The sequence below is a fragment of the Cnephaeus nilssonii genome (assembly GCF_951640355.1).
Source record: "Cnephaeus nilssonii genome assembly, chromosome: 16".
NCBI lineage: Eukaryota > Metazoa > Chordata > Mammalia > Chiroptera > Vespertilionidae > Cnephaeus > Cnephaeus nilssonii.
This window is the reverse complement of record NC_137087.1, coordinates 32,812,805-32,884,893: the sequence shown is the minus strand read 5'-3', so window position 1 is coordinate 32,884,893 and position 72,089 is coordinate 32,812,805.

Here is a 72,089-nt window from a genome sequence, read left to right as displayed (position 1 = left end):
TTTTCAACAGCTATGTTCTAAAATTAAGGTGATATTTTAATCACTGTTAACTGTAAATGAATTTTCATTAGAGACTTTAATTTTCTCCAAAGCTATTTTTGAAAGCATATTTGAAAAGTTGATTTCATCTTTTATAGCCTAGTAAATTTCTTTCTCCTATTTTAAAGAAAATAATGAGGTTTCTAGATTTCTCATTTTACATTATAGCTGAAACTGCTAGAAAATTATTCTTGTAACTTTTCATTTACCTGTGAACCTGTTTTACACATTGCATTGTCAAGAAAGTTCACATACTGAAGAACTTTCCGTGCACAAGATGATGCCCAACCAATTGAGCCACACATGCCAGGGAAAATTCTTTCTTACTCTTATAATTTAGTAGTCATCTATCTTTGCAAAAATAAGCTATTATACTAAAGTTAAATGTATTTTTCTTTTCTGCTGTTAGACTATTAAATAAAAGTTATCATATTTGCTGATTATATAATTTAATATTTGGCTTCATATGTTCATTCACAATACACATAAGCTTGTCAGTGTTATATACAATCATTACCTTTGTGTGGCATATATGAGAGGCAAGATAAACATGATGGTTTGTAGAAGGCAGTATGAAAGAGGTGGAAGTATAAAAGAGAATAAACTATCATGAAGGGTAGGTTAAGCACCATTGTAGTACTCACTCTTACTTTTTGGAGGGGGAACTGCATCAAAGTGTCATCTCAAGCTGACAAACAACTTAGCATTTAATTGCTGTGAGAGTGGAAAGCTAAGCCAACCACGTAGTGAAGTCCTACTGCCGCTGTTTTAATCGAACTCAACAATGAATTTGATAAATTCAAAGAATTTTCTACCTTTTCCTGCAGAAACCATTCTGTAGGTTATCCTACCTAATAATTAGTCCCATGACTGGCCTCAGAGACTCACAATGCATGAAATTATCTGTTGATTGATGGTCATCTTTTAAATACTAGCCATTATGCCTATGGGTTATTATATACATTACCGAAGAATGACTATCCCTGTCCTAGGGCTGAGCTCCAGACCTCATTGCAGAGAGTATGGCTGTGGCTCCCTGGATGCAGAAGTTGCTGAAGTGATGTGCTGGCCCACTTCCTAGAAATCTGCTCTCAGTAATGCTGTGGGAAGTAGTTCAGGAATGTACTGTACTTGGAAGTCACTTGCAAGCAAACTGAATGGCTGAAGGGGAAGATTTACAGGGGAAGTTTTTCCTAGTGGCACTTCCTATACAGCCACCTGAGAAATACTCCAAGAAGTTGCTGGCTACTGGGTCTGATGACTCAAGCTCAGAAGCCACGTACTGAAGAAACTTCACTGCAGCAACAAGACTCTGAAATGACATGGCCATTAAGAGTTTGGCTCTAGTGAGACCATTTGGTTCAGCAGCTTGATAAAGGAGCCCTACAAAGAAAAGGAGAAACCCCTTCCTCCGGCAGTGTCTCTCCGGTGCCCTCTAATGAGCAAGCTTAACACCGGCCAAGACTCAACTTCCCAGTGTCTTAGAATCAATTTTCTCTATGGTTCCAACCTATTCTTATTTTGATGCTTCTTTCATCATAAAGCAGAAATTGAGGTTTTTCACTTTAATTATAAAACAGAAAAACAATATTCTGATTGACACCTATTGCTCCAGTATTCAAATTGAATCTGAAATTTATTCATGTAGATGCCAATACAATAAAATACAATAAAACAGAGACAGTTTTGCTACCTTGGACTAACCAAACGTTTTTAAGATAGGACCCAAAATGCGCAAACAACAAGAATGTACAAGTTAAAGCACAACCAATAATGATGCCATAAAAGTAAAAATGTGTCTTGAGCCAAAACCGGTTTGGCTCAGTGGATAGAGCGTCGGCCTGCGGACTGAAAGGTCCCAGGTTCGATTCCGGTCAAGGGCATGTACCTTGGTTGCGGGCACAGCCCCAGTAGGGGGTGTGCAAGAGGCAGCTGATCGATGATTCTCTCTCATCGATATTTCTAACTCTCTATCCCTCTCTCTTCCTCTCTGTAAAAAAATCAATAAAATATATTTAAAAAAATGTGTCTTGAGATAGTTTCAGGTTATGTTGAAATGAAGTAGTTAGAGGACCACCACCACCCAGCCATCCACCCTGACAGATAGTAATTATAAAATAAAAGCAAAACATAGATGCATAGTCTATATATACATGTATGTATGTATGTGTGTTTTAATTATTTTAAGACACTGGAAAATGATGAAAAAACAGAAAATAGAGACAAATTTACTCTTGAAAGATTCAACTGAAACAGGTAAAAATTGTGACCTGTGGCTTTCTTGGCTGACGTTGACCATCTTCAGGCACCACAACTATGGCAATGGAGAATGACATGTTTTGAATCTGGAGGTGGCACAGTGCAAAGTTCTTGGTTGGCATGGAAAATCAAAATTTAGAGAAAAATCTTATAAGTGAGAGAGTCACAGATAGGAAAAGACCCAAAATATGAGAATAATCTCTGCCTAAATCCCCTGATGACCCTAAACTTTTCTGGGTGGGAATCTGGAGGTATAGTTTACAAACAGACACAAAGCAGAGAGGTTTCTATCCTTGGAAGACAGGACTTGCACATGTGCTGCTTGCATGACAGTACATGGCTCAGCCCTACCGGCTAGAGGCGGCAGAGGACAGATCCCTGGGCTGGCATAGCAGCTTGAAATTTAAGACGAGCCCCAGAGATAAGAGAATTGCAAAGAGAGTGAGCTCCCAAATCTGTATATAGATTTTCCCCAAATCCTTAGCTGACCCACATAGGCTCAAGCTAATTCTAAAATGCATTGGTAATGTAAAGGACCTAGAATAGAAAAAAAGCAATTTTGAAAAATACCAAAGTTATAGAACTGATACCACTGATTTAAGACGTATTATAAGGCCAGAGTAATAAAGACTGTGGTAGTGATATAAACATAAATGTGAAAAGCAATGGAACAGAACTGAAAGTGTGGGGATATGTGGTCAATTAATTGTGATAAAGTTTTCAAGGCAATAAATGTGGAAACAACAGTCTTTTCAACAAATGGTGCTACTGCCACTATATTTTCATACAAAAAAAAAGAACTTTTACCTTTACCTCACACTATATACAAGCACTAACTCAAAACAATCATGAATCTCAATGGAGAAGCCAATACAATAAAACACAGTTTTGCTACCTTGGGCTAAGCAAAAGTTTTTAAGGTAGGACCCAAAATGCACAAACAACAAAAGAAAGAAATGATAAGTTAAATTCCATAAAAATTGAAAAGCAAGATTGGGAAGAATATAATACATATGTCTGACAAAAGAATGCATCTGGGATACATAAATATCTACTAGTACAATTATAAAATGACAAAACATCCTTTTAAGAAGATGGGCAAACCATTTGAATAGCCACTTTATAGCAAAACATTTATGAATGATAAAAAAACATGAAAAATTATTAGTCATAAGAAAAATTCAACATAAAGTTCCAATGAAATGCCAGATGCATCCATTTGTATGGCTATAATTATAAAGCTTGACACATCGAGTATTGGCCGGGATATAATGCCACTGCAATGTTGGTGCACAAATATAAAATGCTACACTTTGGAAAACAGTTTGGTGATATCTTATTTAATTAAATGTGCACTTACAATGTAACCTAGCAGTTACAATTCTATGTATTTATCAAAAGAAATATAACCCATGTCCATGAGAAGACTTCTACAGGAATATCCTTAGCAGCTTTATTCTTTTTAAAAATATATGTATTTTATTGATTTTTTTATAGAGAGGAAGGGAGAGTGATAGAGAGTTAGAAACATTGATGAGAGAGAAACATCGATCATCTGCCTCCTGCACACTCCCTACTGGGTATGTGCCCACAATCAAGGTACATGCCCTTGACCGAAATCGAACCTGGGACCCTTGAGTCCGCAGGCCGACGCTCTATCCACTTAGCCAAACCAGTTAGGGCAGCTTTATTCTTATTAGCCAAAAGCTGAAGAAAAAATGTCCAACAACAGATGAATGAGTCATGACAGTATAGTATAGTTAATATCATATATTATACCTCATAATACTACTGAGAAATAAAAAGGAACATACAATTGATATCTTCAACATCATGAATGAATCTTTAAAATATTACACTGAATGAAATATCCAGACCCTAAAAGTGCATACTACATGATTTGTTTATATAATATTCTGAAAAAGACAAGCAAATTTGAAGTGACAGAAAAGAGCTTAGTGGATACCTGAGAGAGAAGAAGTTGGTAATTAATTGCAAAGGGGCATGAAGGGACTCTGAGTTACGGAAATATTCTATAAACTTGAGTTTGGTTGTGGTTACATGGATGTATAATTTGTCAAAACGTATTAAACTAAACACTTAAATAGGTGCATTTTGTCAATCATAATTTATACCATAATAAAGTTAATGGAAAAATAGGTGACTAGAGAAAAAAGTATCCAAAAGGAAGATATAGCATGCTTTATTTTTATTACAATTACTACCACTATTTATTAGTATTAGTATTTTAATATCCTGAGCTTTCTTGGCAAGAGATAGCTGGTGAAGTTGTATTGAGTTGTTTAATGGACTGGGTGCTTTAATGTGTTAGTAAAATTTAGTGTACATGTAAAAACATTTTGAACACATTAAATTTTAAAGGAAACTTTTGTTAAAATTTGTTTTTCACACAAAGAATGTATAGAGCTAAATCGTAATTTAGATCAATATATGTATATATAATATAGATATTGACATAGATATAGAAATAGATGTATTATGTATGAATTGCCTTACTCAGGGAAGACATTTAAAAAAAGAGAGTGTTGAATTGAATGTTAGTAGCATACATGCCACAGTGCTCTGAAGGTTATCCAAGTCGTTCTTAACACTCAATTACATCTCACACCACTCCTGGCAAAACTTATCAACTCAATTAAAGGAAAATGGAAGAGAAAGATAAATGAACTTCACAGCTGCTCTATCAGAGCTTGGATTGCTTTGTTCTAATGAGACCTCTTGACTAAGAGACAATTGCAAAAATATTAAGGGTAATAAGGAAATAATTTGAAAAAGTATCTAATGATTGCCTCTATTTGAAGGGTAGGCTCTTCTTTTGAGAAAAATAGCTCCAATTTATTATAGTTTTAGAAACTTCAGTTTCATTTAAAAAGTTTCATTTTGATCATAAAAAGGAGGCCCTTTAAAAATAGCTTATGATAGAATATCTGGTGATTTTTGCCAAAGTTGGACTTAGATTAATCAGTAGCTTCAAAGAAAAATTTTATGGAGTGCTTCCAATTATTTTTGAGCTTCTGTAGAATTTAGAGAACAAGAGGAGGACTAAAATTATAGGTTGATATTGGTGAGGCTGGAATTATATTGGAGATACTATGGAATGGAGCCACTGGTTTCTTGTTAGCTTGCCTTCTTCTCACACTCAGAAACCAATAAAAACCAAGACCATTGGAATCCATTAGTTTGGCAATAGCATCAGCTAACCATGTTTGGAGAGATGTGATAATAATCTCTGTTTCTTACAAACAATCGTTTTAGCATTGGTCCTCTGCTATAGTTCAGGCAACGCCAGCCATGCCAATACTGCCCCTTTTGGGAACAAGTGTATGGAGGAATACCTGGGTTTAATAAGTTCATCTAGGGCAGTGATGGGCAACCTTTTGAGCTTGGTGTGTCAAACTTCGCCAAAAAACTGAACCTAACTTGGGTAGTGTGTCACTTTGAGGAAAAAACTAAATCCAAGACTTTAGTCGCAAATGTTTCATCCTCAGGAGCAGCAAATGTTTCATCCTCGGCATGTGGCCGCGTGTCATCAGAAATGGCTACGCGTGTCAGTGCTGACACGCATGTCATAGGTTCGCCATCACTGATCTAGGGGATACCCTTTCTGGAGCCAAATTAATGACTTGCTGGTGCACCTAGAACACATGGCTTTTCTTCAGTGTTCTCTGCGTCAGTACTAACGGATTAGTTATGTATTGACGCTATAATAAATCACAAGCTTGATGGTGATTAAAATAACATAAATTTATTTTACAGTTATGGGACCCAGAAGTGTGAAATGTGTCTCACTGGGCTAAAATCAAATTGTCAGCAGGGTTGAATTCCTTCTGGAGGACCCAGGGGAGAATTCATTTTATTGCCTTCCAGAGGCCACCAGCATTACTCAACTTGTGATATTATTATTATTTTGATGTTGTTGTTAATCCTCATTTGAGGATATTTTTCCATTGATTTTTATATAGAGTGGAAGAAAAGGGGAGAGACAGAGAGAGAGAAACATCAATGTGAGACACATTGATTGGTTGCCTCCCATACATGTCCCAACCAGGGCCAGGGATTGAGCCTGCAACTGAGGACATGCCCTTGACTGGAATTGAATCTGGGACCCTTCAGTCCTGGGGCCAATGCTCTATCCACTGAGCAAAACCAGCTAGGACTGATATTATTTCTGTTTTCAAAGCCAGTAACATAATCATCCTTAAATCTCTTGATCTTACTATTTTATTTCACTCTTCCATTGTTAAAGGACCCTGTGATTACATTGGGTTTACCAGATAATTCAGGATAATCTCTTTACATTAAGGTCAGCTGATTAGCAACCTTAATTCCATCTGCAACCTTAATTCTATCTTTCAGGTAACATAACTTATCCACTGGTTCTAGGGATTAGGACATGGATGTCTCTGAGAGACCATTATTATTCCTACCATAGTGACTGTTCTAAAGGAACCTGGGAAGTCACATATGAATATAACACAATATTTAATTAATAATAATACAAGAATAAATTCTGTGTTTTGCATACTCATGACTGTAAACCAACTTTTGCTCTATCCTATATTTTCCCAGTCCAAATCTAGGAGTTAGAAATGAATCAAAGATTTTCACATATACTCTCTCATATATTAAATTGATATTCTCATTTAAAATAATTGGAAATATTGAAAAAAGTCAACTGGAGAATATATAATTGTGCACTAGTAAAGAAATATCTTAGTACTAATAAAAATAGCATTGAAGTGGAAGCAAGTTTCCTGGGCTTTTAAGAACTACTATGAATTTTCTCTAATTTGAAAAAGTTCTCATTAGTGCTATGATGCACCTCAAAACATAAACCTTGAGAAAACAATAGGTCGTAGACATTAAAAAAAAAAAACCTGAAAATAAATGAAACAAAGAAAAATGTTTATGCTGATTATGGAAAATAGCAATGTCCTATAGTGAGAGCTATTAAGGAAGTTCATCTTTATCTTTTGAGTGAATTGATTGAAACCCTATCACGGAGGCAGTGAGAGAGATTTCAAAAGAATACGGTATAAAGAATAACCCTGGGCTCTATTATGAAGATTGAGTAGGTCAACTATATGTAATAAAATTTTCCTTCCAAATATTATACCTATGAAGAACCTTCATAAATATTAATTTCTAAAAACAAACCTGTGGCATGATAATTTATGTGATAAAGACTTGAGCAGCAAATACTTATAGATATGACTTGTGGGGGCAAGAAAATTATAAAAAGATAGTACTGAAGATCTAAAGTGTTGGTATGTTTTTTGTTTGTTTGTTTTCAAACCACTTTAGTTGCATTATTCTGTGTAATGAGGATGGAAAGGTAGGTGTCATTATCACCTTGGTTGTAAGACAAAGAAACTAAAGGTCAGAGAACTTAACTGACTTGCCTGACTTAAAAACTCCACAGTTTTGTCCTTTCATTGCATTCCCAAGTTAAAAAATAAATAAATAAATAAAAATGCAAGAAAGATTTGGCAAAATGTGCACAGCCTTTTGAATGCTTGTTTGAGCAACTATTAGGAAGTATATATTACCTTGTTGAAAGATATATACTAATAAGCATAGAATTTATAGACATTTTATGAAAACTGTACTTCAGAGAAAATCAATATGAATAACCTTAAATAGGAAAACCTAAATAAAGTATTAGAACAGCTGAAGTGAGTTTATTACAATTCTGGCTCCCACAGAGGACTTGGTCAACCTTGAAGCACACTGAACTCCCAGTGAACTTAATGGGTATTCTGTGTGTGCTAAGGGCATCTGAAAGAGACTATATCCACATATATAGCCCGGGCTTTTCATAGGAGAATTCAGAACCAACAATCAAAATTAAGTTTAACTATCATTCATTGAAATGCAAATCAAGTTTTCTGGATACCTCTATGAAGTCAAATGCAAAATCTGACTTTACTTCAGTTCAGTCAAGCATTTGATTATGAAAATATTATATGCAGCAGTTTAATACTTTGTATTTTGTTAGATAATTCAGTTAAAATGTATAACTAGGTATTTTTTTTTTAAATTATCTTTAGCCCTAACCAGTTTGGCTCAGTGGATAGAGCATCAGCCTGTGGACTGAAGGGTCCCAGGTTCGATTCTGGTCAAGGGCACATACCTTGGTTGCAGGCACATCCCCAGTAGGGGGTGTGCAGGAGGCAGCTGATCAATGTTTCTCTCTCATGGATGTTTCTAACTCTGTCCCTCTCCCTTCCTCTCTGTAAAAAAATCAATAAAATATATATTTACAAAATTATCTTTATTGTTGAAAGTATTATAGAGGTTCTCCCTTTTTTTTCCCCATTAACCCCCTCCACCCCACACTGGCCCTCTCCCCCCAGGCCTTCACCATACTATTGTCTGTGCCCATGAGCTATGCATATCTAAGCCAGCAACCAGAACACTGTAATGACTTGAACTACCAGTCGCTATGACGCCCACTGCGGCCTGTGAATTGGCCAGATCAGGGGGTAGGGCCAGCTGGCCAACCTCCCGCAGCCCCTCCCCCTGGCCAGCCCCAACCTACCCCTATCAAAGGAGGGGCTGCCGACCAACCCCCCCCCTCACTGCCCTTCCCCCCAGCCGGCCCTGCCCCAAATCAGCCCATCCCACGCCATCAGCCCGCAGTCCCTCCCCCTGGTCGGCCCCACCCCTGATCGCCCCTCCACCCCAATAAGGGGTGGGGCTGGCCGGCCAACTGCTTCTGGCCCCTCCCCCCATTTGGGGGTGGGGCCAGCCGGCTCACTGCCCACAGCCTCTCCCCATGGTCATCCCCACCCCCAATCAGCCCCCACTACCCCGATCAGCCCATGGCCCCTCCCCCCCAGCCAGCTCCACCCCTGATCGGCCCCTTCCACACCAATTGGGTGTGGGGCTGGCCAGCCAACCTCCCACAGCCCCTTCCCTGGCTGCTGACCCCCGATCGGCTCCCCTGACCTCATTTGGGGGCAGGGCCCACTGGCCAATCGCCTGCGGCCCCTCCCCTCAGCCAGTCTGGACCTGATCTGGTTGGGCTGGCCGGCCAATCTCCTGCTGTCTCCTCCCGACAGGCCCGGCCAGACCCCACCCGCGCACGAATTCGTGCACTGGGCCTCTAGTATTCATATAAGTTCCCCAGTTTTTCTCTTCCCACCCACCACTGCTTTCCCTCTGAGATTCATCAGTCTGTTCCATGCTTCTATGTCTCTGGATCTGTTTTGTTCAATTTATTTTGTTCATTAAATTCCACATATGAGTGAGATCATGTGATACTTGTCTTTCTCTGGCTATTTCACTTAGCATAATACTCTCCAGGTCTCTCCATGCTGTCTCACAGGGTAAGAAATCTGCCCCCCCCTTTTTTTTTTCGCTGCTGTTTAGTATTCCATGGTGTAAATGTACCACAGCCTCTTTATCCACTCATCTACTGATGGGCACTTGGGCTGTTTCCAGATTTTAACTATTATAAATTGTGCTGCTATACACATAGGGGTGCATATATTCTTTCTGATTGGTGTTTTGGGGTTATTAGGATATAATCCTAGAAGTGGGATCACTGGGTCAAATGGGAGTTTCATTTTTCATTTTTAAGGAAACTCCATACTGTTTTCCACAGAGGCTGCACAAGTCTGCATTCCTATCAGCAGTGTACTAGGGTTCCCTTTTCTTCACATCCTCACCAGCACTTGTCATTTGATTTCTTGATAGTAGCCATTCTGACAGGTGTGAGGTGATATCTCATTGTCGTTTTAATTTGCATCTCTCTGATGATCAGTGACTTTGAGCATTTTTTTCATATGTCTGTTGGCCATCTGTATGTCTGCTTTGGAGATATGTCTATTTGGGTCCTTTGACAATTTTTAATTGGATTGTTTATCTTTATTTTGTTAAGCTGTGTGAGTTTCCTATATGTTTTGGAAATTAACCCCTTGTCAAATATATCATTAACCAATATGTTCTTCTATGCAGTGGGCTCCCTTTTCATTTTGTTGATGGCTCCTTTTGCTGTGCAGAAGCCTTTTATTTGATGTAGTCCCACTTGTTTATTTTCTCTTCAGTTTCCTTTGCCCTAGGAGATGTATCTGCAAACATATTGCTATGAGATATGTCTGAGATTTTGCTGCTTATAGTTTCATCTAGGATTCTATGGTTTCACAATTTAAGTATTTTATCCATTTTGAGTTTATTATTGTGTATGGTGTAAGTTGTTCTAGTTTCATTTCTTTGTGTGTATCTGTCCAGTTGACATACAATATTATTTTCAGCTGTACAACATAATGATTAGACATTTATATAACTTACAAAGTGATCACCCTAAGTCTAGTATACATCTGACACCATATATAGTTATGAAAATATTATTGACTATATTTTCTATGTTTTATTTTATATGCCTCATTATTTTATTTTTAACAAGTATTTCCTAAGTACTTTCTAAGAGTATTGGGTACAGTGGTGAAGAATAGAAAGTTTCTGCTCTCATATAGAATCCAGGCTGGTCTGACTTGTATGTTCTGAAAAGACCCCTGACACCTTTAATATGCCCACTCTATGCTAGCTTTTCTTACCTTTACTATTGACCTTCCTTTATCAAATTGCAATACTGCTATAAGAATTGGTTTTATTTATATTTATTACTCTTTGTATTGATTGCTAATGCTTATAGAATATTGCTATATGTCAAGGACTGTGTTCTGTGTTTTAAAGTAATTTTCTATTTAATACTCTTAATAGTCACTATTGTTATCATCATTTTAAAGATATTAAAAAAAATAAATATCAGGAAGTTTACGAACTTGCCCATGTGGTAGAAATGGGACTGGAGCCTTGAACAGTCTGAATCTAGAAGCCAACTTTGAAGCACTGTTAGTTCAGTTCTGAAACTCCTATATTATTTTATTTATTGTGTGCTCTTTATATATATATATATATACACTAGAGGCCTGATCCACAAAGATTCGTGCAAGAATGGGCCTACCTTCCCCTGGCTGCCAGCACCGCCTTCGCTCCGGCTGGAGCCGCTTTTCACTCTAGCCTGGAGCCGCCTTTCTACCTTCCCATGCTTCCCAGAGGCCTGGAGCAGCTGGGGCGGTGCGGAACACTTGGGTCTTCGCCATGGTGACCACACAAGCGTCCCGAACCACCCCTGGCCGCTTGGTGCCTGTGTATGCAAATTAACCCGCCATCTTTGGGTTAATTTACATACTCACTCCTGATTGGCTGGTGGGCGTCACGAAGGTAGGGTCAATTTGCATCTTACTCTTTTATTAGTGTGTAATACATATATATAATTGATTTCAGAGAGGAAGAGAGAGGGAGAGATAGAAACATCAATGATGAGAGAGAATCATTGATCGGCTGCTTCCCGCATGCCCCACACTGGGGATCGAGCCCACAATTTGTACATATGCCCTGACTGGGAATTGAACCGTGACCTCCTGGTTCATAGGTTGGCATTCAATCACTGAGCCATGCCAGCTGATCTATTGTGTGCTCTTTCTTTATTGTAACTTTTTTAACTGCAGAGAGGTGTGTGTTTGGGGGAAGGTATATGTGTTGGAGATGATTATTTTCCTGTTTTTAAATAACAGAGTTTGTCATATTTTTAAGGACTCCGATGGGACCTTTTACCCAAGGCATTTTGATAACTCTAATAACAGGAGGCATCCAGAATTTGAATTTAAAGACAATTCTGATCTTCCCTCTTTGATTAAGAACTAGAACTACTGGCATATCTTCTGAGATCCCTTATATATTTGGTGGGAGATGACTTGCCATCTTTGTAAAGTATAGATTTTTATAGTAGTTTTAAATTAAATTTAGTAGGTATCCTACCTAATAAAATGGTAATATGCAAATTACCATCACTCTGCTACACCCACGATTGGGCCGTTGGGAGGCTGGGGCGGGACTCGGGGTGGCTGATTGGGCTGGCGGGGGGCGAGGACTCACAAGTCCCCGACCCCCGTTCCTCCTGCTGTCCCCAACTCGGGGTGGCCGATCACACTGGCGGGAGGCGCTCCGATCAGCGGGTGGCCAGAGGAAAACTGGTGCCAGCAGCCAGGTGAAGGAAGGACTTTTGCACGAAACTTCGTGCAACGGGCTTCTAGTTTATTTAATAAATGCTGTATCATAGTCTTTCTTGTGTTCACTTTATCCTTCCAAGCCTCATGTTTTCAGCTGGGAATCTATAGTCATTTCTGACCTCACCATCAAGTTTCTAGTCAGGTTTTCTTCTTCCGTTGGGTGTCTGGCTCTCTTCTCACATTAGTGGGGGAACCATGAAAGAGTGTGTGAACCCGGTCTTTATCCAGCCACTTCCAAAGAGACCAGAGGTCTTTAAGGGGTCTTGTAACCTTTTACTTACCACAGTTACAAAAGGAGTCTCTTTCTCCCATTTCATTTATTTTCTAGAAAGGGCTTTCATAGGAGATCAATAACTGTTGCACCACAGAGATTTAAGGCCAATTGTGTGCAGAAAATAAGCCCTTGAAAACACGGCTAGAAGTTTATTTTGGGGCTGAGATTGTTTTAGGAGGCACTGCATAATTTGCTAACAACCTCTGAGATCACTTATGCATTTGGTGGTAAAAGACCTTTTGGCTTTGCAAACTATTTCCCTGTCATCATAAAATAAAATTCAGTAGACATTTTTAATACTCAGTTTACAAGGTACTTTGATAAGTAACATAAATAACCTAGAAGTGAGAACTGCTTTGAAAAAATGTATAGAAGAGAAACACACCAATGATAACATTAAAATTACTATGAACAATAAAAGTTTATTAAAACATAATAAAATTAATTTAACTCAAAAAGAGGGTTTAGGAGGGTGGGTATTTTAACTAGGCACATAAAGAAAATCAGGGCTAGATATAAGGAATTATACTAACTGGTTAAAAAATGTTACTCATTGCTTTTCTATGTGTGATTGACTGGGTAATTTAAATGATAATCTAGTGGTAGTCTGTCAGGTAAAGTAAGTATCTGCAGTGATACTCAAAATTAGAAAAAGAACACATTTTGATCATAAATATTCAAATATGTTGCAGTCAATCCCACATTCACCATTGTGAGTGTACAACCTCTGCAGTCACTCTGTATAGGAATATGATAGCAGTGACATAATTTTCAGAGTTTACTCTACCCCATCTTCATCTAGATGTTATTCTGCAGTCAACTCGCATACATTTCCAAGGGCATTGTAGGGAACAGGATTACCTAGAATCCTGATGCAAGCTCATCGCATAAGCAACCAGATAAAAAGCCTGAAAATTACTAACATTAAAGTGAGTTATTCTCCCTTGATTCAAATTTGTGGATACTAAGCCGTTTTGAACTTATCAGTCTCTATTTATGAGATTTGTGAAATTTTCTCTCAATGTAAGTTGACTTTTTAATGTGGATATTAAATTTTTTTCCCAAATTTTATTTTCTAAATAGATCAGAAGCCTTAAACCTGACCCATCAGAGAGCCTTCTTATCTGGTTAGGCACAGTGCAGCCAGCTGGAAGGGAATAGGGGTGTTCCTCTGTGGATCCCTAGGTCCACTCCTCTCATTTGACCCTTTGAAAATTAGGCCATATTTTACTTCCAACCATTACACCTTGTTTTTGTGTAATGAGCCTGACAGAACACCTATGCAATTCTGTGAGAGCCCTGCCAAGGTCTATTTGCTACTGACCATTAAGGAGCCTCTCCTTGAGTATATTTTAAAACAGGAGTCTTTTCCAAATACGTGGTAGAACCTATGTTAACTGGAGATTTATTCCATGATGACCCTTGCTCTGAAAAGTCAGATGGAAGTCACACTTTGTTCTGAATGCACAAAGAAACTATGTAAAAAGATTTGGAGTTAGGGCTTTTGTAGCAGTAGCATCTTATAAATAGGCTTTTCAGAAAGCAAATACTGCCTGAAATGAATGTCCAAGAGGCCCATGTCAATTGCAATATGCATAAATACCCTCACCTTTCCTTCTTCCCCCAAACGCTATACCTCACCAAATAGACATTTTTTTCTATTTCTTTCCATTTCCACAAGTCAGTATTACAACTTTCTTAACTAATAAAAATTTTTATTTAAAAAAACACATACCCCCCAAATTTTTTGTTGAGTTGATTACAAATTCCACTTCTTTGCCTCCTGATCTGCATACTATCTCATTTTTTTTAAACAGCTTTATTGAAGGATAATTTATATACCACAAGATTTCTTCTTTGATATGTCCTGCTCAATAATTTGTATAAAATTGTAGAATTAGCCCTAACCTGTTTGGCTCAGTGGATAGAGCACCGGCCTGCGGACTGAAAGGTCCCAGGTTCAATTCAGGTCAAGGGCATGTACCTGGTTGCGGGCACATCCCCAGTAGGGGGTGTGCAGGAGGCAGCTGATAGATGTTCCTCTCATTGATGTTTCTAACTCTCTATCCCTCTCCCTTCCTCTCTGTAAAAAATCAATAAAATATATTTTAAAAAATTGTAGAATTACACAACTATTATTACAATCCAATTATGGAATATTTTCATCATTCTGAAAATAAACTTCATGAGTATTTTTGTCCATCTCCCTTCCCAACTCCAACCCCAGGTAACCACAAATCTACATCTGTCTCTATTCTTATTCTGAACTAGAACAAAGGTCAACTATATAAAGAAAATAATTAAATATTAATATTTTATATTTTATTTTATCTTTATTGTTGAAAGTATGACAGATGTCCTTTTTTTTGCCCCCATTGACTCCCTTCCTCCCTGCACCTACCAAGCCTTTGCCTTTTTGACACAGAAATACTGAAATGGTTTAATAATAATATATTTTAGGAGGTGCTTTGCTCATGTAAATTTAATTATAATGAGAGCTTGGTCATGTTTGGCAGGATATATTCCCGGGACTAAAAGAAACTCTATTGATGATTGCTCTCCAAGCTTTTAAAGTCTTTAAGACTAGAGATGGGGAGTGGGTTTGTTTTACAGTTTGAACCAATGATCATGTTCTTCTTAGTTAAGAAAAATCTCATTAATTTTCATTTTGAAGTTAATTATCAGAGAGATATGGAAACATTTAAGAATAACAGTTCTGTAAATTACTTCTTAGGGAAGGGATGAAAAGTTATATTTTGCTGTTTAATATCTCTTAAATTAATAGGGTATCCACAGCATAGTCTACACAAAGAGATGGCCTCCTAAGGACTTATATTCAAAGACATCTTTGTTGAGAATTAGAAGGTAATTCTAAAATTAAATTCTGAGAAGTAAAATAAATTCTGAGAATTATAAAAGTAAGTTTTGAAAAGTAAAGTTCAAAGTTAGTACATATTGAGATAGGTAAAAAAAAATCACATAGTATATTTTCTGATATTACACTTTTATTTAGTTTTTGGCTAAAAACTATATAATTTTAAGAATTTTTTAAATAAATTCCTTCTGATTATCCATGTAAAAATAAAGACTGATATCAGGAGAGCTACAGCCACAGGCATTAAATATGACATTTTGCATCATCACAGTTTCATATAAAGACAGCGCCATTTTTAAAAGAAACATTTTTGCCCATTTACAATGAATAGACTTCGCCTGTGACAGAAAATAAAGTGAAACATTAATTTCAGGAAGGAAGTTATTTAACATCCATCTATGTACTTTACTTTCTTCATCAATAAAATGAGGATAGGAAAAGTACCAATCAAAAGGTATTCTTAAGAATCCAACAAGTATGGAGTAATTAATGTGAACACACGCTTGTCCTTTCCAATTATAAACCAACGAGAGGCCTGGAACACAAAATTCATGCACGCATAGGGTCCCTAGGCCTGGCCGGCGATCAGGGCCAATCTGTGGGGTGACTGGCAGGGCGATTGGGGGCCCTGCTCACACCTGCCTTGGTCTGGCACTGCCCACTCACCTGCTCCACCATCCCGCTGTGGTCCTGCTCTCATCGGCGCCCATTGGGCTGGCAGCACCTCCATTGCCACCCACTGCTAGTGCCCCGTGGATGACTCCCACCATGTTCTGCACCGCCCCCTGGTGGTCAGTGCACATCTAACTCCCCGTAGGTCCAACTCCCACCCATGGGGACAATTTGCATATTAGCCTTTTATTATATAGGATGGGGCTGGGGAGACAATAGCTTTCTATTTCTATTGGGCACATTTTTATCTAATTTTGAGTTGAGATGCCACAGGTATTCATTGAAAGCTAGAACACTATTTGGAAAAGAATCACCATTGGAATAAGCTTTTATTTCTGTACTTCAAGTTGCAATGCTCTATTGTGTGGTATTTTCAGTTGTTCACACAATAATCATTGGTATAGATTTCATTCTTTATTTATGTTTAGGATTCACACAGGTTACTTGAACTAATCACGATCATCCATTTATTCACTGACAGATATTACAGCTTGGATTGGATTTGTTTGACTTTCTATCTTGTATTGAACTAAAAAGCTAACTCCTTTCCAACAAACTATATAATATTATTTAAATATATGTACCAGATTTCATTAGTCATTTTCCAATCTGAAAAATTTAACACCTTTCAGGGGTTTTTTTCTTAGTAAAACACAGATGTTTAATTATCATAGTAATGAATAAAATATCTTCCCCTTTCTCTAACATTATCTCTCTCTTCCCATCTGTGTATGTGTATCTATTTGTACTGAAAGATTTCTGTTTAAAATTAGCTTTTGTTTTTTCCACTTTTTACTGAAACCCTATAATTAGCCATATTTCTACCATAATTTTGTGTTGTATTTTTCTTTCTTCCCAATCTCTTTCCAATTTCACCATTTTTCTTTATTAGTCACTCATGACATTCATGTTATCTCTTTAGCTAGCATGTCTTCAGCCTCAGCTAATGGCAATATTATTGGGAATTGAAGTTGAGGATGATTTTTTTAAAATAACTATTTCCCACAGTTGCAATTGAGTTTTCAGAGCTCAATAACTGACTCCATGGTTTGCCTCATTGAGGGCTTGAGGTAAGCCCCCAGATTTCTGTTTTGAGAGTATCTGATGGACAGTTTGGTAGTTGTACATATGTATGGGGTGAGTTAGGTAGGAGATACATAGGAAATGAGAAAGACTATTGCTGTATATTCATTTAATAAATATCCATTTCAATAGAGAATAAGAATAATACTTGCTACTAAAAATAAGTTTATTTTTGTGGAAAAAATCATTGGCTCTTTTGATGGCAAATAACCATGGCCCACCAAGTTAGTTCAAATAAAATGAATTTACTCTAATGATACACACAGAACAATAAACAAATATATCTTACAAGTACTGAAACTGGATCCTGGTATCAATTTGGGGACTTCTAGAATACTACAGTAGCAAATATTAATATTTAATGCTAGTATGATTGCATTTATGTGTCTAGTCAAAAGCCTAATATTCCTTTTTTCTATCTTTTAATTGAGAATCATTTAGTTTATCTCATGATTGTATGATTAAGAGAAGGAATTTGTTAGATTTATTTATCTTTCTACATCAGGCTACTAGCTGCTGATCAGCTGTGGAGGAAAAGCTCAAAAGGCAAAACCTCTCCTGGTTTAAAAAGCTGTGGCTTGGGTAATTGCACGATTTAAAGTTGCTTTCTATGCCACACCTCAGTTTCAGTAAAGTCTCTGAGTGTTAATTTCTCCTAAAAAGGGGACTTTTATGGGAACAGGAATGTGTCAAGTGCAGCTGTAACAATAATTTACCAATATTATATTTTCATGTCAGAGAAATGGCACTGGTATAGGAAGAGGTCATCCAAATCTCCTGTAATTTTATCGGGAGACTGAAACCCAGAGTAGTAAGAATGTATACTAGGTTTACATTCCTTTAATAGTAGATTCAGAATTTAAGTACTTTCAGTTAACAGTTCTGTTTTACTCCACTACTTCTGTAAACCCTATTTCATTTGAAGCAGGATGACTCTTTTGATAGATAATAAATTGAGACACCATTATGTAAATTATTTTACCAGACCACAGAATTTGTGATTGAGCTAAAATAGTCACTGTAGGTCAAGACTCTATAGCAGTTTTAAAATCTTAATATTATTTTGTTTTCTTAAGATTTTCTTTTTCTTAATTAAAAAAAAATTATGTAGTCTTTCATTTTGCCATTATGTGAATTTTAAGACTATTAGTGTCGTCCAAATATGAGCAATTCTAAGATATATCTAGATAAACCTAAGGTATGATACCAAATTAAATATTAGCCTTAAAAATTTATAGTGGACTGTGGTTAACTTTCTTCTCAAATACATAAACTCATTTTGTCTTTGGATCTTTCTTTGGCAATAATTCACATGAAAAAGCCATGCAGTGAAAAGAGAGCTAGGGGAAAGTGGATTATTTATAGTTTAAGTTGCTACAGGCACATCTGCAAAACACAATTAGTTTGAAAAGCTAGGAGCTGTAAAGAAAAGCAAGATCATTTTGCCTTGAAAAAGAAAGATGTTATTTGTTTGGGCTTTGACATATTGCTTCTATGGATTTATATTAATAATTAGTGGGTAGCAATATGAGAACAATAGGCTTGAGTGAGGGTGTGATTGTTATTCTACATTTGAAAGCATGTGTGTCTGTGTGCATGTATGTGTGTGTATGTGTGTGTGTATCTGTGTATGCATATGCATTCACACTTCCACTTGGAAAAGGATAATAGTTATTCCAATATGCTCTCTTTATAGTGTTTTCTTAAAATAGAGGTTCTGTGCTAAAGACTGATTTTAAAATTCAGTGGAGGTCTGAACTCCTTATTTCAGCTCACCTAAAAGCACTATACACAGGGTGACAATCTCAGCCTTGCTCCATAGCTTTCAGTACTACATTTTAATAGTTTTGTCAGTGACAACAGAAATTTAGAAAGGAAGAGAGGAAGGAAAGGAAGAGAGAGGAGAGAAGGGAGGAATAAAAGGAAGGAGAGAGAGAGAAAGAGAGAGAGAGAGAGAGAGAGAGAGAGAGAGAGAGAGAGAGAGAGAGAATCCTATATAATAAATGGCTAATATGCAAATAAACCGAACAGCCAAACAACCGGTTGCTATAACATGCACTGACCACCAGGGGGCAGATGCTCAATGCAGGAGCTTCCCCCTGGTGGTCAGTGCGCTCCCAAAGGGGAGTGCTGCTCAGCCACAAGCCAGGCTGACAGCTGGTGAGCGCAGCGGTGGTGGCGGGAGCCTCTCCTGTCTCCATAGCAGCACTAAGGATGTCCAACTGGCGGCTTAGGCCCGCTCCCCAGGCGTGCCTAAGCCATCAGTCAGACATCCCCCTAGGGCTCCCAGACTGCTAGAGGGTGCAGGCCTGGCTGAGGGACTTCCCCCCGAGTGCATAAATTTCTTGTGTCAGGCTTCTAGTAGTATAATATGAGAGTAATTAAACGGGTAGATCTTTTGCCCACCATGTACTTGAAAACTTTGTAAGCACAATTAAAAGTCTGGATCTCCTGATGCAAGAGGAGGCTTTTACATTACAAGATTTGTATTTTTAATCTTGAGTTTCAATAATGATATATAATTAATGATAAAGATTATGACTTTGTAATAATGAACTTCTTTATTCATTAGTGGGAGGATTATTTAGATTTTTATAATTTAGATGATATTTAATTTGTCAGATCAATGTGGGTTAGGCTAATAATGATTTTATTAGCAATAATAATAGTTGTGGTATTTATTAGTTTACAAATGAGTAACATATGTTAGGCATAGTCCTAAGATTTTACATACCTTACTTCATTTAATACAAACAGCTGTCTAAGATAATATTTTATCTAATATTATTGTGAAGATAACTGGTGTGTACAGATATAACTTGTAGACTATAGATTTTGGATTTCAACCCAGTTTAGGGCATTTCTTTTATTTATCCCCTTATGCATTTCATCATTCATCCAATAAATACTTAGTGAGTGCATTTCATATGCCAGGCCCTGATTCTGACTTAGGAGATTCACAGTGAATAATAAAGGTAAGTACCATATCTCCACCCTGCTCCCAAGAAGATTATGTTCTTATTGAGAAAGACATAAGGAACAGGCAAAATCAATAAACAAATAATTTGTTTTATAATTAGTTTTATAAAGGGAAAAATCACAGAGTAACTAGGGTGAAGTTAATGCTTTAGGTAAGAAAATACTCAGGGAAGTCTTCTATGAAGGATATAACATTTGAACTGAGACCACCAAAGTCAGAAAGAGCCAACTACACAAAGTCCATAGTAGAACAGGAAGTATGACAGCTCTAAGGAAGGAAGGAATTTGGCAGGTTTGAAGAACAAAATCAGGTCAATATGGCTGGAGTACATGAGTTAATGGTAGGATGTAATGAGATGGGTTCTAGCAACAGGCTGGGACCAGGCCATATAAAGCTTTGTTTAAAAAAAAAAAAGCTTTGTTTCCTATGGTAAGGAGGAATTGGGATTTTATCAAAGAACACTGAGGAACTATTGGAGTGCTTTAAACTTGGGAAAGAGATAGTGTGTTTTAAGTTATTGCTCTAGAGTTCTGATGTATTCATTACATCATCCAACCTAATTCAAATCATTTTTCAAAATGGTGGGTTGGGAGGATGAAGACAAAATTAAAATGCTGGAATAACAGTAGTTTTTAAACTGGGAAACCATGACGATAACTGTGGTTATTAATTGGGGTAGGATTTTGGCTCTGGAGTTTAAAATAACATGAATATGCTTCCTTTGGGTAATTTCCTCTCTATCTTAATACTCCCACTGAAAAGAAACTTCCTTTCCCCAGAGCTGAGACTAGCGCATTCAGCTGGAACTTTTCAAGATAAATGTTTCATATTCACTGGTTAAAATAAATAGCTCTTGAGAGAGGGAAAGCAATATTCGTTTTCAGTTAAAATCTCGTTCCTTCTTTTTCACTTAAGTCTATCCCCAGTTAGAATGTAAAATATTACCAAAGAAATGCTTACTTGGCTCATTAAGGAATAGAGTTTAATGTCTTTGAATAAATGACCCAGATTAAAAGAATCATTGTTGTAATCAAAGAATAATGAAGGATTTTTTTTAGGGATTCTTTTGGAAAATGTTAAAATGACAAAGCTTTCTACTAAAAGCAGGAATATTGAAGATATTTTTATCTATGAATGATAAAGAAATGTTATTTGATAAACTGTTTTTAACCTATTTGTTTTTGGTACGGTAGCCTTTCAACATTATCATTTGGTCAAATTTGTAGCTAATAAATTAATATTATTTAATTTAATTTATTTTTAATTTTTTAAATAATTTTTTCTTTATTTTATTTTATTACATTTCCATCACCACCATTTATTCCCCCATACCCTCTTCCACCTTCACCCACCTCACTCTCACCCACAATTACGACACTGTTGTCCATATCCATAAGTTCTCTTTTTATTTTTATTTTTTTGCTCAATCTCTCTATTTTGTTTATTTTAAAAATTTTCTCCTTTTATGTAAATACTAGAGGCCTGGTGCATGAAATTAGTGCACGGGGTGGAGGGTGTCCCTCAGCCCAGCCTGCACCCTCTCCAATATGGTACCCCTTGGGGGATGTCTAACTGCCCATGTAGGCCTAATCCCATCAGGCCTAAAAAGGCAGTTGGACATACCTCTCACAATCCAGGACTGCTGGCTCCCAACTGCACGCCTGCCTGCCTGCCTGATTACCCTCTAATCACTCCCCTGCCAGCCTGATCGATGCCTAACTACTCCCCTGCCGGCCTGATTGCCGCTAACTGCCCTCCCCTTCCAGCCTGGTCACCCCTAACTGCCCTCCCCTGCTGGCCTGGTTGCCCCTAACTGTCCTCCCCTGCAGGCCTGGTCACCCCCAACTGCCCTCCCCTGTAGGCCTGGTCCCCCCCCAACTGCCCTCCCCTGCAGGCCTGTTCCCCCACAACTGCCCTCCCCTGCAGGCCTGATTGCCCCCAACTGCCCTCCCTTGCAGGCCTGTTCCCTCCCAACTGCCCTCCCCTGCCGGCCATTTTATAGCAGCCATCTTGTGTCCACATGAGGGCAGACATCTTTGACCACATGGCGGCAGCCATCTTGTGTTGGAGTGATGGTCAATTTGCATATTACCTCTTTATTATATAGGATGAAACAACTATAATGTTTATATTACTTTTAATACAATATACATTTGAAAAACTTGCAGTAATTTAGCCTTCTTAGGGAATATTCTTTCTTTTTGGTCTTTTAAGCCTACTGTAGTATTTCTCTTGAGTTGTGTTTTCTCAGCCTGTCTCAGATGAAGACTCTAGAACTCAAATCCTAAATCACTAGAGTGAGTGGAATAGCAAAGAAATCAAGAGGAAGGTATTTAGGCTAAAATAATCATTAAAAGTGAACCTGCCAGTGTTTGCCAAAGCCTGAGTGATATGCCTGAGACATTGAAACACTTCATCATAGCAAGAAAATAGATTTTCCTTCTAAAATGAAACTCAGATGTTAAGTCTTTAAAAGGTATAGCTTCCTGATAGCTTCTGTAAATATGAATCTTCCTAGGTTCTGAAAACTGACATTTATTTGTATCCTCTACATCTTAAATATTTCAAGAGGCAGTTGGATATCTCTTAAGGACAACATAATATGGTTGTTTAAAGTTTTGCTTTGCAGGGTATATGCAGCTATATAATATTATCTTTGTAATAAAAATGATTCCCCTTTTACACTTGTGCTTTCCTGCTATCAGAGCCTACTCATGAGACTATAAACTGCTGGAAGGATAGGATTCATATATGACTACCATCTTTTTTTTCCCCTGAATTACACAGATTACACTATTTACACAGAAAGGCAAGTGGTTTAGTTGGCAAGTTGGCTCTGTAGCCACTGCTTTCTTTATCCTTAAAATAATCTGGCCTTTTTAGGATGCTCTTCCATACTCACACACACATTTTAGATCCCAGGCATGTGCCATTCAGAGTATCCTCTAGAACTCCTTATTCTAATTAAATACCCATATGCCTTACTTTGCCCTTGGCAAGCAGTTGCCTCTTAAATTTCCCTTTATACACGATTGCTTCTTGGTTTGCTCTAATGGTTGTAAATAGCTTTTTATACTTGTCCCCACTAAGAACATAATGATTAAAAGTGATACCACATGTTACTAGTTAAGGAGGTCTAGACATTTTAAATGATTTTGGGACAGCTGAGCCTCTCTTAACTGGATGGGAATGCTTTTCAGTTATTTTTTAAAGCCTCTCTCCCCTTGGTACATTTAAAGTTTCTCTTCAAGTACTCCCCAAAGAGCTCCACTCTTTGCCGATGGATACCAGCTCATGAAAGAACCTGAAAAGCAAAGAAATCTACTCTGCGCCTGCATGAAGAACCCAACCCTATTTGCTTTTAACATTGGCCTTTCTAAAAACCCATGGTCTAGCTGTGCTGATGGATGTTTTAAAATATATAACTACAGTCCTATCAAGAAAGTTGAGGGATGGTGAGGGAATTAGAGATTATGATAGACTTTAAATCATTTCTTAAAGGTGCTATATGGTCTCTTCTGCCTTAGAATGAATACAGTAGTTCTAATAAAAAAGTCTTAATTTTTCCTACAACTTTAGGTGGAATGCGATATCTGAGAAAATGTGTGTTTATGTATGTATGTGTGTGCACAAGTACACAGGCCAAAATGTGGAGTGGGAAGAAACCATAATGGACTAGTTTCTTTTATAAACAAAATGTTTATAGGTATTGTTCTTATATGCTCTTATAGTATATCATGTTGAAATCATATACAAGCTGTAATTGATATATATCACCTGATTGTGCTTGGATGAAAAGTTCAGATTGCCTTAGTTGGTAATGAAGCCAGGGACCCCACCCTTATCCACACTTGTTAGGAGGTCAGGCACTGTGGGCTGCATTTGCAGATGTGGGTGATGTCAGAACTGTGTGCTCCCATGATGACAACCACTTTGGAAAATAAAGAAGACAATTAATAGAGCACATGTAGAAGTCAACAAAAACATATTGTGTTCAATCCATGACTGCCTACAGAATAAATTTTAGTTAAACAGGTCAGTACTTTATTTATGAGTGGGGAATCAGAAGCAGACTTGTAGGAAACAGTGTGGAGATTAAAAAAAAAAAAACAACAACAGACACTTACAGTACTCCAATATAATACTCTACATATCTTGGAAATTCTGCTTTCCTTAGAGTTATTGGTATTTTGCTACAGAAGCTTTTATACATAATAATAATGATTTATGTTTATTTGGCATTTAGGGGCTTACTATGTATTTTCTCATGTAAAATACAGAAGATGTATCTTACAAATGATGAAACTAAGAAACAGAGAGCAACTCTTCCAAGGTCACGTGACTAATAATTTTTTAAAAAAATTACAGCATGCCAACTGATTCTAGAACCCCATGTCTAACTACTAATATGTGTCCTCCTCCTTAAAGAATAAATGGGTTGGTTCCTGTTCAACACTTCCTGATTAACCACTGAAGGATTAAAAAAGCAAAAAAAGAAAAAGTACCTCAGATGAAAAATTTTAACCACAGTTTGATTCTAAAATAAAAGTCTAAGGAAGAACTGGTTACAATCTAGTGCATTTGGTCTAATTAAATAACAGAATTATGTGAGAAAAGCTGGGGTTTCCTTAAATATTCACTTAAAAGCAGATGCTTATTTGTAATCAGCTTAATTATCAAGATGGAAACTTAACTATTGTTATTGTACATAATTTAGTGGTTTGCACTTTTAGTTGCTATAGTAACTTTGTAAATCAATTGCCAAAGTGCAAATTGCTCTGTCATTGTTGATGTTTTTGAGGGGGCAGACAGTTTGGGACTGAGGGAATCTCCTTGATAGACAGTGCTTTTGCATATTGATCAGCTCTATAGTTGGTGAGGAAATAATGAAACCTCTGAGAATATTGCTGTTAGTTTAATTTGAATGCAAAGTATACTAATCTAAATCTCTTGATTTCTGGGATTTTTTTTTTTATAATTTGTGTGTTTGTGTATGTGTGCATGCATGTGGCCCCTCTTGCACGCAGCTGTGCATTTTCATTTACTTTTGGTCAGCTCTCTTGTAGATAAATACTTTGAAGCTTGCCTCTGGATGGAAGTTAGGAGAAGATGAAAGTTTAAGAGCAGCAATATTGAGTGGTAGAGCTTGGATTTAGATGATATCTTTTGATTAGATAATGAGGTCAGGCACCCACCAGTGCAGTCAAGACTGTGTCATTCCAGAGGCAGAGTATGGAGCAATCATTTGCTTTTTCTCTGAGTTTCCTCTTCTTTATCCATCACTTGTGGATTGAAGAGATTGCTGTGAATGAGGTAATTTCTAAAGTCTCATTCCATGGCATGGTTCTATTATGTTTTATATTATTCTGCTTTCTAAAGTTAATTTCCTTTTGTAAAAAGTGAAAATTGAGACTGTCTGTATCTATACAGCTTTACCTATGAGACTAACAACTAAGGATGCCTTCGTCAATATGATTTTATTATTCGTTTCAGGAAATTTTTGCCCAGAGAAGATAAAATGGTAAGTCAGTAAATGTCTTGCTTGCTGCAAGAACTTGCTAAAAATCAATTTATACAAATAATAGACAGCTCAAACAGGCCTCTTCTCAGGACAATAGTTGTTTATCTGGGCAAACAGCCTCCTTTTCAGGACAATAGATTGCTCTAATAGGGAAAATGCTTGATTATCAAGAAGTGGTTTGTTTATTAAGACTCATTTCAAGAACCTTACCTCACTGAGTCTACCAATCCTAAAGTGTTATAACTTTTTTATTTGGCCAATTTTCATTAGATTTACCCATTGAAAGGCTCACTTAAGCTGTTCAAGGCTAGTCCTCAAACTCATAAATATCTGTCTCTGACCCACATCTATTCGAAAATCTAAGATTCCTTCTGAGAAGTGCTGCCATTTATTACAGTAGGTAATAAACCCAACTTATTTGATTATCAAATTATTCTGGTGGTCCCAGAGGGAGCTGACAGTCAAAATGATTAGTTTATACTTTATAAATAAGGTATTTGAGGTTTTGCTCAAAAGAACACAGATGATTAGTACAGTGCTTTCAAAAAACCTCTGGCCTCCTGATTCTTCCTCCACTGCTTTTTGGATATTTAATAGTGTGATGGACAAATTCCTTTATGGTTTTTATATTTTCAATAGGAAATCATGGCTGAACTGCAATATTTGAGATAGTTGGTTTTATAGTGAAGTTAAAAAAAATCACAAATATACTTTGCTGAGATGCTGAAACTCATGCCAGTGCTATTTGCCAATACCAATAAACCCAGTTGATATCCTGACCATTACCAGTATATCACTATTCTAAGTCCTTGATGTTATTGATTGATCAAAGAGGATTCCTTTTGTCATCACTGAGGCTAAGGGAGTAGTTTTCCCATTTGCTCAAAACAATGACTGAGACTTTTTGTATGTGTAACAAGTTTCAGGCAGGGGCAAATTTGTGTTGCTACTGCAAACAGTTTTGTTTTTATGGATCCAAACTGAGCAGAGAACATCAATAGAGATATGATTATGATAACAGGATAGAAATCAGCCTCTAGATTTTAAAACCATGTAGGAGGCCACAGTTTCATAATACAGACAGAAATAGGGTTTGTGATTGGATTGGGTATGAGGGCCAGATTGGGTAACACCAGTAATAGGCCATTGTTTCATGCACTACAACCTGCAGATGGCTGATAGAGCAAGGACTGCCCACCTTCTGCCTTGGATTTAGCAGTCATGAACATGTGGTTGGATAAATACGAACTAGCTCCCTTTATTCCCCTACCAAGGCAGGGCTCTCTAGGTAAAGAAGATTGCCCTGCAAGTCCAGTTACTTTGCAGGTTTTTTTGTGGTTAAAGCTGATCATTAATGGCATTGCTCCATTACCTCCAGCCTATATTCTTGCTGCCTCAGTATTGCACATTCTATTGAATAAGTCAGTACTTGACAAGACTTCACTATTACTCAGATTCAGGAAGATGAAACAAAAGTACTTGCCATCAATAGTTAATAATATTTCCTGCTAATTGTTTTATTATTTGGATGAGTTTTGAATGCTCTATAAACAATTGCTTCTCTGAATGTGTGGCTCTGAATTTTATGGGAAACATGTTTTAAAAATTGTTGCTATAGTTTGGCCTTGCATCAAGAAAGTAAAAATTATTCATTTGGAAATAAATCATTGATGAGTATGGAAGTCTGGAAAAATATTAGGATAAAAGGCTGAGAGATGTAAATCTAGAAAGTAGGGCTCAATAAGTTCTAAATTTCCATAGATTCTATTCTTATTTCCATGATTATATGATTCCAGGTTTTTAAGACTTGATTTTTTTTGCTTGTTAATAAACATATTTTCAACATTAAAAGCATATCAAAGCAGACCCTAATAAGATCATTTCTTTTTTATGTTCTTTTCTAATGCCTTTTATTGACTAGGTAATTCGATCAGGGAAAACAGCAGGCCTTTGTTTTCAGTTGAGCCCTATTATTTTTAATTAATTTTGTTCCTGCAGACTTAAGCCAAATCTTTTCTGTTTTCCTGTCAATTATTTGCTTTCTTTTCTATTTGATTTATCCCATTCTTGGATTGATTTCTATCTTTTGTTTGTTGGATTCATTCTGCTCTGATACTTTATTTCTCAGAAATGTTTAAGTAGGTGACAACTGAAAAAAATAAGGTGATAATTTACATCTATCATCAATACCTCAGATTTTACCACCCAGTGTTTCTCAGTGCATCACAAAGTCAAATTACTATTGATGTTCAGGCTGGTACTGCCAATATTCCTGAATTCTTGAATTTCTTCTAGTCCTTTCATTTAGGCTGAACTAAATTATTACCCCCATTTCCACTGGTCATTATGTCCTCTTGTTGCTGACAACTTGAGTGTGAATGTGGTCAATTTGCTGAGGCTGAATTGAAAACTCCAACACAAAAGATACATGGATACATGTATGGATACTGATTCTGACCCATAGCCCTTTCCAGCCCAGTGTTCTGTCTGATATGAAAGCGTTTTGGGAAATAGTCCTCATTTTTCTCTATGATTTTACCTTGAAAGCTCAAAAGTAAAACCTAACTATACTCATTAAAAATATCTATAAAACAGAAAGATATATGTATTTATCTAGCAACTGATAACCTATATGGCACTCACTTTTCATTTAACAATGAAAAAATTGCTTTTGACACTCCATATATTGATACTGAGGCTTGTGGTCCACAAGCAATCCTAAAATGATACTTTGTGTCGATTAAGTGCCTTTCACATCAGCTACTCAAATGAACCTTTGTGGCAGCATCCTTATCCCCATTGACAGTCAGAGTGGGAGCAGGTAGGCTATAGGAGTTGGCCAAAGCAGTGGTATCTTTGGGTTCCTGAAGAGTGAACTCTTCACAACTGTATAGATTCATTTTTGAATTGCTTCTCCTTATTAACCTCCTGATGGGAACATTGAAACTGCTTCTGGAAATCCTAACCTAGGCATTTGGGTAATGATGTCGTAAGTACAAGGATATTTTTCTTCCTCTTCATTTTTACTAATGTGGTATAATCACCTTGATTTTGCCTGTGTTTCTTTGAAGTTATCTTTAATCACTTCCTCACTGACTAGAGAAACTATATGTAAGCTGAGGAATGTGAACATTAATAATAGTATGAAGAGTAAAACATTTGTCTGTGCTTTCAAATTACTTCATTTAAACATTATAACAACACTACAACATTGACTTGGATTTACGATGAGAAAACTCAAACTCATTCAGGTTAAGTAATTTGCCAACACTGCCAAATAGCAGAACCAAAATTTAAAATGAGATTTGTCCAGTGCTAAAAATGTCCTTCCCATTCATCAGGGAATTGATTCATTTTCCATAACACAATGAAACATTTATAGAATTAATACCTTATGGCTTCATTTATTATAGAGAATGCTTGTTCAATTCATCTTTTATCTTTGTTTTTGCATAATCTCTTGTACTCTATATCTACTTTTTCCTATTATTTCAATTTTCCCACTTTATTTGTACTTTAATTATAAAAACAACTTCCTCAGGGGGCAGGGTCTTTGTTAGGAAAAATTGACTTTACACAAGTGAATGAATGAGAAGGAACTAACTTATTTCTAAGCTCTTAATATTTGGAGAGAAATGTGGGCTTGGGATAGTAGGCTTTGTATAGTTAATTTATTCTAATAAAAGTTTCTGAAGAATTAGAAATGCTAATGACAATTCACAGATTCCATTCCCACGAAGGAAATATACCCAAAGGCATGAGTACCAAAAGGTAGGGGCCATTAGGGGCGCACCTAGTGTGTCCTGCCCATAGTGTGAGTATACAAATATTTTCTGGGCCTATCTACTGACAAGTTATAGAAGCAAAATTATAATAAAAATCGGTCATTTTACATCAGGAATATCAAAAAATATTTTTTTCTAAAAAATCAAAAGTTTATGATAATTTCTATCTTCTATGAGGTATAATTTCTTTGGTTGGTCTCTCTCCCCTTTTCCCTTTTATGGCCTATAATAATTTATAAAACACTGACCTGGCTTAGTTTGATACTCATATATTAAAAGTAATTCTATTAGTGTATGGCTAGCATTTCACAAAAATCTATTGTAGTTAATTTAAATATTTTAATTTCTGAGCCTAATATAATCCTCTAATTCTAATTTTATAACTAGAAAGAAACCTGTAAAATTTTTTTCAAGGATTCTTTACAAATTGAATTGAATGTCATTTAAATGTAAATTCACTTTTAAAATCTTAGAAAACATGATTCTTTTAGACATGAAATAAGAAAATAAAGTGTTGCAATGTATAGCAGGAATAGTCCTTCAAGTATTAATCAGAAATGGGGGGAGGGGAGAAGAAATAGGGCTCAGCAAAGGTCACAGTTAAGCCAAAATCTGAAAGAGGTTAAAGGGGAGAGAAAAAAATAGAAAACCACAATGCTGTCATTTTCATTTGTAATGATATCAAGGGGAGAAATAGCTGAAGCAATGGTAGTGTGGCAAGCAAATGAGTAAAGGTTTTGGAAGGTATCTAACAACACAGTGCTTTGTTGTACACCCATAATTCATTTTGAGTTCTGAGGTTTCTGTAAGTTAATATATTTTTTATTCTTATTAAAAGTACCTTGTTGCTAATGTGAACATATCATATGTAGCAATTCCTTTCTAAGAGAAAGTTGATGTTTGGCTAGATGCACTTGCAGTAAAAAATTAGAAATTAATAACAAAGAGTGACTATTTTAGTATAAAAAATGGAGATATCAGATCAAATAAAGGACAGATCAAAATAAAATATGTGGTCATTGACAGTTAGAAAAGGGATAGGGTCAGCATGGTGGCCATTCTGAAACTTTTGAATAGTCTTATACTACTTATAAATTACAAACTGTACCATCACATTTCCCCTGTAATATTTGTAGATGATGTAACTTGTTTCTAAATGATTTCTTTACCTCCTAACTAGAGAAAAGCACAGTTTTAATCTATTTGAAAAGTCTATATTTATTAGGATTTTATTAGTAAAACAAAACTATTTTGAGTATGACAGAAAAATAAATTTTTGTAAAAATGAGGTTTACACATTGCGGGGAAAGCAGGGAGCATGAGTGTGAAATTGGAATTTGAAAAGTAGATAAATGTCAACTAACCAGAGCTCCTGAAGCCAGGTCCATCTAAATCCCAGAGTGGAAATGTGAAAGGCTAGTCATGGAGAAGTCCAGGGAAGACTGTTGGGGGGCTTGAGGTCACTTTGTCATTAGGTTTGACAGCTGGGGAGAGGAGTTGGATGTGGAGCCTGGGAGGGTGAGTACAAAAATGAATTCACCAGTGTCTGCATCTCACAGTTACCACCTCTGGTCATGAGGATATTCGGAGAATAAAATCTTCTACTTCACTTTCTCTTTCTAATTTTCATCCATGTAATTTTTGGCCAAATGGCCTAGAACACAAAGGAAAGGAGATTCTTAGGAATGTTGTTCCAACTTGGGCCAAGTTTGCACATTGTAAAACACTACATGATTAGTAGGGAAGCAAAAGGTATCCCATGGAAAATTTTCCTCATAAATTCTTACAGTCACTCCTAGAATTCTTCAATTGCTATTTATCTTTATAGACTTAATATCAGACATATAAAAGCAGATGCCAAGTTTTCCAGGTTTGTTTTACTTTGCAATGAACATTAGTTTTGTAAATGAATGAAAAGAAAAAGATTTGATACATTGACTCTTTCATTTTTTTCCCCACAAAATCATAGTCAGTAAAAAACAAAAATCATTCCCTGTAATTCACCTTTGTTATTTGGAATGTTGCTAATGAGTAGGACATACAATAGTGGGAAAAGTGTAATTTGAAGTACCAGCATCTTTTAATCTAGAGTTTGTATCAGCTAGTTATGCTGTTTTCACAGTCGGGACAATCAATTGAAAGTGAAAAAAATGTTTAAATTTTCTTGCATAATAGCTACCCAAGAAAAATAGATTTATATTTTCATTGATATTACTTCTATTTTGTTGAACTGACTAGTTTTAAAGATCACATAGCTAAAATCCAATTCTGTATTTTCTTTCTTGTGGTTAAGTCCTATTAGCACATTTTTTCAGAATCTGAACTGTATACTGCAACATAATGATATTGATCAAAACATGTGACAAGTGACCTTCACAGGATGTTTCTGTTTCTGCTGAATGGAATATTCAAAACATATAAATTATGCACTATCAGGCATTATCTATATTTTTAACATTTTATACTGCAAGGTTGTGAATATATACGCTTCCATTTTATGAGAAATAAAATTGAAGTAATAGCTGACTCCTCATAATTTTAATTTTAAGAGGGCAGTACTGTATGCCACAGGATTTGACATTCTTCTGCAACTCAAGCTTTTCCCCTCTAATAAGCTTACTTCTGCTGGTATGAAGAGATGTAGGTATTTGCCTTTTTAGGGCTCTCTGTGCAATAATTCAGATTAAAAGACAGATTAAAACAGATCACATGGAACCACAGATCCCCTCTGCACTCTGAGAACCTTGTTGGTGGCTTCTCTATCGCCCTGGCAGAAAACTGAACAATTGTTTTTAAGAGACCATAAAACATAATATATCTGGGCTGGAGATGGAAGTCCTGGCTGAAGATAGAGTGGCCATGTTTAAAACAGGAGGACAAAGTGAACATTTATACAGTGAATATTGAGCTTCCCCTTACTCTGACCACTCACAACATCTCTTCTCACTTGGTTTCCAAAATTCTGTCATATAGACTTTTTTTCCTCCATAGTGAAAGTAAAAATCAATTTTGTTGGTGGTTGGAGGAGGGGAGAGACCCTCATCATTTCAGGAGAAAAGAGTAAAGGATACAAGGTTCATCAGTGAAACAATGTTCAGTCAGTTACCCCCACCTATGACATAGATAATTCTTAACTAGGAACAGAGAGCTAGGATCACTAGATATTTATTAAATTAGAAATATCAGAGGGTATACAATTTTGAGGAAACTGAGATCACATAGGAAAAAGAACTTCAAAAATCATCCAAAATAACACATAACAAGATATCGCATTCAACAATAGCTATATTCTATATAAAATCTTTAGTCATATGACAAAATGTTCTTGGTGAAAATTAAAAATATGAGAGCAAAATTTAAAATATCATTATGCTGTTTGAAAGATGAAATGAGAATGTCACCCAAGGTATCTAAAGAAATAAAAATAAAAGAAAAAAAATCCTATATAATAAAAGGCTAATATGCAAATTGTTCCCAAGGGCAGGAGTTTGACTGACCGGGAGTTAGACACATATTGACCACCAGGGGGCGGCACAGGACATGGTGGGTGTCAGTTATGCAGTGCTGGCAGCGGGTGGCAGTGGAGGCACTGCCGGCCCCAATGGGCCCCGCATAGAGCAAGACCATGGTAGGATGATGGAGCAGGTGAGCGGGCGGTGCCAGGCCAAGGCAGGTGCGAGCAGGGACCCCAATTGCCCTGTGAGTCACCCCACAGATTCGCCCTGATCGCAAGCCAGGCCTAAGGACCCTACCCATGCACGAATTTCCTACACTAGGCCTCTAGTGATAAAATAAGAGAGGACTAATTACTGAGTAATAGGTATTATGGATAAATTGGGAGGGAAAGATACTATCAAAGTCTAATTCAAGTAAAATTCCAAAAACTGAAAGTCTGGAGTTTTAGATAGAAACGTTATTTGTATCCAGCACATTGGTAGGAAATAGACTTATGGTGAAATATATCACTGAAGTTTAAGATCCTTAGAGACAAAAATATCTCTATGAAACTAAACACTTTCACTTTTATAAAGGAGGAAAGATGATTTGGCAGCTGAGGTTTTGCCATGTCAGATTGCTATTGTATCCTGGCACTTTATCTCACCAGGTTAGTGGCTGGCATGTCACAATCATGTAGCTTTAAGCCACACAGCCCAAGGGGTAGGTTTTCTGTTCAATGTCTGATATTCAGGCCCAAACAAATCCTGAGTAATCATTGGAAAGCATTGGGCAATTAGAGACTTATACACCTATTCATTCCTTTGTCTCTATGAATTTTTTAAAAGAAATGCTGCTTCAGCACATCTAATATATATATTGCTATATGTTCTTTGTGTATATTTGGCACAATGAGAATATATATCTCTATCTCTATCTCTATCTCTATCTATATCTATATCTATATCTATATCTATATCTATATCTATATCTATATAGATAGATAGATATATTAGAGGCCCGGTGAACAAAATTCGTGCACAGGGTATGTGTGTGTGTCCCTCAGCCCAGCCTATACCCTCTCCAATCTGGGACCCCTCAAGTTAATGTCCGGCTGCCCATTTAGGCCTGATTCTGGTGTGATTGGGCCTAAATGGGCAGTCGGACATCCCTCTCACAATCCAGTACTGCTGGCTCCCAACCGCTCACCTGCCTGCCTGCCTGATTGCCCCTAACTACTTCTGCCTGCCAGCCTGATCACCCCCTAACCACTCCCCTGCCAGCCTGATTGACACCTAATTGCTCCCCTGCCACCCTGATTGCCCCTAACTGCCCTCCCCTGCCATCCTGGTCACCCCTAACTGCCCTCCCCTGCAGGCCTTGTCCCTCCCAACTGCCCTTCCCTGATGACCCGGTCACCCCTAACTACCCTTTCCTGCCAGCCTAGTCGCCCCTAACTGCTCTGCCTGCTGGCCTGGTTCCCCCCAACTGCCCTCCCCTTCAGGCCTGGTCCCCCCCAACTGCCCTCCCCTGTAGACATTGGTCTCCCCCAACTGTGCCCTCCCCTTCAGGCCTGGTCATCCCTAACTGCTCTTCCTGCTGGCTTGGTTCCCCCCAACTGCCCACCCCTGCAGGCCTGGTCTGCCCCCAACTTCCCTCCCCTGCAGGCCTTGCCCCCCCCCCCACTGCCCTCCCCTGCAGGCCTGGGTACCCCCCTACTGTCCTCTCCTGTGGGTCTGGTCCCTCCCAACTGCCCTCTCCTGCTGGCCTGATTGCCCACAATTGCCCTCCCCTGCTGGCTATCTTGTGGTGGACATCTTGTGTCCACATGGGGGCAGCCATCTTTGACCACCTGGAGGTGGCCATCTTGTGTGTTGGAGTGACAGTCAATTTGCATATTACTCTTTTATTAGATAGGATATATTGCTATATGTTCTTTGTCCATGATATGTGGCACAATGAGAATTATGGACTTATGAAAACAACTGAAGGAATCCAATTTTTTTTTAATGTGGATATTGGAAATATCTGTTAGATGCCAAGAGTACTGCCATTTGAATGCCTTACTCTGATTGCTTAAAGGACTTTATTTTCACTATTCCCAAGAAATACAAGAACCAGAGAATTAGTTGAATGGAGCAAAATTCCTTGTTTATTAACTATTTGGAATGGAGTGATTTCTTCCCCTCAAAAGAAAATGAACTCTCTCTCTCTTTCTCTCTCTCTTTCTCTCTTTCTTTTACACACACACACACACACACACACACACACACACACACACAATTAGAACAGGATATTGGAAGCTCTTCTCATGATTATCTAAGACTTTGTGCAAACTCACTACCTGATACATAAGTTGGAGGGACTATTAGCATAGGGTACATTTTATCTGAAAGACATGCATGAGGTGGATCCAAAAACTCTACCTACTCCCAATGACATTAGAATATAAGACCATCATTCTGGTGGGATGAAACATCACTCTCCACAATCATCTCTTAACTGAGATGCCCAGGCAGGGCTTTTGATGTCCAACTTTAGATACCCTTATACAGAGTTCAAGTGTTGGAGGAATAGATAAACACCATAGAAATAGTCAAAGAACATTTCTCACTGTCCTTGCACTGCAAAGCTAGGCCGTAACTGTATGGAATCAATGGCTACTTATTTATTTAACTAGAGGCCCGGTGCATAAAAATTCATGCACTGGAGGGGGATTCCCTCAGCCCAGCCTGCCCCCTCTCACAGTCTGGGAGCCCTCAGGGGCAGGAGGCAACCTGGTGATCAAGGGAAGGCGACGCCCCATCACATCTCTGCTGCTGCCACTCCCGGCAGTGTAAGCCTTGGCCGGCCCTGGTTACCTGAGCCTCGGGAGGCCCTGGGTGGCTGGGCAGCCGCCATCCAAAGCTTGCCTGTGCCTCGGGCCGGCTCTGGGTGGCTGGGGGGCTGAGGGGACTGGGGGACTCTGGAGGCAGGCACGTGGAGCGGCCGGGCCCACCTGGGGGCAGGCCCGGACTTGCCACGTGCCTGCTGCCTGGTGGGGCTGAGGGGACTGGGCGCCACCATCTTGTGGCTGTGGGCACCGCCATCTTTGAGCGCAGGGCACTCAATTAGCACATTCCCTCCTTATTGGCTGTGGGTGCCACCATCTTTGAGGGCAGGGCAGTCGATTATCATATTCCCTCCTTATTGGCTGTGGGCGCCGCCTTCTTTGAGGGTGGGATAGTCAATTAGCATATTCTCCTTATTGCCTGTGGGTGCCACCATTTTTGCAACTGAGTGAGGGTCAATTAGCATATCCCCTCTTTATTAGATAGGATTGCTTTGTTTTAAGTTTTTATTTTATTATTTATTTAAATATAGTTGATATACAATATTGTATTAATTGCATTTGTTTCAGGTGTACAGCATATTGAATTGACACCTTTATACCTTACAATGTGATCACCACGCTAATTCTAGTAATCAGCTGTCTCCATGCAAGTTTATCACAGTTTTATTGACTATATTCCACTTCACCATTTTTACCCATTCCCCCCAAAACCCTCCTTTCTGGCAACCATCCCTTTGGTCTCTCTTTCTAGGAGTCTGCTTCTGTTTTGTTTTGTTTACTCATCTGTGGGGTTTGTTGTTGTTATTTTTTTTTAGATTCTACATATAAGTTAAACCATATAGTATTTGTCTTTCTCTGACTTACTTCACTTAGCATAATACATCCTAGGTCCATCTGTTTTGTCATAAATGGCAATATTTTATTATTTTTTATTGCTGAGTAGTATTCCATTGTGTGTATATACCATATCTGTTTATCCATTTATCTAGTAATGGACATCAAGGTTAGTTTCATATATTAACTTTTGTAAATAATGCTGCAGTGAACATAGGGGTACATATATCTTTCCTAATTAGTGTTTTTATTTTCTTCAGATGAATACCCAGAAGTGGAATAACTGTATCATATGATAGATCTATTTTTAATTTTTTGAGGAATCGGTATCCTGTTTTTCATAACGACTGTAACAATCTTTATTGTTGAGAATATTACAGATGTTGCCCTTTTCCCCCCATTGATTCCCCTCCACCCAGTTTCCACTCCCTCCCCCTGCCCTAAGCCTTGTCTGTGTCCATGGGTTATGTATATATGCATATCAGTTCTTTGGTTAATATCTTCCTACCCCTCCCCCCTTCCCTCTGAGATTAATCAGTCTAATCCTTGCTTCCATGTCTCTGGATATATTTTGTTCATCAGTTTATTTTGTTTATTAGATTTCACATATAAGTGAGATCATGTGATACTTTGACTTTCTCTGACTGACTTATTTCCCTTAGCATAATACTTTCCAGGTCCCTCTATGCTGTCTCAAAGGGTAAGAGATCCTTCGTTTTTACAGCTACCTAGTATTCCATGGTGTAAATGTACCATATCTTTTTTATCCACTCATGTACTGATGGGCACTTGGGCTGTTTCCAGATCTTAGCTATTGTAAATAGTGCTGCTATGAACATAGGGGATGGCTGCACCACTTTGCATTCCCTCCAACAGTACACAAGAATTCCCTTTTCTCCGCATCCTCACCAACACGTTATTTGTTGACTTTTTGATACTAGTCATTTTGACTGGTATGAGGTGACATCTCATTGTGGTTTTGATTTGCTTTTCCCTCCTGATTAGTGATATTGAACATTTTTCTTATGTCTGTTGGCATTCAGATTTTTTTTTTCTCTTCCCAAACAGTGTATCTTTTCTGGGTGATGGTTTCCTCTGTTGATATTCATGGATCTGCCAGAGAGCTAAATCCATAAGAGGAGCTCTAGATGCCATTCCAATGTCTCCTAACAATATTCTCTAATTTGCAGACTTTCTTGATCCTAAGCAGCAGCTATACATGACATTCTACTGAACACCTTCCAGACTGAGCAATGTGTGCCTCTTGAGCTATTTTTATAAACAGCCCTCTTTCACTTTGCCTCCATAGACCATGATCGTCACACAACCAGTGGCCGTATGCCTCTATCTAAATACCTTCCAGTTTTTCTCACAGTGATACCATAGCCTTTGCAGGTTGAAAGTGGAATATTTTTGCTTGCAGAACAACCGTTGGGATCATGGGAGAAGCCTGAGAAGTAAGGATGAACCTATCCAAGACTTACCTCATATAGGTTGATATTCCAAAAAAAGGAGCAGATCTCTAGTAAAGATCCAAATTTCTTACAGATTACTGCTTAGTCTTGGCCTATCGCTATCACTGACATTAAACCCCAGTGCCCTGATCCTACCAGGTGAGAGACTAGTCCTGCTTTTTCCATGAACACTAAGTTGACAGAAAAGAATGAATCCAAAGTTATTCCATACCATTGTGCTACTTTACCCTAGCTGTGATCACAATAGGGCTTGGGGTGTGATTCCCTAATAATGCAGTTTAAAAATCTCTCACCTAAAGGGTGGGAGTCTTCTTGCAGAGCCTGATATATTGCTACCAGTTGTATTACTGTATTCGGAGCTAGAATGTAATCAATTAACATGGAACCTCTCATCCTCTTAAGTTGTGCCTAATGAAAAGAGCTTCTGCAAGGCTAGTGTATGAACTCTATGGCTACTTGTTATTGTTCTCATAACATATACATAATCAAACTGTATTTAAGTTTAGGACACAATGAAGATATTTTCATACAGTGTCTTCAAACATTAACACCTTCTTTATGCTTGCTTTCTGAGGAAGCTACTAGTGGATATGATGCCTGTGACCAAGAGAATACAGCGTTTTTATTAGTAAGACAAAGCTTGTCTTAAGTATGCAAAGTGTACAGTCTTGTGTGACAATTGCCTGCTATTCTCTCAGCTAAATCGTTATTCTTTTCACTTTAGACTGTGTCACCAAATAAAAGGCACCATTTGGATGAAGGTTACTTATTCCTGAATTAATTCAATACATATTGACTGAACACTTATTAACTTTAAATACTGATCTAAGTAATATAGTTAAAAACACAACATAACAAACGAAGACATAGTAGAAAAAGAAATATAGCTAGAGATGCATACATGTGCTTATAAAACAACTAGAGGCCCGGTGCACAAAAATTTCCTCAGCCCAGCCTGCCCCCTCTCATCACAGTCAGGGAGCCCACGGGGAGTGGGCCTAAGCCGCAGTCTGGCCTCCCTCTGGGGGAGGTGACCTGGCCCATCAGGGGAAGGTGCTGCCCCCATCACCCCACCGCTGCCGGCCACTGAGGCTGCCTGCCCTCAGCTCTCGCAGCCACCACGGCTTTGTCCAGAAGGACCTCCAGCTGTGTAGTCTAATTAGCATATTACACTTTTATTGTTATAGATATCACAGTATCAAGACAAAGTGGATGAATAAATAGAATGCTGTTTTGCAATACTTTTTGAAGGCAGGGTTTGAAAGACAAAAGTGAAAAGACCATCAAAGTTTGGAAGGATCCAGTCCTAGTGGGGGAGTAGACTGGGAAACAGGAAAACTATGCATATATTATGGGCTCTGGTACATATTTTGCCTACATATTGTATCCACTTAAAGACATTGTCAAAGGCTACACTAATAATTTTAAATGGTTATTACAAAAAGTAGCAGGAGCTGAAAAGGAGTTTTCATTAAATACTTCCACAATTTCTTTCTAAAGAGTGAAAAGGGAAGTGGAAATTGTGCCTTATTTTTTTTTTCCAGAACAATTTCCTCTAATATAAAAAGGCAGCATTGTCGTGTTCAATGTCACAGTGTCCTATTTCAGTAACTACAAGAAACATTATTACACCAATTTTGGAAAAGGAGGAAATAAATTACTGAGAGGTGAACATACTTGTCTAAGACCACACAGGGAGTGAGGTTTCAGATCATGATTAAAAATCAGTGACCTACTATTTCAGCTACATCAAATGCTTTAAAAACCTTATATTGTTTGCCATGTAAAATCAAAATACTTTTTCCAAGTGATTTTGACTATGTAGATTATTCAACAGGTGGAAATATCAACAACCTAGATTACATTCTTTCAGATATTTTCACAGTTGAAATACATTATTTAAAAAAATAATGCCCTGACATGTCTACCAATAAAATAAACTCAGAGTACATGTTATACATTAAATACTTCTACATTTTTATTGTAAATCATTAAAAAGTTATACTTAAAACAGAGCAAACCTTTCAATGTAATGTTGTACTCATATGACCAATTGAGTTCCTGTTAGTTATTAACAAGACTGATAGCTGTTAATGAAATTTATGATTTTATACATATTTAAAACAGAGCATTGCAACTTAGATAAATTTATACAATTTTGAAAAAAAATGACTTCAGAGTATATCTATATACTTATATATCTATATAACTATATATCTATGTGATATTGATGTATAGATATATAGATATATGAAGAAGCAGAAATAGAGTACTTTGTTACTTATCTCAGGGAACCTGGTTATCTATAACCTTTATGTAATTAGGTAGAAGAATATATTTAAAAACTTAAGTGCTCTGAAAAAGAAAAACAAATGGAGTTCCATTTAATTTAACAAAACATTCTGTAGTAGAAGAGAAGATAATTATCAAAAAAATTAAACAACAATGCCTGTTTTTCATTTGCATTTTATGTTTACCAAAGCTAATATCGTTAATTAACCTTCCTTTAGAAAACATTATTTCTCAGTTCCAGGGGAATCCTATAAAGCAGATTTTAGAAATACATTCTAAAATATATAGTTCTTATGTATTATATAACACTTTGATACCAGGAAATTTTTATTTTTGTTGGTTTGTTAATTCAACATACTAATTTATCTTGAGAAGGTGTTTCATACTACAAATGGGCAAAACAATGTCCACTTATGTTGTGTTACCATGGTAATAGCCTTCTGACAATGATATAGTTTATTGTAACAATGTTGATGAAATTTTGGCATAATTTATATGCACTTTCCTTCTCTCCACTAAAGGATTGGCCTTTATTCCTAAAAGAGCAAGATCTAGATCAATACAGAGTAGTTATGTTCTGCCATTTCTGAAGAACGTATGACCTAAAACAAAAATTGATTTATATTTCTATTCTTTTTAAAAAATTAAGTTTATCTGTTCTCTGAAGTTATTCTTGACTCCATTCACTTTATTCAAAGTTAATTAGTGCCTGTTCTTTACTACTATAGCACCTTATATGTGCTTGCAATATTTGTCATATTGTGTTGTAATTCATTGTTGGCATGTATCTCTCTCACTAAACCAAAACTACCCAGCAGAATGGATGGGGATATTCTATATCTGTGAAATGTGACTCATTCAAATCAGAAAATTTATTTTTAATTGTATTCAACTTTTATTAATTTAAATGAAAAGTTCAGTGCCATGCTTGGCTAGAGGCTACCATATTGGACTGCACAGTATTAAAACATAAATACGTCAACTATGTTTTCTTTTTAATTTAAATTGAATAGGAATTTTTACAGTAGGTAACTGAATTAATATTCTAAGCAATATTTGGAGGGGAGTAGTTGAGAAAGCTAATATGTGACTAAGGTATTTTTAATTTAATGCTAGGTAAATAGAAAAATTTAATATAAAAAAGTGACAGTGATTATTGGATTTTTGATATTTTAGAAAAAGCATATTATGTTATCTTATTATTACATTATATATATACTAGAGGCCCGATGCATAAAGATTCGTGCAAGAATGGGCCTTCCTTCCCCTGGCTGCTGGCACCGCCTTTGCTCCGGCCCAGAGCTGCCTTTCCACCTTCCCACGCTGCCCAGAGGCCTGGAGTGGCTGGGACGGTGCAGAACACCTGCACCATCATCATGGTGATGACACAAGCATCCCACCCTGCTTCCAGCCACTTGGCACCTGCATATGCAAATTAACCTGCCATCTTTGTTGGGTTAATTTGCATATTCACTCTTGATTGCCTGGTGGGTGTCGCAAAGGTACGGTCAATTTGCATCTTTCTCTTTTATTAGTGTAGATATATATGTTAAGGAAATAACATAGGAAATAACTAACATTTGCAATTTTAGATGAATTATGTAAATCATATTCTCTATTTTTAATGCAGTCATACTTCACACTAAAATTTATTTGCATGTAAGTGTATTTATAAATATAAAAAATGTGTATATAAACGTAAGTATATATGTTTTATGCACCTTAATGAGAATTTGCAAATGCTATTTAAACTTTAATTATTTTTCTCACTGAATCATATTTCTCTATGTGAATTTTGGCAACTCCATTCTCTTATTTATGCCTCTGTCTCTCAAACATCTCTGGATTTTGGAGGTCATAACTTACCAATTTATAAATTTGTATGTTTTTTATGTTTCTTAGAGAAAGTCATTACTATATTTTTAATCACTATTATAGTAATATTTGTTTATTTAAGTTAATATAACTTAATTACTCCCCAAATCTCTGGGAAGAAATAATTTGAGAAAATGTGCATATACATGACTTACTAGAACAGAGCTATAAAAATCAAATGATTAATTAATTTTACTTAGCCTAAATTTTCCAAGTTAATGAAAATTTACAGTATTTTTAAAGGCATTTTCAGTGATGGATTCACCCCATAAGCTTTATTAAAACAAAAATTATAATGAAAGAATAAGATATAAGAAAAGATTAGAAAGATATAATAACTTAAAAAAATAAAAAACTAGAAAGAAACCCCCAGAAACTTTAAAGTGTGCAAAATTTTGCTTTAAGGCATACCTTTAAAATTTCATTGCTATAATACATAATTGTAAATGGCAAACACCTTATATAAGCGAGTATGATTGATACCTGTTGGGTATCATGATCTATTCCTTTACAAGAAATTATATCTACTAGTAAGTTATTTTTCCCAAATCTTATTTCATGCATCGGACCTCTAGTCTTATAAATATTACATTGTTGACTTTCACTCAATAATTTATCTCTCAAGAAAAGATGATTTGATACTTTAGTATTAGAATTATCACTTCTACAAAATGAAAGAAAAAAAAAAAGAATTGTCAGAGCCATGGCCTTTTAAATATGTTTTTGTTGATTTCTTTCTTTTTTTATTTTTTTGAGAGAAAGAGTGGTAGAAACATCAATGAGAGAGAAACATCAACATTGATAGATCAGCTGCCTCCTGTACAACCCCTGCTGGGGATCGAGCCCACAACCCAGGGCATGCGCCCTGACCTTGAATGGAACTAGCGACCTCTTTGTGCATGGGTCAACGATCAACCACCGAGCAATGCTGGCCAGGCAGCGCCATGGCCTTTTAGAAGTCATCCAAGTGTACTCTCCTGAAGTATAATAGTATACACATCATAGACATGATGTGATTGGTTGTGTTCTAATCATAGTGAATCACTAGGTTTGTCTTTGGACAATTCATTTAAGAAAATCTGGCCTTAGTTTTGTGTGTGTGTGTGTGTGTGTGTGTGTGTGTGTTTGTTTTTTGTTTTTTGTTAAAGTGTAGAACTAGATTATTTCAAGCTCCTTCCAGCTTTGTAGAAACATTTTTATTTCTATAAAATTATTAGAAAGAAAATTTATAAGGAAAACCCAGTTGTGTAGTATGATGACTTTATGGCATTGTCATTACATTTATTCATTTTGAATTATGGAATATCAGCTCTATATCAGGCACTGTGACAGGCCTTGAGACCCAATAATGAAGTATACTTGACTTCAAATATTTTTGTTCTAGTTAGGGAGAGGCATGTAAGCATATTAATGTATTAAAAGCTTGCAGGTGTTGTTATAGGAAGATGTGTAAATGAGTGGTTCCATTTTATTCAGGGAAAAAAATGGGTAAGGGGGTAAAATCACTTTCTAGAAGGGGTAACATTTGTGGTGAGTCTTGAAAGGTGGTTGTGTTTACATGTAGACAAGATAGAAGCGAGCTTCTCACAATTTAAGGAGTAGAGAGAAGAGATTGAGTATGTGAAAGACAGGAAATGGTGTGTTAGAGGAACTGCAAATAATTTGTGTTCATTCTTCCATTAAACTGAGACATATGCAGGAACACTGGATTTCTTACTAACGAAGTTGGCTTATAACCAATGAGGAGCCTACTTCTTGGCTTCATAAAGAGAATATTACAGTGTGAAGGAAAACGTTTTAATAAAAATTGTACTTGGATAATATCCTCTTTATTCCAAAGCAGCATATTCATGCTTTATTTCCTTCTCACTTCACTTGTTTTTCTTTCAGTGCCCTTCTTTAATTCTCTGAGAGAAAACACAGCCTGTACTAAAAGCCCTTTCACTGTTGCAGTGAGATAAGTCACCTTCCCCGTTCTTAAAGCTCGAATGCAGTAATTCATAGTCAAGAGGTTATTTTTGCACCAAGGCCGTTGGTTGCAGAACATGTTTTATAATTGGTCTTGGTACACTGTGAGAAATGTGGGTACCTGGTGAACAACAAGGTCCTGGAAGGAAGGCACATCAACCAGCTCTGCCCTTAAGGCATGGGTTTCTCCAATGCAGGGCCCTACGTGAACTTCCCCCTGAAGTAAGTAGATCACATTATTATGATCAAGACAAAACACAGGTGCATGAATATAAGTATCCTGAAAGAAAGTTCGAGTAGAAATGTCCTTTTTTTTGTGAGTGAAACAAATATACTAAAATAACAATCAATTAAGCAATAAAATGTAGTTGAAAAATAATGATGCAATGTTTAGTAACTAAAAATTGACTTTGATATTTCAGGAAAACCATCTCATATGACTGCAAAAAAAGTAAATTTCATCTACATTGAGGAATTCTATTTTATGCTGTCTATTGTCAAAAACAGTATTTTTAGTGGTCACATATATGTAAAAAGCTAAGCGTGAAATAGCAAGTGATCAAACCCCTTCTTTTTTGTATCTCCTGAGACAGCAACTGATTCCATAATTTATGGAGTCCCGTAAATTATATGAAGAAAGTGAGTACATTGTGAAGATGTGATAGTGACAGGTAATATCTGAAAATTATGTTGTAGTAATTTGATATAGATTCTATGTACAAATTAGAAAAATAGCAGATTTTTGTTTTTTAGTAGGTGTTCACTTAGAAATAATTTTGCAGAATTTCTTACCTTTAAAACTAGTCACTAGGTAAGTAAGGATGAGCATCATTGAATTTAGGACCTCACCCAAGTAGTCAAATGGCTCTTAAAGAGAACCACTGTTCAGAGTCACATGGGAATTGCTGCCTTAAAATGAGGACAGAGACCAAGACTCCCAGAATGCTGGTGAGCACAGACTTGGTTCAGCTCTCTTAGGCATTTACAAATCTTGCTTAACTTGCTGAAAAAATGTAACTGGAAACTGAAATTCCACTAAACATCTGCTGGGACCACCGTGAAATATCTATTACTTGCATATTTTAAATTAACCAGACCTATGACGAAATGTACATTTTCTGTTATTAATGTCAACATAAATTTATTTAACTGGATTGTTGTATAGAGTAGTAGCACCAAAGGGCCAATTCTAGGATAGCACATGTCCTCTCCTTTATATTATTCATACAAATATTTAGACCATCTTGAGTAGAACACATTACCGTATTTTCCGGCGTATAAGACGACTGGGCGTATAAAATTTTCCTGGGTTAAAAAGTCGTCTTATACGCCGGAAAATACGGTATATTGTATAATCTATATAAGGTATATAAAAGCCTAATATGCAAATTGTCCCTGCAAGAGTTCAACCAGGAGACCAATCGCTTGCTATGACATACGCTGACCACCAGGGGGCAGCGCAGAATGAAGAAAGGCCCCAGCCAGCAGCTGGAAGGCCCTGATCGGCCCTGATCGCCGGCCAGGCCTAGGGACCCTACTCGTGCACGAATTTCATTCAGTGGGCCTCTAGTATGTAATATAATTGTAAAAGGGCGTACTGTTAGGGACAAAAGTGGAATCTGGATGTTTTTACATGTTCTTTCCATCATAATTAAACTAATTCTCATTACCAATATTCTACTCTTGGTTTTGAAGTTGTATAATTTGAAAAATATCGAACAGCATATAATGGTATAAACAATAATTTGAGAGAAGGCAGGAGACATGGTTCTGGTTTCGCTTTCTCCACTTACTATTTTTGATACATTAAGTAATTCACTTGATCTTTATGGACTTAAGCTATATCGTCTGCAAATGTTGTAATATTGTATTCCTTGCCTTAAACTAGAGATTGAGAACAGGCTATATCTTGTGGGGCCTCTCCTCTCTAGTAGCTATAGTCCTAGCCTTAGAGAGGGTATTGTATCAAAATAGACGTACTTCTGAAAACAGGGAATATTAGTAATATATAGTTAGAACCAAGAGCATAAAGTACTGAAACAAAAACAAACAGAGATTCCCTTCCTTAGGAGAAGAATGGTAAATTGTCTTTGTTCTTCCAGCCCTGTCAGTTCATTTCATAGTTCTCAATTTAATAATGGTTAAAATGGGAAGATAGATTTAAAATTTCACAAAGATATGTATATTAAATTATTCATATTTCTGGTTCACTCTTTTTAAATCACGCATTCTCTTTCATAAATGAAACATCCCCAGCAAGCGAGTTTTCAACTGTTTTACACTCTACTGTTAGCAGTGCCTCAAATGATTGTGAAATACTTATCCCAAAGCCCGAGGGAAGTCTCTAGAGAGCGCCTCCTTGCAGGTGACTGTGTTTGATGGAAGCTTGTAGGATTTCTGAGAGATCTCAATGACTGATGACTGGTGGACTCATAAAAGGTTGCAAGTTACGGTTTTTACTCCATTCTCTGAACAGCACCTGCTGGATGCAGAAATGAGTAACATGTGTAAGTTTAAAGTCAAATTGTAAATGGGTGCAGGAGAGGATCGCAAGATTAGACTTCTTAACTTTGCACTTTAAAACCTGGTTTTGTCTGTAAAAAACCTATCATGGAGCACTGAATTCAAGTACCAGCTGTGTCAATTGCCTGTCTGACTTTGGGCCTTAATTTTCATTTCCTGTAAAATGGGTTGATGGACAAAGATGGCATGTAACTTCCCTTGTTGTTGTTTCAAATCTAAAATTATTATATACCAGTTATTGAAAAAATGGAAAATATAGGTATGCAAAGTCTAAAATGACTCATAATAACAGTTTAGAGAAACTTGGTATATTAATCTTATGTTTACTTTTTTCTTTGTTATACAAATGTATGCCACTCAGTTACAAATTTTAAATATCCATACATGTATTTTATATACACAAATATATTTCCCATACAGACATTTTACGTATTATAACATAGAGTCACATAGCAGTCCTGGATATTTATATATATCAAGAGAATTTTTCCATGTTATATAAAAATATAAAGTTGCACAACTTTATTAATTATATGGATAGTCTAATTTATTTATCAGCTACTGATTATTATTTAACTTCTAGTTTTTTATAATTACAGAAAAGATTGTGATGGATATCCTTCCATGTTAATAAGTGTCCATTATTTATTATTCAGTGATAGGTTATTGTTAGATCAAATGACTCCACTTAATTAGAGTGACTATTTGGACAAAGGTTAAATTCTACTCTAAGACTGTCATTTTCATAGAGATTTAGAGGATACAGAAGAATTGACAAGAACAATAAATATGCTGCCAAGAAAGCTCTAGATTTACCTTATTTGAGATCAATCACCTAGAGTGCTCCATATAGAGTTCATCTTCAGCAAGACCTTATTTTATTAAATATAAAAATATATGAATGACTGGGTGATAGAAAAGTGTATGATTATATTGGGCTTCCAGATTTATTTCTCTAAATTAGTTCTTTGTGGTTCCTTCAGACATTTTCAATGATTTTTTTCTTAATGGAAACCTTTTAGTGTTTATTTTTATGAACCTCAGAGTGGCATTTGACTCTAGTTTACTTGCTTTCTTTTTTTTATTTTCTTTATGAAGGTATTACATATGTGTCCTTATCCTCCCCTCCCACACCACCCCCCGCTCATGCCCTCACCCCACTGGTGTCTGTGTCCATTGGTCATGCTCATATGCATACATACAAGTCTTTTGGTTGCTCTCTCCCCTTTACCCCCACCCTCCCCTACCTTCCCTAAACAGTTTCTGGGATATCCATTTTTAGGCAAACATTTACTGAAAAGTGATTATGATTGTGTGTTTTAGAGTCAAAATTATTGCAACACCTCTGACTGCATCCATCCTTTATCATAGTTCAAACACTCTGATTTTAGCAGTCACATCAATTCCAGTCTGCATTATCCAAATTTGTCATTAGATGGCAGAAGAGGACTTTGGTTAGATTTTGGTGTAGGCATTTTATTTGTTTATGTAGGATCCATTTGGTGAAATTTTGCACTTATTGAGAAATTTTGTTAGAGTAATCTGAGTACTTTTTAGAGTATCCATAAACACATCGAGCTACAAAAATTGTCAAAGCTTTCTCCATATAATTGCAGGATTATGCTGAGGAGTGGCCATTGCTGTTGTAACTTGTAAATCTGGATGTCTTTAGACTTACCTGGCCTGGGGGCAGCATACATCTGTTCTTCAGTCTGGCATTTCTTGGAGCAGATTGGAGCTTGAGTGGGATCATACGAACCTGGTGACCACAGCTCCTTCTCCAAAATACAGACTGGAATGTGCAAGCCTATGTGTAAACCTTTATAAGATTGTAAATTTTAATTTTTGTACTCCCAGTCATTTAGCTACTTGATTATACTAAAAGCTATCTATGAGCTGCCAAATTCTAAGTGCCATAATCCTTTTCTGCCTTGATATCTCTCTTGTACTGTTAATCAAGCTTTTAAAAATACTATCCACTCAATCTAGTTTTTCTCAGTGAAAATGTGTCCACTCAATCGAATTTTTCTAAATGAAAGTGTTCATAGGAATTACCCAGTCTACTGTGATCAAATCACTCTAATGGTTTGTAAATATGCCTTTCATTGGAGCACATCCTTGAATACTAGGTGGTATTATTTGTAATTATGTGTTTTTTATTAATTTGAGTAAAGTTAATAGTAAATAGTGAAATGTGGGGTTCAGGGTGCAGACTTCTCACGGGTTCTTGTCCAATGAAGACGAAAAGTAAATTCATGCACAAAAAGGCTCCTTTATAAAAATGTGGAAGTTTATTGGAAGCATATACAAACTCCATCTGGGCAGGGGTGTCCCCAAAGGGGACCTCTTGGGTAGGGATCCCCAAATGGAAAAAAAAGCTCTCTCTCTCTCTCTCTCTCTCTCTCTCTCTCTCTCTCTCTCTCTCTCTCTCTCAAAAAATAAAAATAAAAATAAATAAAAAATATCAAAATCCAAAAATCTGTCTCATTGTCCCTTTGTCTCTGGATTATGTATGCTGTAGTTCTTTGTTTGAACCTGACCCTTTCTAATTGGACCCTTCTTAATTTAGGACTCCTGTGCTTTCCTCATTGGTCACTCTGCTACATAGTATCAGTTTCAAAGCTCAAAGCCCATGTGGTGCTCCCCCCTCTCTCTCCCCTTTATCTTGCAACATACCTCTATCTTCTGTGAAAATGTTTCCCTCTTTCCAGCATATGAGATGTCTCTATCCTCTGTGAAATGTTTCCTTCTTCCTGATATCTTGTGACTTTTCTTTATCCTCTGTGAATGTATGCCTTCCTCCCAGCTTACCCTGTGGCATTTTTCTGTTCTCTGTGAATGTATGCCTTCTGGCCTCTCCAAGTCCTCAATTATGCATTCCTCCCTAAACCTCTTTATCTCAAAGACTCCCCAAACCTGCCTATTTTGTCTCTAAAATTCCTTTCAATAGTATCATGTAAAAGATTTTATTTACTTCCCTACTTCTCTCATTCAGCTCATTATTTTTACGCTCCATCGATATTGCTGTATATATTTCTTTGTTGTTGTTATTGTTGCATTTACAGGAGTATTCCACAACACATATCTACCATATTTATGTATACATTTCCAAGTTATGGAAAACTAAGTTGCATCCAACTGTCTGCTCTCACAGTGTCTTGATGATATTGTTTCTCATACCTATCTTTATATATAGTTTTGCAGGATTTTTGTGGGACTTATGCCTAGGAGGCAGATCACTGATTCATTTTGTGTATGTATCCTAAATTTCAACAATACTTTCCAAAAGCCTTTACATATACAATTCCACTCCTACCAAAAAACTTTGTTTCATGTCTCTGTCCATCCTAGCCAACACTTGATGTGATGGTGCTTTTCAATTTTTGCATTTTTGTGGTTGAGTGGATTCTAATTGCCATGGTGATTTAATGTGATTCAATTTAATAGATATGAATCTTTTGTTGGTTTAGTTTTGCAAATATTATTCTTTTCAGGTGAGCATTTGTCTCCTGACTTTGTCTAATGTGCCCTTAGATTGAACTGAAATCTTTACTTGTTATGTAGTTAAACATCAGTATTTGCTTTATTTTATTTATTTATTTATTTTTGCTTTTTGCATGTTAAGAAGACATTTCCTTTTGGCCAAAAATATAGTCTCCTACTTTTGTTGCTAGTACTTACCTCCACTTTTATAGTTTAATAATATTCTGGCTTTAATACAGCCCTAAAATGTCTTGGTTTTCATCAATCCATAGGAGTATAGTTTAAAAATGATATAAAGTAGTAAACCAGCTTATTTTTTTTTTCATATATGGCATAGGGTCAAGAAGCAGCACAGTTTTTCTTAAATACCATCTACTAATCAGTATATTATTTCCACATGGTTTGAGGGTATTACCTTTATCAAGTATCAAATTTTCACATATCATCTGTCTACTCCATCCTTTTACTTTTCTATTCTTCAACCCACATCACATCTATAAAAATTATGTTGAAATGAGTTTGAATATTTAATAGAATGATCTTCCTTTCTCTTTGTCCTTTTCCAAACTTAATTCTTTATAGGTCTCTGTTTCTTCATAAATAGGTTTTATTGAGTTTATTAAAAATAAAACACTGGTTTTATTATAGGGATTGCACTGAATTTGATCGATTATATTGTGTCAGAGAACTATGTTTACTATGTTAGTTTTTGCCACTCATGGTTTTAAACTTGAACCATGAACTTAAGTAGGCCTTCTTGTCATGCCACTTGGCGTAGTCCATCCAGATTGCTATAACACTATGCCACAGACTGGGTGGCTTATAAGCAGCAGACATTTATTGCTTACAGTCTGCGACAAGGATGCCTGAGAGCAGGTTGCCATCATGATCAGCTGAGGGCCACCTTCCTGACTCATAGCAGACATTTTCTCTCTTTGTTTTCACATGGTCTAACTTTCAGTGGTTCTCAACCTTTCTAATGCCACGACCCTTTAATACAGTTCCTCATGTTGTGGTGACCCCCAACCATAAAATTATTTTCGTTGCTACTTCATAACTGTAATTTTGCTACTGTTATGAATTGTAATGTAAATATCTGTGTTTTCCGATGGTCTTAGGCTCTACAGCAGCGGTTCTCAACCTGTGGGTTGCGACCCACAGGTTGAGAACTGCTAGCAGGGTCGCCTGTGGCGGTTAGGATTTCAACATAAGAATTTGGGGGGAGCCCTACCCAGTTTGGCTCAGTGGACAGAGCGTCGTCCTGCGGACTGAAGGGTTCCAGGTTCGATTCCGGTCAAGGGCACATGCCTGGGTTGTGGGCTCGATCCCCAGTAGGGGCCGTGCAGGAGGCAGCCGATCAATGATTCTCTCTCATCATTGATGTTTCTATCTCTCTCTCCTTCTCCCTGCTCTAAAATCAATAAAAATATATTTTTAAAAAAAAAAGAATTTGGGGGGAACACACATATTCAGACCATGGCATCCCTGAATACTAATGGAAATAAGTTTAATTTTTCCATTAGCATTAGGATGTTTACTCTATCAATTGTTTTATCCATGTATTGAGTTTTCCTATTATTTTAGTTTCCTGAAAGTTGTGTTATAAATAGATAAATAATATTATAGTATATTTTTCCTGAAAATATCATTTAATCATGAGATGTTATTTTTTATTTCATTCATATCATTTCTATTGGTAGAGTCTCTGATCCTGACTCATTCTTCTATTTCTGGTATGAAGCTATTTGATCCTGATGTACTATGCAGTTAGATCTATAAATACTCTTTATTTAGAATGTTTATGTCCATTATAATGAGACTGATTGGCTTGTAATTTAATTTTTGAGTCTTATAAAGTAAATGGATCAGCTTTCCATTACTCTTATATATTCTAAAATACCCTCTCTAATACAGAGCTTCTATTTTTTGAATATTTGAGAAAAACCTCCTTGAAAAAATGTTCTGTATATTTTATTCTGTGGTAGAGAGGTATCCTTTGATTATTTCAATTGCTTTAAAGTTTATTGGTCCAGTTCTTCTTTAAGAATCAGATCATTTTATTCTCTTCCAGAAATTTATCTTATTTGGCCAAATATCACCAAATTTATTACTATATAGTTGGTAATATCTTATTCTTCTGTCAAACAGTTGTCTCTGGATTTATCCTTGTAATGTGTTTATTTATTGCATATTTTATATTTTGATTAATTTAGATAAGAAACTTTTCTATATTATTAGTTATTAATTAATCTTTTCAAAAACCCAGTTCTGGATTATTATTTATCTTTGTTAAATATTATTTATTTTCCTCTTTGGTTCATCCTTTCTTTTATGCAAGCATCCCTATTTTTTATTTATTGATTTTGATACTTGTCCAGTTGCTTCAGAAAAAAAAAATACTTAGCTCTTTATTTATATTTTTAATAATTTACTTTCTAATAAATGTACACAAAGGAATAAATTTGTGTGTAATGTGTAATGTAAAAAAGTTTATTCTGTCCATCTTACAGATTTTGGCTTGAAGAGGTTTTCCTTAATATTTAATTCTAATTATATTGTAATCTCTATAATATTTTAATTTTTAACCTAAGAGGTACTGATTAATATTATTTGTAGTTTCCAATATATTGGTGTTTACAAAATTAATGTCCTTCCCTGTGGTTTTCAGTTTTAATAAATTGTATTTGAAGACTATAGTCAGTGTAATGTTAATTAAAGGTAATTCATTTAATTTTAGAATACTAAAGCCAGTTTTTCTGAATATCCAAATTTTGCTTAAAAATGATATCTGTTCCCTGTATATTGAGAGGTAAATTTTATATATGTCTCTTTGTTGAAGCATGTTGTTTGTGTTTGTTATGTTATGTTATGTTATGTTATGTTATGTTATGTTATGTTATGTTATTGCTCTCCCATTTTGATCCTCGGAGAAAGGAAGGTACTCATGTTGTTGAAGGGAAAAGCGGAGCCTTTGGGATAGATTAAATAACTTTTTATTATTCTATCTTTCCCTGGACTACACTGCCTATAAGTTACCTCCATATAGTTAAAAGTAAACATGTAAAGAGACAATTACTGTCTTTGTTATTTTGGGTATAGCCTGATTACTTTGGTAGAAGTTATGTAACAGTTATGTCATATTAATTTTTAATCACTGAAATAAAATATCAGAGTGAAGAGTATCTCATGGAACATTGTCCATTTTGGTAAAAATGTTTAGATACTTTTCCTCTCTGGATTACTGTATTTTAATATAGAAAACTCACACATGACATTTAGGAAAAATTCTGTCATTTTATTTTTTTACTGTACTTTTCATAGCCTCTGAAAAACTGGAAAATATTTAGGGTTTTAAATCAGGAAGATTTAAATATCTATCACACCATTTTCCATAAAGTTCTGCCTATTCATGACTCATTCATTGGGGCCAAGAATACAGGCCTGACAACCATTGGAAGTAATCCAGGGTGGGAATTCAGTAAGAATACTTTTTCTACAGATATATAATTGAATGCACAAACGTTATGTTAGCTTGGAAGAAGGTTTGTGTTCAGTGAGGCTGGAAAAGTATTAAAACATATATGCCAAAGATAATTAGCATGGTGTAAAAACATGACATTTCATTATATATAGAAAAAAGTAAGTGCTATTAAACCACCCCACACATGATTAATGTTTGTAGATGACAATGTTCTACCATTGCAAGTTATACTATTTAAAAATAGGATAATAACAGAGGAAGGGTTTGGCATAATCCCAAGGATTATTTTTATTAGACTCTAGGGTAGAGACTCCAGATAATAATGTTTCCTATATTGAAACTACTGAGATTTAAGAAATGGCAAATCAAAGTGAAGTGAGTCGACCAACTTTTCAGTTAGTCTTCTGAATTAGTTTATTTTATTGATGTCATCATCATTATTTGCATTGCTTTTGAAGATCATTTATTCACTTATCTTAAAAAACATTTACTGCATAAATGCTATGGGAAACATTTAAAAATATCCACAGATTGATAGAACATATTATTTTCCCGTAAGGAGCTCACAGGCTAACATGGTAGGTGGTGATTTTGTAGTGAATAGTTATCTCCTACAGTATTCCAGTTCTCTTCCTTTTGGGACACAGTAGAATTGCATGCACTATTCTAGTGGCATGTGAGCAGCAATGAAGCCCTTCACATCTGGTGATATTCTTCAAACCTCTTGGCATATTGCACAATGCTCCCTCCTCTTCTATGATAATCAAGATCTAGGGATCTCAACAATCTGAATCTTGAATTGAGGATATCAAGTATGTCCCCTTTCTGGTCAAAGGAAAATCATATTTCTTGAGTCCATCCTGATTTAAAAAATGAGTTAATTATTAACTACAGTATTTTCCTATTTATTAATTCAGAAAACTTTTACTGAGCATTCAGTTCAAGCCACCATATTATACTAAAAAAAAAAAAGGATAAAAAAGTTGAATCAGATACAGTTCTTATCTTCAAATGCATGACTGATTAATAAGGATGGAGTAAGTGAGCAGTAAAGTTACAGGTTCTCTGTTTGTCAGAATGTGGTAGGGCAAGCAGATGTGAAGATGTGATTGGCTTCACCTAGTTCAAAAGAAATTATCAGGAAGATGATGCTTCCAAGAAACTTGGAATGTGGGCAGGATTCCTCCATTGGAGTTAGTAGAAAGGAAGGATAGAGAATATGCCTATAAAATAGCAGGGCAGAAAAAGGCAGATCTATCTGCAAAGACAAGTGGTATAATTGCAGAGCAAAAGCAAAGTGCAAACAGGAAGCATAAGTTAAGTCACGCTGAGGAAGTTTACTTTATGACACATGTGAATGCTCTGAAAGCTTTTAGGCAATAGAGTACTTGAGAAGCAGGATGAACTTTGTGCTTGAGGAAGACCACTGCAATACTGGTAATGATTAGAGAGTAACTTGGGCAGCATGAGGTTCAGAAAACTGTCCTGAGAATATATTTTCAAATAAGAAAATCACAACAGAAAAGCAGAGAAGAGAGAATGTAATGGTGAAGCTAAAGCATGTAAATATGGTATTAAGAAAGCAGAATCATCATAAAAATGACTAGAGGCTCAGTGCATGAAATTTGTGCACTCTGGGGGGGGAGGGCCCCTCAGCCCAGATTGCAAGAGGGAGCAGGCCAGGCCAAGGGACCCCACTGGTGCACAATCATGGCTGGGAGGGACATGGGGAGTTTGGTCAGCCAGAGAGGGACTGTGGGAGGTCTCCATGGCATGTCTGGCCCATCTGGCTCAGTCCCCATCAGCCGGAACCCAGCAGCAAGCTAACCTACCAGTTAGAGTGTCTGCCCCCTGGTGGTCAGTGCACGTCATAGTGAGTGGTTGAGCGGCCTTAGCATATCATTAGCATATTATGCTTTGATTGGTTGAACAGCTGACCGGACGACTGGACACTTAGCATATTAGGCTTTTATTATATAGGATAGTTCATGTTTATTGAGCTCATACTCTCTAACAGCTACTGTGCTGACTTCTTTGCAAGATTTTTTAAAAACTGAAACCTTATAATAGACATGTGGTTAAATGTTAAGTATTAAGTAACCTCTATGAGGCACAGAGAAGTGAAGGAGCTCCCAAGGTTATGTAGTTAAACGTGGTAATCCTGGGATTGGATACAGGCAATTTGACTTCTGGTCACATTTTCTTAACCACTAGTTTCATACATTCTGCCTGCCTTAGCACAAGACTTCATGGTTGATTGAATAATAGTATTATATAATAATTATTATAAAAATATTCTGACAGTATGAGAGTTTAGGGAAAAAGAACTAGAGAGATTTTAAAAGGGCATTTTATACAGGTGGTAATTGAAATAGGTCTAGGGGAATGGCTAAGATTTAGTAAGTGAAATTGGTAACAAGCCCATTCTAGATGTGATTGAATGTATGAAGTGGAGAGTTTTTATAGTGGACAGGGAAGAAGTTTTGTAAGGGTTGAGAAGGAAAGTATTGAAATTATCAAATAATTTTACATATAAGTAAATAGATATTCAATAAACATATGATCAAAAATACAGCTACAATGATATATTCAGATCAAATCATAAAAAGCTTTAAAAGCTAATATAATTAGATACTCGTTGAAAGTTTGAGAAAGGACAAAAATCATTCATACTATGTTTTAGTCAGATTAGTCTGAAGTACAGTGGAAAATGGTGGATTGTAGCATCAATTAGAACTTTATTCCTATAGTTGATACAATAATTTGGAGCCTAAAAACGTAATAGTAATGAGTAAGAAAACTCAAGAATTAGGGACGACAGGACACATAAATTTTACTGCATGTGAGAGATTTTTAAAAACCCAGTAATAAGATAAAGCTAACATATCTCTGCTGATGGGATACACTGAAAAATACTATAGATAACATCACTTTTGTGGTATGTTGTACTCAAAATGCATAATTTGAATATAGTCATGAAAAATACCAGAAAAATACAACTTTGGTGATATTCTACAAATTCAGGACTGTTCTCCTCAGAAACACCTAGGTAATGAAAGAAAAAGAAAGACTGAAAAACTGTTTCAGATTAAAGAATGAGGTGTTATTGCAACCAAATACAATATGTGATCCTAGAGGGGAAGTGCATCCAGTTTTTTGTTTGTTTTTGGTTTTACAGGACACTAGTGTGATAATTCGTAAATATAAGTGTGGTTCTAAGATTAGATAATATTGTGTAAATGTCATTTGTGGATTTTAATAAAAGTAGTGTGAGTTTATAAGAGAGCATCTTTCTCATGAAATAGATATTGATATATTTTAGAATTAAATTTCAAAATTTTAAGCGTACAAATTATGCTCTATGACCAATTAATATAATTAAATTAGAAATAAAAACAAAGTAAATATAAAAGCTTCAGATAATTGAGAATTAAGTAATACATATCTGGATAACCAATGGTTTGAAAATATTTTCAAATCAATGTTAGAAACATAACATATCAAAATCTTGAAGATGCTGATAAAATAGTATTTAAAGGAAACTTTTAAAATGTAAGTTCTATTAGAAAATATGAAAAATTTAAAATTAGTTACTAAACTTCCATACTGAGGTTTGAAAAATAAGCAAATTAAAGGCAAATTAATAGAAGAAAGGAAACAATAAATGTAAAAAGGAATGTTACCTAAAGAACATATTGATAATAGAGAAAATTAACAAAGCCAAACATTTTTATTGCTAAATAAAATTAATAAATGACCTAGAAGCATTGATGTAAGTTTCAATGCATAAATTATCAGTATCATGAATAAAATGAGACATTACTACAGAGCTTAGAGATTGAAAAGGATAACAAGAGAATGAAAAAAACACACTGTTTATATTCAAACTTAAATGCAATGGACAAATAAAATTTGTCCCTGAAAAATAAAATTTAAAAATTAATATGAAATAGAAAATTGAAATAGCTCCATATGTATTAATATTTTAAATCTATTGTCAATATTTTTCTATAAAGAAGGCTCAAGGACCTTCACTCCTCTCCCCAGATTTCCCCCTTTCTCTATGACCAGTTCAGGAAATACCTTTCCTGAGCACTCAGAGCCTGGGAATTTAAATAGTCTCCACATTGGTGCTTCCTCATTTTAGTGCAGCTGCAGAGGACAGGAGATATTTGGAGTGGCTCTGGGGCAGTCCCGTTGGGTGGTCTCAGACTTTTTTTGTGTGGTGAGACAATGGCAACTCCAAGAAATGGTAGCTTTGGGAGGCTCTAGCTCCTTCATAATAATTTTCATACAGACAAGTGATATGATTATGAACCATATCATAAAGGCGAATAAAGTATTCCTAGAAAAGAAAAAAATGGAAACTCCAACATGAGTTGGTTTTATTGGTAAATTTTATTAAATACTTAAAATAAGAAACATTGCCAATCTTACATAATGTCATAAAATAGAAGAGGTGGGTTACACATCCCACCAAGTTTTATGAGGTCTAACGAGTATGATGCCAAAACCTGACAGAATCAATTAAAGAAAAGGACAAGGCAAACCAATATACCTCATGAACATGAATGCAAAAATATACTTTGAAAAATTGCAAACATCTGTAGCAGTCTATAGGAGAGGAAATACACAATGTTGTCACTATCATATCCCAGACTCTTTTATGTAGAAATTAACAAGCTAATCCTAAATCTACATAGAAAGGTAGGGGGCCCAGAATAGCCAAAATGACCTTGAAAAAAGATCAGAGTTGGAGGGGAGGACAAACAGTTCCCAATTTCAAATAAAAAGTGTGTTGCTTGCATAAAGGATAGTAATATAAATCAATGCAGCAGAATTGAGAGTCCAGAAATAGACTCGTACATTAATGGGTAATTTTGCATCAGGAAGAATCATTAGGACTTTTTGGCTTTGGCATTAAGAGAAAGGCTATGTTGATGTAAAAGTTACTGATTCTGTGTGATGGTAGTTGTACAAATAATCCTTCCTCTAAGATCCTAGAACTTGAGGTTTTTCAGTTTAGCCATGTCATGTCTCTTATTTGTGTTGGGTTTTCTAGCATGAACTAGAGCAAGGATAATAAATTCATCCAGAATTAGCTCCTGGACCTGACTGCCAAGCTCAAGCTCAAGAAAACCAGAAAGTCAGGATGCATTGTGATATCTGCTGTAGTTCTGAGAACTACAGGAACAACTAGAGAATATTTTTCAATCCCAACAGAAATTTAAAAGAACGCTAATTTATAGAAAGAAATTTCAATAAGTTTTTATACATGTTTAGTTTTATAGCCATTCTATAACGTTCAACAGAACTTAAAAGTTATGAGTTAATACTGGTTAACCTTGCAATACACTATTTGAAATGTGAATTTAGGAATAGCAACAAAAAGTTCTGTTCTGGGAAAAAGTAAATCAAGGAAACTTGGAGTCAAGTGTTGGAGTCAGATTCTAAATTGTGCTTGCAGCGGTTAGTAGGCAGGAAGCCAAAACCAATTATTATCTGAGGGAAGGACATGTCAGCCATGGACAGCGTGGTGTGCTTGAACAAACGGCTCTGCAACCTCCAAATCCAGAAGAAAGAAAAAAGGAAGAAAGATCTATGTTGTTAAGCACCAACTCCAAGAAGCAGAAATATTGTTTTTTTTGCTTTTTTTTCTAATATTGATTTACCCTGAGTCTCTTATCTCTTTATCCCATATGTAAACCCATGAACACAAATGCTGGGTCCTGCTATAACATGACATGGTTATTCCATTGTTCAGTGTGTGAAGGATAGCATAGACATGGACAGTCTAACCTAAGCTGGTTTTGGCATTGCAGCTTTTTTAGCTAGAAATCCTACTGTAATTCATAGAAAAATAGCATGAGAGATACAAAATAGTTTTGTGGAATTTTTTTGTTGTTGTTGAAAAAACAACATACACAAAACAATCCAATGCCAATTAATTCCTTTATTTCAGAAAGTCTACTTCCGGTGAACTCAACAATAAGCAATACCTGAGAACTATAAGATGAAAAGTAGAAAATGATCTTAGACAAGAAAACTAAAAAGCAACTCTTTCAACATTGAAACGACCCTAAAGGAATTTTTGACCTTAGAACTGAAACTGTTCCTTCATAAAGCAGAAAGGTTAGATACTTTCTTGGCTCAATCATTTGCTTTGGTGGTAGTTTAATTCAATTGCACATTTTATAGAACTTTATCCATCATCATAAGCAAATTGGGTTTGAATCCCAATTATATGACACTAGGGGCCCAGTGCACAAATTCGTGCACCTTGGAAAAAACTGTGGGCTGCAAGGCTGCTGTAGGCACAGGGGTGGGTCTCAACCCATCCTCCATGCCCCCGCCTGGCACCTCCTGCTGTGGCCCCCGGTCTGCTGTCTGCTGGCAGCCCCGCTCCCACTACCGCTGCTCCCACACGCTGATAGCGCCAGCCCCACTCATACCCGCTGATGCCATGGAGCAATTGGGGCCGGTGCTGTCAGTGGGTGTGAGCAGCAGCTGCTGCCCTGATCACCCCTCAGGAGCAGGGGGAGGTGGAGAAAACCTCAGGGGCGATCAGGGCCAGCAGCCACTGCTCTCATCCGCTGATTGTGCCAAGTGATTGGGACTGGCACTGGGCACCGGCAGCGGTTGCAAGCAGCAGCTCCGGCGCTGGCTGTGGGTGTGAGTGTGGTCGGCGCTGGCAGTGGGTGTGAGCAGTGGCTCCAGTGCCGGCAGCAGGTGCGAGCGCCTGGCGGGACTGCGGCGCATGGGAGCAAAGAATTTTCAGTAACTACCAGAGGCTCGCCCCAATAACAGCAACCAGCACCCTGCCTTGGTCTGGTGCCCCCGCTCGCCTGCTCCATCATCCCGCTGTGGCCAACTCTCGCCATATTCCACACACGCCCCCTGGTGATCAATGCACGTTATAGAGACTGGTTGTTCCACCGTTCGGTCTATTTGCATATTAGCCTTTTATTATAGAGGATTGTATCATCTCTTAACCTCTCCAAGTCTTAATGTATTTCATAAGGATGTGGTGAGGCTCAGGACAGTTTATAGACATAAAATAATGAAATCAGTATGGCTTGGTGTTTGCATGAGCCCTAGAATCAGATAGGCCTGGCTTTAAATCCTAGCTGCGTCTCTTACTAGCTGTCAGCCTTGAATGATTTCTGCATCTTTAAAAAGCTTTGGTTTCTTTCTTTTTTTTTTTTTTAATCTTTGTGATACTCACTTTATTTTGGTGGTCTAGATCCTAACCTGCAGTATCTCTGAGGTCTGCCTGTATTTGGATATCTTTGGAGAACTAAGTAGGAAATAAATATTAGGTCTAAGGCAAATGTCTATTCTTTTAAAAAAATATCTCTTTAATTAAAATGTGAAAATACCAATTTGGGGAAAAAAGCCTTTTTGGAAACATCTTCAGAGAGTTATTCATTACTTCTATATCAAAGTAAATTATCTCTGACAATGTAATTTTCTTATAGTAATGACAGAGAATACTTTAGTTTCATATATATATTAAATATATTTAAAATATAAATATATTTAATATATATATGATTGATATATATATTAAATATCATATCCTTTTATGATTGATAATTACATTGTAAACTTAAAATGTAGAATGAGCCACATGTGAATATACCATTATTCTAAAGATCATTTCAGGACTGTATTTTTTTTTTTAGTTTCTTTATCTGTAAAGTGAGGATAACAATGTATCTATGCCATAAAGTTGCTGTAGGAGGTGTTATCAAAATTGCATAGAAGTATGCAGTGTTATTATTCAGTATCCCTCAGTCCTACATCATCACATAGCCTTGTTGAATCCCAACCTGACCAAAAGATCTCTTTCTCTTTCTCTTTCTCCCACTCAATTATTTTCTGCACACTGACCTAGAACAGTCTTTTCCTCATTACAAGTTGTGTTCTCAGAAGTTTTCAGTGAACCTTTTCTGCCTAACACATTAAGTCTAAGCTCTTAGAGATGAAGTCATGTATTTGTTTAGCCTTGGAATCAGCCTAGTTCAAAATATTGTGTTTCATGGCAAATAAGCTATTAAAGCCATATGACATTTGAGCAAGTTCATTTGCTTCCATGTCTTAGTTATTTATTTGTTTGTTTCTTTGTAAAAGGAAGATCATATACTCCTTTCTATATAAACTAGAGGCCCTATGCATGACATTTTTGCACTGGGGGTAGGGGGCTCCCTCAGCTCAGCCTGCACCCTCTCACAGTCTGAAACCCCTCGGGGGATGTCTGCCTCACAGCTTCTGGCTGAGCAGAGCTCCCCCTGTGGGAGCGCACTGACCACCAGGGGGCAGCTCCTGCATTGAGTGTCTGCCCCCTGGTGTCTGTGTGTGTCATAGTGACCAGTCATTCTGCTGTTCAGTGGATTTGCATATTAGCCTTTTATTATATAGGATTGTCGTTCAGAGGAAACAAGATAATGACAAAGTATTTAAGATAATGACAAAGTATTTACCGTATTTTCCGGCATATAAAATGACTGGGCGTGTAAGATTTTCCTGGGTTAAAAAGTCGTCTTATACGCTGGAAAATACGGTAGTCCAATATATCTAATCCATTATATCTAATCCCATCAATATAGTCCAATATTCCGTATTTTCCAGAGTATAAAACGACTTTTTAACCCAGGAAAATCTTATACGCCCAGTCGTCTTATACGCCGGAAAGTACGGTACCACAAATCTGGTATATAGTAATTGTGAAGTAAAATATAGCTAGTTTTTTTTTCTAATTGTGAGGAATCTCCAATTATTAGGAAGTTCTATCTTATATGTTCTCAAATTCTGCATATTATAAAGTTTTTGTTAATATAATCATCTTTCATAGCGACAAAATTTTATATCACCTTTGACAGGACACCTCTTCAACTGGTTTTTCCTGGTAAAAATTGCATAGAACTACTATATATATTGCTTCACCTGTGAGTCAAAATATTATTTTAGAAACTTTTATGTAAATCTTGTTTTAAAGATTTGCTCCCAAAGACCTTGGATATTTTTTAAAGTGATAGTATAAACATATATCTCTCAGATAAAATATTTCTTTATTATTCTCCTGATTTTACTAGTAAATATAAAGAGGTATACTAATAAAGAAATAATATGAAAATGGAAGAACTCTGTTCAGAATAGGAATGTTTCAACATGTGTTACCTCTGCTCTTCAACACCTTTGCTAAATAGTTCCATATGAAATCACTTGGTGTTGTGAATTTGGGAGAAAATGGAGAATTTCTACAGCAAAATGTCAAGAAATATAACCAATTGCATTTCTTTCTGTGGGTTGCTGAAGGCCTGAGCTGGTGGTAATATATCTCATAGTAATTTTTCAATTTTCTCCCAAAAAGCAGATTTTCACAGGAAATTGAAATTATAATCTGCTGAATATGAAAAAAAAATAAATCTGAGAACAAGGACTAAACTAAGGGGCATGCGATTTTTCCCCCCACTAGGGATTAGTTTTGTCAGTGCTGGATTTTTTCTCAGCTAGATCCTCTGAAGAATAACAGGAGTGTTTCTGTGCTAACCAGCCTGCCAGACATTCGCTGTGAGTTTCCTTTGCATCGCTGGGTTCGAGCTCCTGTTTTTATGAGGAACAAATACTTTAGTATTTAAGGGAAGCCATAAAATTTAGCTCATGTACCTGATGTGGTAATATACAGGCTTCGTTGGGAGGAATTATTTTCTAGATAAACCTGCCTCTCCCTCAGGTACTGGCTCATACACATGCTACAGAAAATAACTTACAAATGTTTTCTACAGACACTGCCCCAACCTCACCTTTCAAACTTGGAAATACATTTTTGTGATTATCATTATTATTTACATTGAAAGGCCCAGGATAATCAGGATACCTTGAAACTTAAAATGATAATGGGAAATCATAAATATTTATATAGTATTTACTAATTGTCTGTCACTGTGTTAAGCATCCTATATTTACTTATTTAATACTCACAAACAATATGAGGGTAGTACTGTTATTATTCCATAGGTGGCACACACAGGGTAGGTGACTTCCCAAGGTCATACAGATATTTAAACCCAGACATTCTAGCTCTGACAACTATGCTCTTAATGAATAGACTATTATCATGCCTCAAAGTTCAGCATCATGTAACATGTTGGGATTTTCATAGAAACATTAATTTTATCTTTCAATTTTAAAATGTTATAACGTCATTACGTTATAACATTTTAAAACAATTTTCTAGTTCTTGTTTGCTTGTTTTTCTTTTCTGTGTTAGCATTTATTTCAATTTTGTTTGGATCACACATCGACTTGTGGTGAAGTGAAATCCAATTCAAGAGTCCAAACCGCCCCTTGGAGTATTTCTCTAGGGCTCTTACTGCCTGAAAGATCAAAGGAGATCAAATGTAAGAACTTCTTAGAAATCACTACTATACAAGAACAAAGTAGATAAACAGAGTGTTTGCAAAGAATTGTAGTAGGAAATCTTTGACTGTAACTAAGCCCATGAAACTTCCTGAGATCCTGTAAAGTCACTACTTTTCTTGGGAACCTGTCCTACAATTCCATATATCAGAAAAGTGTAAGGGATGGATTTTCAAGATGAATTCATTACAGATTTCCTTGAGGATAGGGGAAGAATGTATTAACGAATTGTAGTCACTCTCAAAAGATTCCTTTATTCATTGAATTACTGGATCATTCGACCAACATTGGCATTGTTGCTCCTTAGTCAAACATACTATAGTTTATATTTTAGCTCATCATTTACTAGTTTTGTTACTTTGAACAAATTACTTAAAAGTCTTTAAGCTTTTCATTTTATTATTCTCCTGTTCAAAAGACTTCCTTTATTTTTCTAGTTTAAACTTTAATATTTCATTTTGGTATTGTAAATCTTTGACAGATGTTGATTCGTGTTCAGTGCATGCGTGCGTGCGCGCACACACACACACATACACACACACACACCTGTCTCCCATAAATTCTCTCTTTAGGTTGCATACCTTCCCTAAGCACCCCCATGTTGCATACTTTTGCATACTTTCACCTCTAGCTGAACTCCCTTTTCCCCACCTTCCTGGAAAGGAGTTACTCAAGGTTCACTACATGTACTTTTGTGCCACACAACATTTCTTGATTTTTACCATGGCATATTTCTTTCTCGCTGAATAGCTACAATAATTTGTATGTAATTCTTCTGTGTCAATAACCTTAGGTTGGCCTGCAGTCTAGTCTTTTACATATGCCTCTGATCTCTTTAAATAGAAGATGAGTTTCCTGAAGACACCTGCCTTATTTAGTATGGGGGAAAAGTGACATGTAATAAATATTTAGCCAAATTGAATCATACCACTTGGTCCTCATGGGAGATGTAATACAAGTCACACAGCAGCATTAAATTCCTGTGATTGGATTTTCTAGCTACTTATAAGGCCCATTTACTTTCACTTACAGTTGGACAGGTGGTGGGATCATTAGGCTAATTTTCAAGTTGTGGATTCAGCTGTACTTTTGAATGGTAACTTTTATAGTGGGTAACTGTGTTGAAATGCTTTTTGGCATTATATGTACTATACAATCAAATGCTCACTGAAAGTAATGGAAAGAAAATAATGACTTTTTTTTTTAATTCTCCATAGGATAATTGTAAGTACAGCTATTGGTAGGCCAATCTGGTACATAGAAACATTATCTTCATATTGTCAGCTATTGTATGAGAAGAGTCAATTCAATTAACCTTTAAATAGATTCAACTGTCATATTTTTATTGAAAAAAAAAAAAAGCAACACACCAAACCAGGAACAACCTTTTGGGGTCTTTGCAGATTTAATGAGCCCTTCATATGGTAAGAATTCAGAGGCAGGGTGATCAGATGCTACTTTTTTTCAATTTCTACTTTCTGATGTACTGCGTTGATAATTGAATGACTGCATTTATAGGTATCAAAAATTACTTTATAATTCTGAAAGAAAAGCAACAGTAATAGTTGGATAGCATGCAGTACATGTCTTAGTCCATATCTTCTTGTAGGTTTACAGAGTTAGGCCCAGTTTTAGAAAAACATTTTTTCTGTGTAGTATTTTAAAAATTGATGCACTGTCATTTTAAAACCATAGCTTGGGTACATCAAAATATAATTTACATCTTAATTTCTGAAATCTATGATATTATTGCATCAAACAATCAGATAAACTGTTTTCATATCCCATAAGTGTTTTTATAAGATATTTATAAGCATATCTACACTGCACATTCTAGTGTTAAATAAAATGTGGGGTGGCCACTAATCTAGATTTTTCTACCAATCAGAGAATTTAGAATTAGTAGTTTTTGAAAATATGTTTGATCCTCTATATTAGCAAATTTTACATTTGTAAGCTTGCCAACTTCCTAAATTTATTTGTAGCCCCCAAATCAATACTCATGGAGCTTCTGCAGCTATTTGAAGACAGGCACAGAGTGGCAAACAATTCACGTAGTCTGATAAGGCCAGGCTCTGCATTCTTGTTTCAGTTCTCAGATTATAAGCAAGTGTTCTTTTCACTGTTTATCTAGTGCTACACGTTCCACATTTTTGTGCCTTTTGTTGGTGATTTTGCTACTTAAAATGTCTGCCAAAGGTAGTGCTGAAGTGCTGTTTACTAGTATTGTTCCTAAGTGAAAGAAGACTGGGCTGTGCCACGTGGAGAGAATGCACGCGTTAGATAAGTCTCCTGCTATTGGCCACGAGTTCAATGTTAACGAATCAAAAATATCCTACCTAGTAATAGACAAATATGCAAATTGACCGCACCTTTGCTATGTCCAAGCCACGCCCACCAGCCAAGCCACGCCCACCAACCAATCAGGATGAGTATGCAAATTACCCAACCAAGATGGCGGTTAATTTGCATATCAAGACAGAGTAGAAAGAAGCCAAGAGCTGCAGAAGGGAGCAAAGCTGCGGAGAAGCAAGCAAGCCAGGGGGAGGAGAAGGATGAGTGGAGGCGGGGCCAGGGGAGAAGGAAGGAGAGCAGGTGGGCTGGCGGACAAGGCGGGGCAGGGGAGAAGGGAGGAGCCCAGGCGGGGCTGAGGGAGAAGGGAGAAAAGCAGGCGGGCTGGTGAAGAAGGGAGAAAAGCAGGCAGGCTGGCGGAGAAGGCGGGGTGGGGGAGAAGGGAGGAGAGCAGGTGGGGCGGGGTAGAGTGCAGCAGGAAACCCTATTGCAGGATTCTTCCTGCAACAGGAACGCTAGTGTATTAAATAAGTGTCCTTTAAACAGATAAAAAATATATGAAACAAAGTTATGTATTGATAGGTTGATGAAAATGTGTTCAAATGCTTGTAGGAAGCTCACTCTGTATTTCCCCTAAGAACAATATTTGATATTCACCATTTTAGTGTTTGCAGTGAGCATACAGAACATAACTACCATGGGTAATAGGACTTGCTTATATTTTATGGATTTGTCTCCCATCTCTGGGTCAAACTAAAACTGATGTTCTACTTATCTTGTACCTGACCTTTATATATATATAGTGTGCTGTTAGCATTGACCTATGAAACTAAGAGGTCACAGTTCCATTCCCAGTCAGGGCACATGCCCGGGTTGTAGGTCATGTGCAGGAGGCAGCCAATCAATGATTTTCTCTCATCATTGATGTTTCTGTCTCTCCCTCTCCCTTCCTCTCTGAATTCAATAAAAATATGTCTTTATATACAAAGCATTGCTATGGTTCTTTCTACTTCTAATAATAATAGATATATTTTGTGCCAGGCACTATGCACACAGTAGCTCATTTTATGTCATCATCTCAATAATCCCATGGATAAAAAAAACCCACTTCTTATATATATTAAAAATATTGAGACTTATCTCTGATTATTATGGCTAAAAAAAACAAAATAATTATAATATTCTATGATATCACATTTAGATCATGGTGAAGAGAAACTGGAATTCTTCAGAACTGATAGATTACAAAATGCTAATATACACACACATACATGCAACAGTGCAAATACACAATCACACACTCATAAAGTGGTATGTAAGCTAAACCAAGTCATTCTCTTGCCTTGTAAATTCTGTATTTTATAACAACTATAAAAATGTTAGATGGCATAGGAAAACTTCCTGCACTGCATAATGAATCATTGTGCTATGCCAAATCAATAAGAATTGAAAATCTATAGAATTAATAATATTATACTAAGCATTGTGAATTACAAACATATTGGGACATATACTTTTCTCTAAAACAATTTATATTCTTGTAGCATGAACACAATTAAAATAGCTAAACAAAAGGGGTGATTCTAGTTAATATTTCCATATGTTTGGTTATTTGGAAACATTGAGGTAGATTACTGGAGCTTTCCTTGTTCATTCCTATGATCTAAACTAGCTAAGTTTAATTTAGCTCTAGGTAACTTTAAATGATGTAATTCCATAAAGCAGGCTGATCACTAAAAGCCTAGTAAAATCCCAAAGCTTCTTAGCTTTTGATGCTGGAGGCACCTCTACCTATCACACAGTCTTCTCTGGTAGGATGCTTCTAAACACCTGAAACTTGACTGTCATCTGTGGTGGTCACTATGCCATTTGAAATTGTATGCATCCTGTTGCACCCAACTCTTCCAGTGCTGGGAACTCTGTAGAATTTTTCTGCTAGGCATTTCTAGCGCATGATGTTGACCTAGCCAAAGCGTTTGGTGTCTCAACAACTATTCAGCCAGGGGTTGAGATGTCAGTCTCCCCTCTTAAAGGCAAGTTCATTATTCAAACTAGTGTCCAGGTAGTGAGAGAAAGACACCCCGCCTGGACACACACATACAAAGACACGCACACAATATCTCACACAAACACACATACCCATATACTCCCTAGGAGGTTATGAAAAGGCTCAGACTCACTATAAAGCAGACTGTGTTTGTGTTTAAAAGTTTTCTTTAAAATGTTATGATTCTTTCTATATAAATTCTGAAGTGTATAGTAAAGGGTAATAACTGCAAGAGTGTGTTTAGCCACCTCCTTGTAAGTTCTTTATTTAGAATTTGTGTTTTTAATGGATCTGGGGAGGGAGGAGTGACCTGCCACCTCCTGTGTTTGGATTTGTATTCTAGCAAATATGCATAGACAACAGGAAAAGTCCTGTTTTTATCAGAAATCTCAGTTTAGATGTATATGCTAACACTAACATTATATTAATTGTTTCATTATCATATTAGAATCCTAATGTTTTCTCCGGTCTTTGTGAACTTTTATAATTTTAAAATATATAGCTTTTAAATCTGTGGCCAGATTCTGCCATTGCAAATTTCATAGAATGTAATGAAAACAAGCTCTGAGACAAAAGATGATTTAACACATTTGAGTCAATTGACCAACAGTTGTATTGGTCAGGTGTTTCTCAAGATAATTAAGAAAATACATATTAAGGAGAACTACACACACCCCTGACTATCACAGGAGACATATCCCCCTTTTGTCACTGGATTTAGGGTGCTGCAGCCTTCTAAGACAAGAGGGGATTATGCTGGTGATATTGGTGCACAGCTTCACATCTTCCAGCATTCGCCTGAAAGCCCGATTTGGCCAGCAGTTAAGGTGTCATGATGAAAAGCCATATTCCATCAGCATCTGGAGGAAGGCATCAGGGCTAATGTGGTTATACTTTTCCAAAAATAAAAAATAAGCCATGGAGGAAAATGTTTATTTTTATCAAGTAATCTCAGTATGCCATTTTTAAGACTAGCTGTTTTCCTTCTACTGCTAGAATAAATAGGCTTCTTTTACTTTCTCTAGATATTACTCCGGGTAGAGACTAGTATAAGATATATTTTTAAAAAGTAGTTCCTGCTATTCTCAAAGCTTAGTATGTACCTTTAAGAAAGTATAAATATAGAGGAAAGTGTAACTTTATTGTATCATATAATGGACTAGAAGCCCGGTGCACGAAATTCGTGCACGGCGGGGGGGTTGTCCCTCAGCCCAACCTGTACCTTCTCCAATCTGGGACTCCTGGAGGGACGTCCGCCTGCCCATTTAGGCCCGATCCCACCAGGATCGGGCCTAAACGGGCAGTCGGACATCCCTCTCACAATCCAGGACTGCTGGCTCCCAACTGCTTGCCTGTCTGCCTTCCTGATTGCCCCTAACCGCTTCTGCCTGCCAGCCTGATCACCCCCTAACCACTCCGCTGCCAGCCTGGTTGATGCTTAACTGCTCCCCTGCCAGCCTGTTTGCCCCCAACTTCCCTCCTCTGCCAGCCTGGTCACCCCTAACTGCCCTCTCCTGCAGGGTTGATCACCTCCAACTGCCCTCCCTTGCAAGCCTGGTCCCTCTCAACGGCCCTCCCTTGTAGGCCGGGTGCCTCCCAACTGCCCTCTCCTGCTGGCCATCTTGTGGTGGCCATCTTGTGTCCACATGGGGGCAGGATCTTTGACCACATGGGGGCAGCTATATTGTGTGTTGCAGTGATGATCAATCTGCATATTACTCTTTTATTAGATAGGATAGAGGCCTGGTACAGGGGTGGGGGCCAGCTGGTTTGCCCTGAAGGGTGTCCCGGATCAGGGTGGGGTTCCCTTGGGGCATGGGGCAGCCTGAGCGAGGGGCCTGTGGTGGTTTGCAGGCCGGCCACGCCCCCTGGCAACCCAAGCAGAGGCCCTGGTATCTGGAATTTATTTTCCTTCTACAATTGAAACTTTGTAGCCTGGAGCGGAGCCAAGCCTGCTGCTCCCTCCGGGGCGGCAGCCATTTCTGTGGCAGTTAATTCACCTTCTACAATTGAAACTTTGTAGCCTTAAGCGGGTGAGCCCGGTCAGGGTGTGCGGAAAGCTTTGCTTCCCCTGTTGCCACCGGCAACCCTGGCCTGCTCTCTCAAGCTTCATTCTGCCGCTATTTGTTTGAATTTGTTTACTTTCTATAATTGAAACTTTGTAGCTTGAGTGGAGGCTTAGGCCTGCAATGGCTATGGAAAGCTTGGCTTGCTCTGTTACCTGGGAAACCTTGCTCTCTGTGGCTGTAGCCATCTTGGATAGGGTTAATTTGCATACTCTCCCTGATTGGCTGGTGGGTGTGGCTTGGCTAGTGGGCATGGCTTATGTAGCAGAGTGATGGTTAATTTGCATATTACCATTTTATTAGAGAGGATGATCTCCAGCTAAAATTTCAGAAGGAGTTTTTTTTTCTCCATTTTTACATAAAGTTTTCTTCCTAGGAAAACAGAGGTGGAAATTTGAGGCTACATTTTTTTTAGTGCCATTCACATTTGAAGGTTTGTTTTTTGTTTGTTTGTTTAATCCATGTGCTCCAGAAGATCAAATATCATTATTTAGTTAGGGAAAAATTGTGAGTTGTGGGTGTGTTTCATTATATAAATTGGCAAGATATTTCCATTAGATTTCTAGGGGGAAAGTAACACTAACAAAAATAATGGAATTAATGTTCCTAAACCAGGTCACTGTATCTCTTCCCTCGAGTACAGAAAAAATATGAGGGACACAAATATTTCTGGAAGCAGAGGCTCAATTGCCAATGCTCTTATCCCTGCTCGGAGGTTCCATTTTTGTACAAATCAGTGATTTCTAAAACTTTTATACTAGTGAATTGTATACCGACATTACTTATTCCACCTCCACCAGGTACTTTTTTCATATCAATAAAACAGACAGTTGAGCACAATTTGATCTTTGGCAGAACTGCAAACATAACCTGCCCTTTCCTCTCGTGTTTTCCTTCCATATTGCCCACGCACATAAAAGTGGCAGCTACATGAAAACCACTTATAGGATATAGTCCTTATTTTTTTCTGACAGGCTGATGACTTCTCATCAAAGTGCTTGTATGAATGCCCTACAAATTTCGAGGGCTTGGAATTAAACATGAGCCTGGATATTTAATATAATATATTCTTAATATGTCATTTAGCTCGTGATCAGATTTGAGATTTTTTTTTGCCATTAGTTTTTACCTTAATTTGTATAGTTTGATTCTTTCAGTTCTAATTATGAGGTAAAGACACAGAAGGGACAGATGTGGAGAACTGGAGGTGACCCTGAGGATGATACAGCATCTCCCAGAGCAGGGTTAGAAACATTAAAGATCGACATGAGACATACAGGAGGATGTGTGCCCATTTGCCCAAGACAGTCTGTCTTACGTTTGGACTGTTATCCCAAAGTCATTACTAATGCCTCCTTCACACATAGAATGCCCTCCTTTGATCAGTTATAATCACTGTAGAATAAAGCCCTCTGGTTACAAGGTGAGAGTCAATGACTTTTATTCAGACTGGAGCTGGGAATACTAATTCCTGA